Genomic DNA, 71,265 nt, shown 5'->3' with positions numbered 1-71,265 from the left:
TGTTCCTCTTCTGTCCTTCCAATCTTAGTAAATGGCACAATCTACACAGGTACTTAATCCAGAAACCTGGGAGCCTTCTTCAATTCCATCCTCTCTCTCACCCCTATACTTACTGTAATCCAGAAGCAAGCACTGCTACAGCTTGGGTGTGTCTGCTTCTCTCCATCCTGGCACCCCACTTCACCCCCATCTTTTCATTTGAACTATTAAAATATTTTTCTTTCCTATCTTCTTACTTGCTTTCTTATAATATCTTCTCCAAAGAAGCCAGAGTAAACATTTAAAAATATAAAGCTATCCCAGCCAGTGTGGCTTAGCAATTGAGATCGACCCAGGAACCAAGGGTCACGGATTTGAGCCCGATCAGGACATGTGCAGGAGGTAGCCAATGGATGATGTTTCTCTCCCATGGATGTTTCTATCTCTCTATCCTTCTCCCTTCCTCTCTCTCAAAAAATCAATAAAAACGTATTTTTTAAAAATACAAACAGAATCACTATTTTGTAATTAAAACCTGGCTTCTCAATGAACATAAAATAAAATCTGAACCTTTCTAAGTCCTTCAAGAATCTGGTCTGTGGTCACCTCTTAAACTACACTTCCTGTTCCTCTTTCCTTTCCTTGTTCACATGGGCCTCTTGTAGTTCCTTGAGCTTGCCAAGCTCTTTTCTGCCTCAGAACCTTGCTCCACCACTTCAATTGCTACCCCTTCTCCCAGTTCATTCCCGTCAGAGTATTCACTACAATTTGTGTTTCCAAGATCCAAGCTTCAAGAGGGGATTCTATTATTTTATTCAACCACATATGCCCAGTGGCACAGGCAGCAGTTCAGTGAATATTCAATGGAGACCAAAATAGAGCCAATCAACATTTTAAAAGAATACAAAAAAAAAAAAAGAAACCCAAGAAAATGTAGTAGAATAACATCAAGTGCAAAGAGCTGTAGGAGGTCAGGAAAGATCAGGAGAGGAATATACATGGGCAATTAGTAGGTATGATTAGAACTTTAGGGATTAAAACTCAAAAATCTTACCTTTAATGTTTTTAATTTCTTTCTTAATGAGTTCCCTAAACTTGGACAGCATCTTAGAAGCTGATAATCTTTCCCCTTCTAAAAACTGATTCAGAGGACTTCCTTGGGGGTTTCTTTTGAACTTCACAAAGTAATGAGCACCACTGTCGCAATATTCTTCTAGCTGAATTCTGGGGACGTCCAGTTTAAACATAACATCAAATTCATTAGGAGCAGAAACCTAAGAAAAAGTAAAAACAACAGTGAAATGTTTGCTTAGGAGTATTTTCCTAGCAACTGCAATTTTTTTCTTAAAATTTCCACTTAAAACCCTATCTTTAAAAACAAGACTCCTAGTATTTATACCCTCTGGGATTAGGACCAGTGGAGTTGGGAAAGTATTATTGGTTTTAGTTTGTGGTTTCTATACTCATTTTTTTAACCATAATATATATATATGGGATTTCTATACTTTATAACACTTTTATTAATTTAAAAATATATTTTTATTGATTTTTTTTTTTTTTTAGGGGGAGAGAGAGAAATGTTCATGTGAGAATGAAACATGACTGGATGCATCCGACACACCCCGTACCTGAGTTCAAGCCCACAATTTGAGCATACTAGCATGTCAGGACGGATATGGAACTGGCAACCTTTTGGTGCACAGGATCCACACCCAACTGAGCCACACTGGCCAGGATTATTAAGTCAATTTTATTTTATTTTTAAATATATTTTTATTGATTTCAGAGAGGGAAGGGGAGAGAGAGAGAGAGAGAGAGAGAGAGAGAGAGAGAGAGAGAAACATCAGTGATGAGAGAGAATCATTGATCAACTGCTTCCTTCGCACCCCACACTGGGGATAGAGCCCGCAACTTGGGCATTTGCCCTGACTGGGAATCCAACTGAGACCTCCTGGTTTATAGGTCATTGCTCAACCACTGAGCCATGCTGATCAGGCTTAAAATAATTTTAAATCATATCATGTGCCCTGGCCAGTTTGACTCAGTGGATAGAACATCAGCCTGCGGACCAAAGAGTCCTGGGTTCGATTTCTGTCAAGGGTACATACCTCACTCGGTTGCAGGCTCCTACCCTGCCGGGCCCTGGTCAGGGTTCATACAGGAGGCAACCTATTGATGTGTTTCTCTCACATCGATATGTCTCTCTGTCTTTCCCTCTCTCTTCTACTCTCCCTAAAATTCAATGGAAAACTATCCATGGGTGAGTGAGCATTAACAACAACAACAAAAATATATCATGTAAGCTTTTAAAATCTGTACCAGGTTTACTCTAAGTTTAAAGCTTAATGAAATTAAAGACCTGGAAGGAGCTACCTTTCACATCACAAGATACACATTGCAGCCACCCTCCTGTTACAATTTTGAGATCATTGTATGCTCTCAAAAATGTGTGTATTCACCTACTGGCTAGTTGCACAAGGGTTATCTCATATCTACTGGTCACCCAAGTGAGTGTAAGCTCCAAGTTATGTACAATAATAGTGTCTTAGAAGCATTTGTAGAAGCTTCAAAGAACCTTTTCCATTCTCACAATAACTAAAGTAATTATAATAAATGCTTGTTTTTACTATATTAAAAATGCCTTTACCTAGTTAGGATAAGCTTCAGGTACAGCTATTGGACTGCACTGTTCAACACGGTACTTCGCAGCCATATGTCTACTGACCACATGAAATGTGTCTAGTCCAAACTTAGATGTATTGTGCTGTGTACTTAACTGTCCTCCCCAAATTCAGATATTGAAGCCCTAATCCCCAATGTGTCTGTACTTGGAAACAGGACTTTTAGGAGGTAATTAAGGTTAAATGGGATCATGAGGGTGTGGTTCTAATCTGACAGGATTGGTGACTTTGTAAAAAGAGGAAGAGAGAAAGATTGCATTCTCTCTGTGTACATATACCAAAGAACACAGTGAGGACACTGGGGACTATAACTATAAATCTTCCAGACAGAAAATCAACAAGTAAACAGCAGCCTTACATGACACATTAGACCAGATGGATTTAATTGATATCTTCAGAGCATTTCACCCCAGAGCAGCAGAATATACATTTTTTCAAGTGCATTTGGAACATTTTCTAGTATATACCACATATTAGGCCATACAACAGTAAGAATAAATTTTAAAAGATTGAAAAAGATGCTATTAAGCATCTTCTTCAACCACAATGGTATGAAACTAGACAACAATTGTAAGAAAAAATTGAAAAACACACAAACACATGGAGGTTAAATAACATGCTACTAAACAACGAAAGGTTAACAATGAGATCAAGGAAGAAACCAAAAGATACCTTGAGACAAATGAAAACACAATGACCCAAATGACCCCAAATCTATGGGACACAGCAAATTCAGTCCTAAGAGGGAAATTCATAGCAATATAGGCCTACCTCAAGAAAAAAAAACACAATAAAAAATCTCAAATAAACAATCTAACCTTACACACCTAACCAATAAAATCAAATCAGTACTCAAAAAGCTGCCAACAAACAAAAGTCCTGTACCTATGGCTTCACAGGTGAATGTTACCAAACATTCAAAGAAGAATTAACATCTATCCTTTTTTAAAAATATATATATTTTATTGATTTTTTTTTTTACAGAGAGTAAGGGAGAGGGATAGAGAGTTAGAAACATCAATGAGAGAGAAACATCGATCAGCTGCCTCCTGCACACTCCCTACTGGGGATGTGCCTGCAACCAAGGTACATGCCCTTGACCGGAATCGAACCTGGGACCCTTGAGTCCACAGGCCAACGCTCTATCCACTGAGCCGAACCGGTTAGGGCTAACACCTATCCTTATCAAACTATTCCAAAAAATTCAAGAGGAAGGAAGGCTTCCAAGCTCATTTTATGAGGTAACCATTACCCTCATTTCCAAAACAGACAAGGACATTGCACACACACAAATATAGGCCAATATCCCTGATGAGCATAGATATAAAACTCAACAAAATATTAGCAAACCAGCCCTAGTCGGTTTGGCTCAGTGGATAGAGCGTTGGCCTGTGGACTGAAGGGTCCAAGGTTCGATTCCGGTCAAGGGCACATGCCAGTAAGGGGCAGGCAGGAGACAGCCAATCAATGATTCTCTCATCATTGATGTTTCTATCTCTCTCCCTCTCCCTTCCTCTCTGAAATCAATGTTTCTATCTCTCTCCCTCTCCCTTCCTCTCTGAAATCAATGTTTCTATCTCTCTCCCTCTCCCTTCCTCTCTGAAATCAATATATATATATGTGTGTGTGTGTGTATATATATATATACTAGAGGCCTGGTGCACAAAAATTTGTGCACTCGGTGGGGAAGGGGGGGTCCCGCAGCCCGGCCTCTGCCCTCTCGCAGTCTGGGACCCCTCGGGAGATAACGACCTGCTGGCTTAGGCCTGCTCCTGGGTGGCAGAGGGCAGGCCCAATCCCTAGGTGCAGCCCCTGGTCGGGCTCAGAGCAGGGCCGATTAGGGAGTTGGGGTGCTGCCCCCTGTCATGCACAGAGCAGGGTGGATTGGGAGGTTGCGGCGCAACCCCGTCATGCACAGAGCAGGGCCAATCAGGGGGTTGGGGCACTGTTCCCTGTCACTCACAGAGCAGGGCCCATCAGGGGGGTTGTGGCCCCGCCCCCTGTCACACACAGAGCCACAGGACGATCAGGGGGTTTGGGCGCTGGCCCCTGTCACGCTGATCCCAGTGCTGGGAGGCCTCTCAACTCCGCTGATCCCGGTGCTGGGAGGCATATTACCCTTTTACTCTATAGTATAGACACCTGGTGCATGGGTGGGTGCCGGCTGGTTTGCCTGAAGGGTGTCCTGGATCAGGGTGGGGGTCCCCACTGGGGTGCCTGGCCAGTCTGGGTGAGGGGCTGAGGGCTGTTTTCAGGCTGGTGGGTGACTGAAGCTCCCAACCGCTCCTCTTTTTCTTTTTTCTTTTTTTATTCTGGGCCAGCTTTAGCTTTGAGGCTTGGCTCCAGCTCTTAGGCCTCCGCTACTGAAAGCAGGTTTCTGGCCTTTGCTTACCTTCTGTATTTGAAACAATGTTGCGATCCTGCTGGCTGAAGCCCAGCGGACTAAAGCAGGTTTCTGGGGTTTTGTTTAGCTTCTATATTTGTAACATAGTTGCTTAGAGTTGCAGCTCAGAGGCCAGCAGCGGCAGGCGGGGAACGTTGGAGTCCTCCATCACTGAAGCAAGCAAGCCTCATGTTAGTTTCAAGCTGCCTGGCTGCCAGCCGCCATCTTGGCTGGCAGTTAATTTGCATATTGCCCTGATTAGCCAATGGGAAGGGTAGCGGTTGTACGCTAATTACCATGTTTCTCTTTTATTAGATAGGATATATACTAGAAGGTCCATGCACAAAAATTTGTGCATTGGCAGGGAAGGGGGGGTCCCTCAGCCCAACCTGTGCCCTCTCATGGATCACGCTGCCGCTTGCCCTGCCTGCCCCACCCAAGACACGGCAGGCCTGGATCCCGCGCTGGGGCAGACAGCAGCTTGGATCACGCTGCTGCTCCCCCACCCCCCCCACCCCCGCCCACCCCGCCCAAGACATGGCAGGCCAGGATCTCGCCTTGGGCAGTGCAGCGGGATCTGCCTGCAGTATGCAAATTAGCCACCATCTTTGTTGGTGGTTAATTTGCATATCTCACTGATTAGCTAATGGGAGGCATAGCGGAGGTACGGTTAATTTCAATCTTTGTCTATTATTAGATAGGATACACACACACACACACACACACACACACACACACACACACACACTAGGGGCCCGGTGCATGAAATTCATGCACTGGGGGCGGGGGTCCCTCAGCCCAGCCTGCCCCCTCTCACATACTGGGAGCCCTCAGGGATGTCCTACTGATGGGTTAGGCCTGCTCCCTGCTCCCCTTGGGGAGTGGGCCTAAGCCACAGTCTGGCCTCCCTTTGTGGGAGGCGACCAGGCTGATCAGGGGAAGGCACCAGCCCCAGCACCCCGCTGCTGCAGCCACTGCCAGTCACCACAGCCACCAAGGTGTTTTCATCAACACTGATTCCAGTCCCTTCACCATGAAAAAATGACAACTTTCTTTAGGCATTTTCAAGATGTGTCTTTCATAGGATATGACATTTTTTTATTATTTTTTTTTTTATCCTCACCTGAGGATATGTTTCCATTGATTTTTAGAGAATGTGGAAGAGAAAGGGAAAGACAGAGAGAAACATCAAAGTGAGAGGAACACTTTGATTGGTTGCCTCCTGCATGAGCACTGACCTGGGCCCCAGCCAGGGAAGAGCCTGCAACCTAGGTACATGCCCTTGGTCAGAATTGAACCCAGACCCTCTGGTAGGCAGGCCGAGGCATTATCTACTGAGCCAAACTGGCTAGGGCAGGATATGATATTTCTTAGCCCCTCCTGCAGCAGGCCTTCGTTTTTTTCTCTAGGAGTAAGGTGGAAAAACCCTACATCACTTTCTTGGATTCTTATTATCCAAGTTACTAAGAATATTACCAGTGGCATACAGGGAGCTTAGCCAATGAGCGGTCAGAAAAGGTGTTTCCTCTGTAGTTCACACCGATCCCCGGCTTGGCCCCTGCCCAGGCCTAAGGCCTTAGGCTGGGCGTTAGGCCTGGGCAGGGGACCCCAAGCCCCATGCAATTGCTGGCTCTGCCCCAGCCCAGGCCTCAGGCCTCTGGTAGGGAAATTAGGCCTGGGCAGGGGACCCCCAGACCCATGTGATAGCTGGCTCCGCCCCTACACAGGCCTCAGGCTCTGGCTGGGCATTAGGCCTGGGCAGGGGACCCCCAGCCTGCTCCGATCGCCTACCCAGGCCTCAGGCCTCTGGCCCGGGCCATAGGCCTGGGCAGGGGACCCCCAGCCCGCTCCAATGGCCCGCTCTTCCCATGCCCAGGCCTCAGGCCTCTGGTCAGAGCATTAGGCCTGGGCAGGGGATTCCCAGCCTGCTCTGATTGCAGGCTCTGCCCCTTCCCAGGCCTCAGGCCTCTGGCTGGGGCATTAGGCCTGGGCAGAGGATCCCCAGCACCGGGCGATCGCCGGCTCTGCCCCTACCCAGGCCTCAGGCCTCTGGCCAGGGTGTTAGGCCTGGGCATGGGACCCCCAGCCCCAGGTGATTGCCAGCTCCGCCCCTTCCCAGGCCTCAGGCTTCTGACCAGGGTGATTGCTGGCTCCACCTCCCCGGGTGGCATCCGGCACTGCCCGCCCCACCTGCAGTATGCAAATTTAACGGCCATCTTTGTTGGGTTAATCTGCATACTCTTCTGATTGGCTGGTGGGCATAGTGAAGGTACGGTCAATTAGCATCTTTGTCTTTTATTAGTGTGTGTGTGTGTGTGTGTGTGTGTGTGTATGTATACATATATGTTAGCAAACCAAATTCAGCAATATATTAAAAAGATCATACAACATGATCAAGTGGTATTTATTCCTGGGATGCAAGGTTGGTTTAATATCTGCAAATCAATTATTATGATATACCATGTGATAAGCAAAATGAAGGATAAAAACCATATGACCATATCAAAAGATGCAGAAATGCATTTGACAAAATACAGCATCCATTTATGATAAAACTCAACAAAGTAGCAATAAAGGGAACATACCTCAACTTAATAAAAGCCCGTATATGACAAACACACAGCTGACATCATATTCAACAGGGGAAAGCCAAAAGCATTTTCTTTAAGATCAAGAACACGACAAGGTGGTCCACTTTCATCACTGCCACTGATCAGGAAACAAACTCCAGTCAGAAACCTGCTCCTAAACCTTCCATTTATACTGGAATGATGGCTTTAATGACAACCACCCACAGACAAATGGAGCTGTGGAATACACACTTAAAAATAGTTCCATCTGATGTGTATTTAGGAAGAATGCTTTTTACTACCTGTAGGAGATTTTCTCTTAATTTACTTTTAACATCATTCACTGGGAGCTTCCCATAACATCTAAATAAGAAATTGAGAGAAAGAGTGGGTTCGCAGGGGCTGGAGGGAGAGACTGAAAATATTTTTCTTTTGCAGTACAAAAATCCTCATAGAAAAAAGGTTTCTTAGATATATTAATTTTGTGGGTATTTCGCAGATCACACTCCTAATTTTTATCCAAGTCATAATCTGACCAGAAATTACCAAGTATAACACTGTTGGAGAAACACAATGCAGGTCTGCTTACATGAATGAATCTATACATTTGAATTCCCCCCAAAACAGTGGCTAGCAATCAATATAGGTTGGCTCTATGTTCCTTGGATGTAGTGATGAATAAACGAAAGAACAAAGGTATGTCGTTTTAATTAGAACGTAAGAACTAGTCTGAGTTTCTTACAACGTAAAGTGAGGAACCATAGGAGATGGGGAATATCGGGGAGGTTAGAAGAGGGGTGAGGAAGCCGGGCGCGCGCCTAGGGCACGGGAGGGCAGGCGATTGGCACTCACCTTCACTTGCTCGTAGTAGCTCCCAGTGCCAAGCAACTCCACACCTTTAAACTCGGACCAGCCGCTCTTCAGTCCTCGTAGCAGGTGGTCCACGACCCTGTTTACAACCTCCGCGGCTTCTGAGATTTCTGCGCTACGTAGCTTCAGCTTCTTCAGCACCGCCCCGAGCTTCCAGGCGCCCGGCACCGCACCCCTCCGGCCCAGACCAGAGGCTGGAACCAGCGGATCCTGGCCGGCGTCCTCCGTTGGCCTGGACGGAGGTCTCCGCTCCCCAGCAGGGCGCGCGGATCCAGCCCTAGGAAGGGCCGACTCCGGCTCCTGGGCCAGACCCGGCTGCCCGTCCAAGGAGTCCTGGGCACTCAGAGGCGCCGTCTTGGCACATGCACTCCCTTGTCGGCGAGATCCAGCTCTGGGAAGGGGTGGCTCCGGAGCCGCGGGAGGCTCCGGAGCCTTAGCCAAATCCGTGTGCCCGTCCACCGCGTCACCGCTCAGAGGCGCCTTCTGGGTGCATGCACCTCCTTTTCGGCGAGATCCAGCCCTGGGAAGGGGCGACTCCGGCTCCTGGGCCAGACCGGCCTGCCCGTTCAAGGCGTCCTGGGCGCTCAGAGGCGCCGTCTTGGCACATGCACTCCCTTTTCGGCGAGATCCAGCTCTGGGAAAGGGCGGCTCCGGCCCCTCGGCCAGATCCGTGTGCCCGTCCACCGCGTCACCGCTCAAAGGCGCCGTCTTGGCACATGCACTCCCTTTTCGGCGAGATCCAGCTCTGGGAAGGGGAGGCTCCGGCGCCTCGGCCAGATCCGTGTGCCCGTCCACCGCGTCACCGCTCAGAGGCGCCGTCTTGGCACATGCACTCCCTTTTCGGCGGGATCTAGCTCTGGGAAAGGGCGGCTCCGGCCCCTCGGCCAGATCCGTGTGCCCGTCCACCGCGTCACCGCTCAGAGGCGCCGTCTTGGCACATGCACTCCCTTTTCGGCGGGATCTAGCTCTGGGAAAGGGCGGCTCCGGCGCCTCGGCCAGATCCGTGTGCCCGTTCACCGCGTCGCCGCTCAGAGGGGCCTTCTCGGTGCGCGCACCCCGCGCGCGGACCTGCGGTCTCTCCCGGGAGCCCGGGGGGCTCTTCTTCCGCTGGTTCCCCGACGCTCTCGAGGAGCTGCAATTCTGCTCGTTGGGCTGGACAGCTTCGGGGACAACCGGACACTCGACGGGCTTCGTCTGGGTGGGCTTCGTCGACGAGGGTTTCGTCGGGGCGCCCTTCGCACTCTGCGCCAAAATCTTGGGGGTGGCGGCTCCCGCCTTCGAAGCTGTCCGCGTCGCCTTTCCGCTCCGAGGATCCATGGCTGGCGCTCTCTGCTCCTGGAAAATAGACTCGGCTTCGCGAAAGGGCCGCGGTTAGAGGAACCTGCAGTCTCGGCCAGTGACTGGAAATGAAACTTAAAACTTGAAGTCTGGCGGGAAGGCAGCGGCGCGGTCAGGGAGCACGCGCAGGAAATGTGACCCCACGCGGGAGCGCGGCCTGGGAGCCACGCCCCGGTCCTGGAGAGAGGCTAATGTTCTGCTCCAAGGCAAAAAGCTAACCTGAGAGAAGCTGCAAACACCCTCGGCAGTACTGACAGCCCGACGCATTTGCTGGCATGCCACCTAAAAGAATTGTGGAAAACTACAAGCTTTCTCGCCCATTGAAGTTCACAAACTTTTTCTATATAAGTTGAATAAGGGTTCCTTTTTTAAATTAATGTGAAGTAAATGTTCATCTTTTACAAGACTAAACAAGATTAAGATTACTGTAATTGTAATAAATATTTATTTTTAATTGTTTCTTTTTTGGCTGGGTGCAGTGAACTTTTTTGATGGTGTGTGACAAAGTAGGGCTCCCTAAGCCCTCCCCTTCTTCTGCAGGGGGCCTGAGATGAAAACTGTGGAAGTCAGGAGATTCTCAGTGTGTTGGGGAATTGAGTCGGGGCAAGGACTCCCCAGCAGCTGAGGGTCTCTCTTCCTCTGGTTGGGGCTGGTGGTCCAGGGGGCTCTAACTCCTTGGAGGCCATGTGGACCATAAGGTCCACCCTGTTGCTGTAGCCAAATTCAGTGTCAAACCAGGAAATGAGCTTGACAAAGTGGTCATTGAGAGCAATGCTAGCCCCAGCATCAAAGGTGGAGGAGTAGGTGTCAATGTTAAAGTCCCAGGAGACAACCTGGTCCTCAGTATAACCAGGATGCCCTTGAGGGGCCCCTCTGTTTCACTATATTCTTGATGTCATCATATTTGGCAGCTTTCTCCAGGTGGCAGATCAGATCCACAACTGACACATTGGGGGTGGGGACAGAGAAGGCCATGACAGTGAGCATCCCATTCAGCTCAGGGATGACCTTACCCACAGCTTTGGCAGCACCAGTAGAAGCAGGGGTGATGTTCTGGGCAGGCCATCAGCCATCATACCACAGCTTCCCAGAGGGGCCATCCATGGTGGTTGGGGGCCATATGTAAGCTGGCAAGGTCCTTGCACCTGAAGGGGCTAGCAAGGCTGGGACCCTTACCCACATAGTTTTCCCAGACTTGTTTGGATGGTGATTATCAGTAGAATGAAAGCAACATTTGTAGAATGAGAACAGCGTTTCATAGCTTACCAAGAAGTCTGTAACTATTTACTGAGATATGCTGTGCTGAGAACTTGTCCTTGTGCTGTGTCTCTCCCTTAGAGATTAAGAGGAACAAAGAATACATTCCTCTTGACAGACCTCCTATTCAGTGTGTTGTGTATAAATAGGATTGTATAGCTAATAAACTCGCTTCAGTTCTTTGAGAACTGGGGTCCTCCCGACCTCGCTTTCCTGTCTTTCTTTCTTTTCTCAATTCCCACCTCCCTGCCTCAGCCCGGCTCAACCCTGTCAGGCTGGCCCTGACACATGGTCTTCTGGGTGGCAGTGATGGCATGGACTGTGGTCATGAGTCCCTCTACGATGCCGAAGTTGTCATGGATGGCCTTGGCCAGGGGGACCAAGCAGCTGGTAGTGCAGGAAGCACTGCTGACCATCTTGAGGGAGTTGTCACACTTGTTATGATTCTATCCCCTTCACAAACATGGCAGCACCCATAGAAGGGACAAAGATTATGACCCTCTTGACTCCACTGTTAAAGTGAGCCCCAGCCTTCTCCAAGGTAGTGAAGATACCAGCAGACACCACAACATATTCAACACCAGCATCAACCCTTTTGATGGTGGTGGGATCTGGCTCCTAGAAGATGGACATGGATGGCAAGCTTACAGTTCTCAGCCTTGACTGTGCCTTTGAACTTCTGATGAGTAGAATCATACTGGAACATGTAGGCCATGTAGTTGAGGTCAATGAAGGGGTCATTGATGACAACAGTATCCACTTTGCCAGATCATAGAGGGAATGACTTTTTAGTTGTCTTGATGTGAATCTTGGACTTTATCTAGAAGAAAAATAACAGCAGAGATTCATTTTCCCATTGATTTTTAGAGAGAGTGGAAGAGAGGGAAAGACAGAAATATCAATGCGAGGGAAACACATCAATTGGTTGCCTCCCCCCCACCCTGACCAGGGTCTGGGATGGGGAGGAGCCTGCAACCGAGATGGTGCCCTTGACTGGAATCAAACCTGGGACCCTTCGGTCCACAGGCCGAAGCTCTGTCCACTGAGCCAAACCGGCTAGGGCCCTACTTGATTTTACATCTAATCCTTTATGTTTCATGTTTGTCTCAGTAATTTACTTAGTCACTCAAGAAGTGTTTGAGCATCTACTATTCTAGGTTCTTGGTAAACAAAGATCATCCTTGCCCTCCTGAAGCTTACATTTTGGCTTGGCCAAACAGCCAATAAACAGATAATAGAAGATGCTAAGTTGAATTGAAAAGGGGAGAAAAATAAGGCCCTGGCTGGGTAACTCAGTTGCTTGGAGCACCCTCTCCATATGCCATGGTGGAGGTTCCATCTTCAGTCAGGGCACATATAGGGTGTCCCAAAACTCACGCAAGAAGTAATTTTGATAGAAAACACAGGTTTATAATTAAAAAATTGTAAATTTTTTATTGATTCATAAAGTATACAGTATAGGGTTATGTATGGAATAGCACATTGGGTAAATGGCCTCCACGGCTTTGCTGGCACATACGCAAAGCTGTGGTCTTCATTGGTCTTCATTGTCCCTGCTCCTGGGCCATAATTGGTACTTGGTAACTCTTATCAAATTGAAGGGATTGAAATCAAAGGGAACAGATATTAGAATCTGATTTAATAAACCAAGTAAAATTAGGCTTTTATTTTTTTGTTGTTGTTGTTAATGCTCACGCAAAATTCAAATCTTGCGTGAATTTTGGGGCACCCTATATAAGAAAGTCCCAATGCGTGCAGAAAGAAGCGGAACAATAAATCAATGCCTCTCACTCCGGAGCCTCAGAGGGTCACACAACCCAGGTGCACGTCCCAGGAGCCACCAGCGCGGGACCGGGTCTGGATTTACTAGGCAAGTCGCGCCAAACCGCCAATCAGCGGCGACGCTGGACGGAGACGTGCTACGCCGTGACGTCAGAGTAGGTGGTGGCGCCCTGGAGATTCACGCCGGTGCCCTTTACGATTGCGCGTCGCTCGTGTCAGGTTTGGAGTCAGGCAGACTCTGCCGCCTCCAGCCATGTTCTCTCTCCGAGGCTGCGGTCGCTGGGTCGCGGCCTCCCTCGCCAAACAGCACCTTCCGCCCGCCCGGCTCCGCGGCGACAGCGCTGCGCCCTGGGCCCCGCACTACGACGTGGTGGTGGTCGGCGGAGGGCACGCGGGCACGGAGGCAGCCGCCGCGGCCGCGCGGTGCGGCTCCCGAACGCTGCTCCTCACGCACCGCGTGGACACGATCGGTGAGGGGCCCGGCCGCCGTGGCGCTTTGCGTAGGACGCACGTCGAGAATAACCCGTCCCCTTCTCCCCCCTCCAGTGCCGGGTGTGGGCAGCCTGTTCCCTCCCGCAAGCCTGGCGAGGATCCTGGGGTCGGCGGTTTAAGCCCGATTTGTGCCTCGCGGAACAGGCGGGCCGGGTCCGCACTCCGGGTCAGCTGTGCCGGGGACCACGGACTGTGCTGCTGCCCACCAAAGCGGTTGCCTGGAGGATGTGGGGGCGGTGCCTCGGGAAAGGGGGAGACTAAGAATACGGTGCTTGCTGGTAGCTTCTGATTGCATTGCTGCCGGTTACCCTTGACTAGCTGGTTGCTTTGGATAAGGAGTGAGCTAGCATTATTAGTGATCGTTTACCTCTTGTTGCATTCTATATTTCTGCTGGATGTTTGTTCCCCGGTTTTGTGATTGGTTCCCTCCCACGCCTGCCCCGACCAGGGCCGGGGATAGATAGAGCTCAGCGCCTTCAACTGAGGTACATGCCCTTGACCCGAATGGAACCAGGACCCTTCAGGCCACAGGCCAATGCTCTATCCACGGAGCCAAATCTGCTAGGCCTAGATCTATCTCTCTCTCTCTCTCTCTCTCTCTCTCTCTCTCTCTCTCTCTCTCTCTCTCAAGTATATTGATTTCAGAGAGGAAGGGAGAGGGAAAGAGAGATTAGAAAGTGATGAGGGAGAATCATTGACTGGCTGCCTCCCGCACGCCCCCTACTGGGGATCAAGCCCCCAACCCGGGCATGTGCCCTTGACCGGAATCGAACCTGGGACTCTTCAGTCCCCAGGCCGATGCTCTATCCACGGAGCCAAACCAGGTAGGGCGCTAGATCGCTCTCTTGCATCATGATAGATGCTAGCCAAAACAGTATCTGGTAAGTTATGCATGCCTATGTCTTTCCTCCTGAATTTTACTTAGGAGTGAAGATCAATTACAATATTAACTGCGCTTTGTAAAAGTTGTGAATAAATCACATATTTGTATACTGAAATACGTTTTTAAAATTGCCATCCAGGTCATAACTGTGGAGAAATATACACTGTTTAACTGTGATTCGTTTGGAGAGGAACGATATGATTTCCAAAAAAAATTACTCTTAGCTTATTGTACAATATTGCTTATAGTACTACCTTTCAATAATAATAACAAAAATCTAATGAACGAAAAAGTATTATTGAACTAAAGTGATCATTATATAGTATATTATGTAGTTCTGTCAGGGATAAAGGGATTCCTATCAAAACTCATTCTCAACAAAATATAAGTTTTAAAAGTAAATACATTTCAGAGATACTTTAATAACTCTTACAGGTGACCTTAGTGAATAACAATTCTATCTTAAAATCAAGGTTTTATTTCCTAAGGTAATTCGCTCTAGTGGAGTATTAGATATTTCTGTGTGACCTCATAAAGATAGCTTTGGCTTAGTAGGTTGAACTGCAAGATTTGTCCTGCTATGATTCAGTCATACCATTTGCCAATGGTGAAGTCAGAGGTGGAAAGAAAGTCTTCTATTTTCACACTCACCTGGAAAATAATGTTTTTTGGCAAAGTTATATTTTGCCTTTCACCATAAAAGACTAGCCTTCTGAGCCTGTCTATTCTATGCTGTATCATCTATGGATTTCATGGAGAATGTTGTCCATTAAGAGACGGTTAGACTTTCTGAATTTTTTTTTTAAATATATTTTATTGATTTTTTACAGAGAGGAAGGGAGAGAGATAGAGAGTTAGAAACATTGATGAGAGAGAAACATCGATCAGCTGCCTCTCGCACATCCCCTACTGGGGATGTGCCCGCAACCCAGGTACATGCCCTTGACCGGAATCGAACCTGGGACCCCTCAGTCCGCAGGCCGACGCTCTATCCACTGAGCCAAACCGGTTTCGGCGACTTTCTGAATTTTATTCTAGGCTCTGCTATGTGTTATCTGGGTGACCTTGGCAAGGGACAGTTTATCTAAGCCTCACTTTCTTTCTCCATGAAATAGAAGTAATAGTATCAACTTCATCAGGTTTAAGTCAGAAAGTTTAAGTTAGAAAAATACATACAACTCACCTAGGATAATGGCTGGCCCATATTAAGTGGTCAGTTGTTAACTGTTGTTTTACCATGAGCTTTTCTACATAGCTGACTTAAATTTTTTAGTAGAGTGAAAAATTTACCTCTTTATACATTTCTACTACCACTGCCCACCCCAGGTACTGGTGCCACACTTGGGATGTTAGTAGCCTCTATTTAAGAGCACAGATGATTTAGTAGATCTTATTCCAACTCCAAATGATTGGGAATGAATGCTGGCTTCCTAGAGTTCTCTGTTGAGAAAAATTTGGAGGACTAAGCAAAAGAGAGTGACATGTTCAACAGTGCCTATAAGGAGAAGCTCCTTATAGGCACACATTTCTTTGAGAAAAAGTTTTCAGCAATTTAAAAACATGAGGATTTCTTTGCATTTGACTTTCACAAACGTAAATTTTATAAATAGGTTTATAATATAGTTACACTAATTTAATAAAGTGCCTAGAAGTTCTCTAGTTTAGGGATATAAGAAAGTAGTGGAGCCAAGCCAGCATGGCTCAGTGGTTGCACGTCAACCTATGAAACTGGAAGTCACTGTTCGATTCCCAATCAGGACATATGCTCGGGTTGCAGGTTGATCCCTAGTGCGGAACATGCAGGAGGCAGCCGATCAATGATTCTCTCTCATCATTGATGTTTCTGTCTCTCTGTACCTCTTCCTTACTCTCTGAAATCTATAAAAATATATTTTAATAAAAAAAGTAGTGGAATTTCAATAATTTCTGGTATTTTAGGTGTTCTGTTTTTTCCCCCTTCTGTGTATGAGGAGACTCATTTCTGGGGATCAAAGTTTGAGAACATGTCAGAAATTAGTAGGATTCAGAAATTTCTGTAAAATTAACTGATATATAATGGATATTAAAAGCTACATCATTATCCCTGGCCCAATTGCTCAGTTGGTTAGAGCATCTTCCCCGATACACCAAGGTTGTGTTTGATCCCCAGTCAGAGCACATACAAGAATCAACCAATGAGTGCATAAATAAGTGAAACAATAAATTGATGTTTCTCTCTCTCTCTCTCTCTCTCTCTCTCTCTCTCTCAAATCAATTAAAAAATAAAGGTAAGTCATTTTGATGAGTAGCAGTATCCAGACTTCCAAATAAGACTAGGGAATTTTAAAGAAAAGCTATAAAATATGGTTTTTACTTTGAAGAAACTTATAACTTACTTATTTCTGCAAAATAAGCAAAAAAGAAAACAGATGGCATTTATAGAAGATATAATTGATTATAACAGTGAACCAGTGCCAAGGTACTTCTAAAGTATTCTTGATTTGGAAAGGTTTCATGAGGTAAAGATTTCAAAAACCACATTTTAAAGGAAAAGGCAACCTAAAGAAATAAAATATGCATCAAGGAAAAGATTGAAAGGAAACTACAGGCAAAGGTTTGTCTTCCAGAATGCCCTGAATTATACCCTATTGGGACTTTGGAATTTTCTTTTTAGTGTTTGTTTCAAGTCTCTTATTTTTTTTATCACATGAGCTGATTCTAGCCACTTGTACAAACAATTTTCTATTGCACTCACTGTTGCAAGGTGCTCATATATTTATTTTGTCTATTTTCTTTAGGTCAGATGTCCTGTAATCCTTCCTTTGGTGGTATCGGAAAGGGGCATTTAATGAGGGAAGTGGATGCTTTAGATGGCCTGTGTTCCCGAATCTGTGACCAGTCTGGTGTACATTACAAAGTATTAAACCGGCGTAAGGGACCAGCTGTTTGGGGTCTGAGAGCTCAAATTGATAGGAAACTCTACAAACAGAACATGCAGGTGAGAATAAGGCACAAAAACAGGAGAGATTGTAGTGATCATTTAACTGTTGTTTCAACTTGCACTCTCTTTTGACAGAAAGAAATCCTAAATACACCACTGCTTACGGTTCAGGAGGGAGCTGTAGAAGATCTTATACTTACAGAACCAGAACCTGAGCACACTGGGAAATGCCGTGTCAGTGGTGTTGTTTTGGGTATGTACTAGTTATAGATAATAATAACAGTATCAGGCTCCGTGTAAGCAGTTTATTTCAGAGCAGAGTATGGGGATGTTTTACTTATTCTAGGAAATTGTTGTGTTTTCATGAATGAGGAAAATGTATAAAAAGATCATAATTCTTTCATTTTGGCATTTGTGAAGCTTAGTCAAATTTTGGGCTCATCTATACCACGTGTAGGACTTTAGCCTGAATAATTGTGTCTTTTTTCTCTTGGTTTTTCTGTTGTACTTTTTATTTTTCCTAGTTCTGACCTTAAATCTTTAAAGCTTATATTTATAAGATTATTACATGTTTTATATTTAAAAGGGTTATGTATTAATTTTTTAATCAAAATAGCACATGCACCTACCTTTTATAAAAATCAAGTAGAATTTAAAAATGTGGATAGCCCTAACCGGTTTGGCTCAGTGGATAGAGCGTTGGCCTGTGGACTGAAAGGTCCCGGATTTGATTCCGGTCAAGGGCATGTGCCTTGGTTGCAGGCACATCCCCAGTAGGATGTGTGCAGGAGGCAGCTCATTGATGTTTCTCTCTCATCAATGTTTTTAACTTTCTATCCATCTCCCTTCTTCTCTGTAAAAAATTAATAAAATATATATTTTTTAAAAAGAATGTACTTAGAAAAATGTGTATAGATACATGTTTATTTTCTGTATCCCCTCTATAAACCTAATAGTTCAGTTTTTTTAACTGTCACTTCTGATCTATACTTAACATATTTCTCAACAATAAGCTTATATTTTTATCCCCTAAATTATCAGTCTTAAACATTATCTATTAACTTTTTTATGGTAACTCTATTTTTTTATTCTTAAATATATTTTTATTCATTTCAAAGAGGGAGAGAGAGATAGAAACATCAATGATGAGAGAGAATCATTGATTGGCTGCCTCCTGCATACCCCCTACTGGGGATCAAACCCACAACCCTGGTATGTGTCCTTGACCAGATTCGAACCTGGGACCCTTCAGTCCTCAGGCCGACACTCTATCCACTGAGCCAAATTGGCTAGGGATATGGTAGCTCTCTTTAATCTCCTGCTTTCCTTCCTTCTATCCTTCCAGTATAATTATACCATAAATTTTGGTTGATAATATTTATATTATTATGATTATTTGAATATTGTTCACTACAGGTTCAAGTAGTGTATTATGTTATATACCTCTTTTTTTTTTTGCCTTGGGTTAATAATTGCTTTATTTTTTATTTACTTATTTTACCTGTGTACCTGACCTGTTCAACTTTTTCATCAGAAAAAAACTCATGCCCTGACCAGTTTGGCTCAGTGGATAGAGCGTCAGCCTGCGGACTGAGGGGTCCCAGGTTCGATTCCAGTCATGGGCATATACCTTGGTTGTGGGCACATCCCCAGTAGGGGGTGTGCAGGAGGCAGCTGATCGATGTTTCTCTCTCATCGATGTTTCTAACTCTATCCCTTTCCCTTTCTCTCTGTAAAAAGTTAATAAAATATATTTTTTTAAAAAAACACTCAGTGCTCAAATAATTTATCAATTCTGTTGTTTTCTGTAATGCTTCCCTTCCAAAAATATCAACTTCCGAATCCCCCACAATTTACTGCTATAATCAGGACAATTGCTCTCTAGGCCTTCTGCACAGATGTCATTTTTGTTGTTGTTAATCCTCACCCAAGGATGTTTTTTCCATTGATTTTTAGAGTGGAGGGGGCAGGGACCCAGGCACATGCCCCTGACTGGGAATCAAACTCGAGACCCTTCCGTGCAGGGCCAATGCCCTAGCTGCTGAGCCACGTCAGCCAGGGCCACAGATGTGCTTTTTTTCTTTTTAATGTATTTTATTGATTTCAGAGAAGAAGAGAGAGGGAGAGAGATAGAAACATCAATGATGAGAGAGAATCATTGATCAGCTGCTGTCTGCACACCCACTACTGGGGATCGAGCCCACAACTCCAGCATGTGCCCTTGACCAGAATCGAATCCGGGACCCTTCAGTCCGCAGGGCAATGCTCTATCCTAACTGGCTAGGGCCACAGATGTCCTTTTCAACTTCCTTTTACTACTCTGCTGTGTTACATCATCCCTTCCTTATTTACTGGAACTTCAGTCTGTCTCCTTTTTACTTCCCCATTTTGCTGGACTATATCTCCCAATAGCTTCCTAAGAAAAGATGCATGGGAAATAGGTTGTGTGAGTCCTGGTATATCTATAAATGTATTATTCTCCCCTTAGACTTGACTCTTAATTTGGCCGAGAATAGAATTCTAGTTTAAATCTTTTTTTTCCCTGAGAATTTTGACAGTCTTGCTCCATTTTCTAGCTTCCAGTTTTGCTGTGAAGATCAGTGCATAGTTACTTAAATTTTTTTGTATATAGACTCCCCCCACCCCCTTCTAAAAGCTTCTAGGATTTTGTATGTGTCTCTGGTGTTCTGAAATTTTAAAATGATGTCCTCAGTGTGGTCTTGGTTCATTCATTATGTACTAAGTGTTCTCCTGAAACTAGAAATCTGTGTCCTTGATATCTGAGGTATTTTCTTCTATTATTTCTCCATGCTCTCTTGTAACTCCTATCCTTTCCTGGATTAGTCTTCTAGGTTTTTTTCTATTTGTACATTTTGTCATTTTGTCGTACTTTCTTAGGAGATTTCCTTAACTTTATTTTCCAAATCTTTGTAATTAATTTTTTAAATTTTTGTTTTCATTTATGTACACCAAAAGGTTGCTAGTTCGATTCCCAGTCAGGGCACATGCCTTGGTTGCGGGTCCCAGGGAGCATACAGGAGGCAACCAATTGATGTTTTGCTCTCACATTGATATCTCTCTCTCTCTCTCTATCTCTCTCTCCCCCTTCCTCCCTCTTTCTCCCTCTTTCTCCCTCTCTCTCCCTCTCCCTTCCCCTCTCTCTAAAAATCAGTTTTAAAAAATGATGAGCTCTGGCCAGTTTTGTTCAGTGGATAGAGCGTCAGCCTGCCGACTAAAGGGTCTCGGTTTCGATTCCGGTCAAGGGCACATGCCTGGGTTGCGGGCTCGATCCCTAGTTGAGGGTGTGCAGGAGGCAGCTGATCATTGATTCTCTCTCATCATTGATGTTTCTATCTCTCCCTCTCCCTTCTTCTCTGAAATCAATAAAGATATATTTTTTAAAATGATGAGAGAGCTGTGCTGGAGAATCTCAACATTTACAATACAGATCTTGAGACTGGCTGGTGTGGCTCAGTTGTTGAGTATTAGACTATGAACCAGGAGGTCACAGTGCCAATACCTGGTCAGGGCACATGCCCAGTTTCGGGCTCAGTCCCTAGTAGGGGGCATGCAGGAGGCATTGATCAATGATTCTCTCTCATCATTGATGTTTCTCTCTCTCTCTCCCTCTCCCTTCCTCTCTGAAATCCATAAAAATATATTTAAAATACAAATCTTGACTTACTTTCTCTAGTATAAAATTATAGATTTATTAATTTTTTAAAATGGGGAATACATATATATAGTAAACAGTTTAAAGGGGACATAAGAACATAGTGTGAAAAGGTGGTCTCTCTCTCATCTGTCCCCTAGCCAATCAGTTTTCTTTTTTAGGAGCATTCCTAGTGTCTTGGGTTGTCTTTCTACCTGTGAATATACATGTATCTTCGTGTGTGTGTGTGTGTTTCACATAACAGCATATACACTTTTCTGTACTTTCTTTTAAACACTTAGTCTGTGTTTGCTTTGTATCTAGGAACTATGTTTCTTTTTTAGAAGCTTGTATTTTTGTTCTGGTGATTATTTTAATTATGATTTTTATACACGAAATCTTTTTCTTCTGTCAGTGTTTGTTGACTTTCCACTATGAATAGTTAATTTTATTTTATTTTCCTTTTCTCTCTTCTGCCTCCTATCCTCTTCAAATTTAATGATTATATTGTTTTTATTAGTATAGACCTTATACCTTTATTTATGTTTTTATTACTTAATTTCATATCTTTAAATGCTGTGTTTTACCCTGTCTACTTTATAGGCTTAATAATGTAACTTTTTTTGTAATCTGTAACACAGATTTCTAGTTTTAGGAGAACACTTAGTACATAATGAATGAACCAAGACCACACTGAGGACATCATTTTAAAATTTCAGAACACCAGAGACACATATAAGGTCCTAGAAGCTTTCAGAAATGGGGGAGAAAGTCATATCCAAAAAAATTTAAGTAAATATGCACTGATCTTCACAGCAAAACTGGAAGCTAGAAAATGGAGCAAGACTGTCAAAATTCTCAGGGAAAAAAAGATTTAAACTAGAATTCTATTCTCGGCCAAATTAAGAGTCAAGTCTAAGGGGAGAATAATACATTTATAGATATACCAGGACTCACACAACCTATTTCCCATGCATCTTTTCTTAGGAAGCTATTGGGAGATATAGTCCAGCAAAATGGGGAAGTAAACATAACATAAAATTTGCCTTTTAAAAAAATATGTTTTTATTGATTTTTAGAGAGAGAGGAAGGGAATGGGATAGAGAGATAGAAACATCGATGAGAGAGGAACATCATTGATTGTCTGCCTCTTGCACATCCCGCTCCTGGGGATCAAGCCTGCAACCTATTGTTGGTTCCTGGGTTGACAATCAACCACTGAGCTACACTGGCCGGGCCTGCCTTTTTACAAAAAATCCTCACCTAAGGACATGCTTAAAGAGAGGAAAGTGGGGGTGGGGAGGTGGAGAAAGACATCAATATGAGAGAGAAATATTAATCGGTTGCCTCCCATATGTGCCCCAACCAGGGATTGAACCCACAACCTAGGTGTATGTGCCCTGTCCGGTAATTGAACCAGGAACTTTTTTTTTTTTATATATATATATATTTTATTGATTTTTTACAGAGAGGAAGGGAGAGAGATAGAGAGCTAGAAACATCGATGAGAGAGAAACATCGATCAGCTGCCTCCTGCACATCTCCGACTGGGAATATGCCCGCAGCCCAGGTACATGCCCTTGACCGGAATCGAACCTGGGACCCCTCAGTCCGCAGGCCGACGCTCCATCCACTGAGCCAAACCGGTTTCGGCGAACCAGGAACTTTTTGATGCACAGGACAATGCTCAACCAATTGATTCACTCCAGCTGGGCATTTTATTTTGTTTTATTTTTTAATATATTTTATTGATTTTTTACAGAGAAGAAGGGAGAGGGATAGAAAGTTAGAAACATCAATGAGAGAGAAACATCGATCAGCTGCCTCCTGCACACTCCCTACTGGGGATGTGCCCGCAACCAAGGTACATGCCCTTGACCGGAATCGAACCTGAGACCCTTGAGTCCACAGGCTGACGCTCTATCCACTGAGCCAAACTGGCAAGGGCCATTTTAGCCATTTTTAAGTGTACAATTCAGTGCTGTTAAGTCCATCCACGATATTGTACAACTGTCACCACTATCCATTTCCCGAACTTTCTGAACTTTCTCATCATCCTAAATTGAAACTGTTTGCATTAAACAGTAACTCCCCATTACCCAAAAAATAAACCTAGTTTTCCTGTAAGGAATTGTCTGCAGATATAACCTTTATGTGTAGATTTCAACTATTTCTCTTAATTTCAGCCCCAAGCTTCATTCCTACATTCCTCAGTTTCCCATTTCTGGGCTTTGTAGAGCTAATTAGTTCATCCCCACTGGTGTATTCTCTTCAGATTCTTGATTTATAGTGTTCTCCCATTTGCTAGATCATTAATCACTTTTCCAACCACTTTGTCTTCTAAAAATATTTTTAAATGTCTCATCTTTTGGCAAGCTCTCTCCCATTCATTGTCCTTGTGGTTTTATACCCCTTTTGCCCCTTTATTTCATTTTCTTGAAGTTTCAGGAGGAAGAAGGAATTATATGAGGTAGTCTATCAGATTTACTGGTAACCAGAAGTCTTACATTAATTAATTTTTTAAATCAATTGATTTAATCTTTTTCTGTGCTGGTATAATTTTAGGAACATATGAATAGATGATAGTACATTATGTTCTCCCTCCCAACTTTCTTGGATTCTAGAGATTGATAACATGTAGCCTTCTTACTCATTTGAAATTATTTCTCAGGTTTCTAAAGAGAAAGTTTTTCTGTACTAATGTAAAGTAGTCAGATTTCAGTTTGATCCATAGTACAATTAGAACATGATTTTTACTGTCTTTCCTGTCCTTTAGTGGATGGAAGCAAAGTATATGCAGACAGCGTGATTCTGACTGCTGGGACATTTCTGAGAGGCATGATTGTAATTGGATTGGAAATGCATCCGGCAGGACGTTTAGGAGACCAGCCTTCCATTGGGTTGGCTCAGACTCTAGAGAAGTTGGGGTTTGTTGTGGGAAGATTGAAGACTGGGACTCCACCCCGAATTGCCAAAGAGTCCATTAATTTCAGTATTCTAAACAAGCAGACACCAGATAATCCATCCATACCATTCAGCTTTATTAATGAAACAGTGTGGATTAAGGTAAGATAATTATGAAAATCTGGCTTTACAGCTAAATAGTGGCCATTCACAGAAGGATACAGTAGGTCCTCGGGTTATGTCGGAGATCCATTCCTATGGTTTCTGTGGTTCCTATGGTGCAACGTAAAGCGATTTTCGCTGTAAGTCGGAACCCACCTACATAAGCACCTACGGCACTCACATGGAGCACATACACAGCAGTAATGAAGTGAAACAGTAAAAAAAAAAAATTAAAAGAAAGATGACAATTCCTGACCTTTACTCGTGGTAAATAAATAATAAAAAACATAAAGCACATATGTACATACATCGAAATGATGGAATTTTTTTTTTTTTAATAAATGGGAGATGGTGATATAACCACAAAATGACGTACGTGCCGACGTAGCCCGAGGACTGTGTATAGCCTAACACACCTTCCTGCCTCCCTCCCTCCCTCTCTCTCTTTCTTTTGTGATCTCTCTCTCTTTCTTTGAGCAGCAATGCACTTTACATCACTATTACTTAGTGTATAAAAAAAAAGGATCTTTAAAAGGATTAATTTGGCTGATTGGGTCATTTCTCCGTATGTTCTTAAGTTTCATTACTTCAATAACATTGCCTATTTAAACTTTTTGAAACAATCTCAGACCTACAGAAAAGTTGCAAGGCATCTAAAACAATCTCCTATAAACAATTGAAATTCACCCATTGTTAATAGTTAATAATTTACCATATTTCTCTCTCTAGATACATATCTATATGTGTGTATGTATGTATCTATATGTATACATACATACATACACACACTGCGTGTCCAGATTATTATGACCACCTGACGTTTGTAGGCAAATTACCTGTAATTTTGCGCTGAAGTTGCTAGAGGGCCAGACCATTATAAATAGGGAAGCCAGTTGTTTACCACGACATTAGAAGTGATTTCTTTTCTGAAGATATGGGTAAACAAAATGATTTAACAGCCTTTGAATGTGGGATATATATTATGATGAGTGGCCAGATTATTATGACCACCCCATTAGTACTTTGTTAGGCCACCTTTTGCCTTCAATACTGCGGCGATTCTTCTTGGCATTGACTCCACGAGATGTTGAAAGGTGATGCGAGGAATCTGACACCATGCCTGATCAATAGCACTGTCCAATTCTGTGAGATTTGATGGTTGTGGAACCAGGTGCCTGATGGCTCTTTTAACTTCATCCCACAAATGCTCAATTGGATTGAGATCTGGTGATTGTGGGGGCCACCTAAGCAAGGTAAAGTCTCCTTCATGTTCTTGAAACCACTCCCGCACAATATGAGCACCGTGGCATGGCACATTGTCTTGTTGGAAGAAGCCATCTCCATTGGGATACGCCATCAACATGATAGGATGAAGTTGATCAGCAACTATACTTAGGTATGTTGTGTTGTTCAGACGTTGTTCCACACGAATTAAAGGGCCCAAATCATGCCAGGAAAACATGCCCCAAACCATAACACTGCCCCCACCAGCTTGAAGGGTTGTACTCATGCATATGGGGTGCATGCTTTCATGCTGTTTCTGCCAAATTCTCACTCTGCCATCTGCATGATGCAACTGGAAACGTGATTTATCGGACTACATGACTTTTTCCCAATGCTCAACTGTCCGATCCTTGTGTTCCTGTGCGAATTGGAGATGTTTTATCTTGGTAACTGCAGACAGCAAAGGTGTTTGAACAGGCCTTCGGCTTCCATATCCCATAAGATGCAGTGTACGGCTAATTTGCCTACAAACATCAGGTGGTCATAATAATCTGGCCACTCTGTGTGTGTGTGTGTCATTCTGACTCTTCTTTTTTGTTTGTTACATTTGAGAGCAAATTGCAAAGATCATGATCCTTCACCCCTAAATACTTCCATCTGTATCTGAACTAAACACAAAAACATTCTCTTATAGAACTTCAATTCAGTGATGAAATTTGGGGAATTTAACATTGATTCAATAGTGTTATCCTATATAATAAAAGGATAATATGCAAATTGTCCCCTCAGCCTGGAGTTTGGCCAGAAGTTCAACTGGGAGTTCGACCAGAGGGCAGGGCCACCCGGCCAACTGCCTGTGGCCCCTCTCCCTGGCTGGCCAGCCTGATCGTCCTGGTCAGACCCCACCTGTGCATGAATTATAATATAATGTCCATAGTCAGATTTTACTGATTATCCCAATATTGTCCTATAATATAGCAACCATTTTTTTTCCAATCTAGGATCATATATTTAATCATCATTTCTCTCTTTTTTTAAAATATATTTCTTTTATGATTTCAGAGAGGAAGGGAGAGGAAAAGAGAGAGAGCAACATCAATGATGAGAGAAAATCATTGATTGGCGGCTTCTTATATGCCCCCCACTGGGGATCAAGCCCACAACCTGGGCATGTGCTCTTGGCCAGAATTGAACCTGGGACCCTTCAGTCCGCAGGCTGACACTCTATCCACTGAGCCAAACTGGCTAGGGCCATCATTTCTCTTTCATCTGAAATAATTCTTCAGTTTTTCACAATAGTGACAGGTTACTTTTGCCTTGTCTTTTGAATATTAAAAAAAAATAGTATGTTGTGTTTTTAGAATTGAGGACTAATAATTGATGGCCCTAGTTTCTTGTGTTATCCTAATGAGTGGCTTCAAATATTGTTGTGTGTTTTTTTTTTGAAAACTCATTTTTATATTTTTGCTTTGGGAAAATATAAATTGTGGTACTTTCTTGGTATGTGTATTTTAAAACTTGTATTATAAAATTTAAGTTTATAGAGAATAGAAGAAATAGTATAATGAATCTGTGTGTCCATCACCCAGCTTCCACAAATAACTTTTTTTGGCATTCTTGTTTTATCTTCCCTTAACACTTTCTTCTTGCTGATTTTAAGCAACAGTCTCAAATATCTCATCATTTCACTTATAAATACTTAGTTAGCCGAGGCCGGTTTGGCTCAGTGGATGGAGCGTCGGCCTGCGGACTAGGGGGTCCCGGGTTCGGTTTCGGTTAGGGGCATGTGCCTGGGTTGCGTGCACGTCCCCGGTGGGGGATGTGCGGGAGGCGGCTGATCGGTGTTTCTCATCGATGTTTCTGGCTCTCTATTTCTCTCCCTTCCTCTCTGTGAAAAATCAATAAAATATATATATAAAAAAAATACTTAGTTATATGTCTTTAACAGATAAAAATGTTATAAAAATTAACCATAATATCATTATCACATCCAGCAAAACATCATTTCTTAACATCATCCAATATTATGTGTGCAGTCTATTTGAATAAGAAGCAAACTAGTAGAGAGGCAAAAGTGCTATAACTAATTCATGTGTTTTAGCCAGAAGATCAGCTGCTGTGTTACTTGACTCACACCAACCCGAGAGTGGATGAGATTATCCTTGAGAACCTGCACCTTAATAGTCACATTAAGGAAACTACAAAAGGACCCCGGTAAGGAAAAAGTGCCACTGCTCAGTTACTTTAAGAAATGATGCCAGCCTCTTTCGTTTGTTTCATTAAATTTTTTTATTTCAATGCCCTGTTCTAGATACTGTCCTTCCATTGAATCAAAGGTTTTGCGTTTTCCAAACCGTATACATCAGGTTTGGTTGGAACCTGAAGGAATAGATTCTGACTTCATCTACCCCCAAGGGTTATCTGTGACGCTACCAGCTGAATTACAGGAGAAAATGATCACATGCATCAGAGGCTTGGAGAAAGCTAAAATGATCCAGCCAGGTAAAGAGAATCACAGCGCCCTTCAGTAGGAGCTCAGCATCGCCTTAGCAGATAGTGAGGAGATGGTACTGCAGTCAGGGCTGCTTAGAGCCTCAGAAGACAAAGCCCAACAACTTGACATTTAAAATAGTCTTCATTTTTTTCTTTTATTGTTTAAAGTATTACAAATAGTAATACTTTATGTCTCCTTTTCCCCCCATTGACCCCCCTGGCCTCTCCTACCCTCCGGCACGTGCCCTCCTTCACCTCCCCCCCTCCCCCCAGTGTCTGTGTCCTTTTTGAAAGAGCATTTAATGATAATCCTTGCATCTCTACCTTGAGACAAATCCAGCTCTGTTTTTACTTACTCTGTACCATTTATTCTTTGGTCAGGCTATGGTGTTCAGTATGATTACTTAGACCCCCGTCAGATCACTCCTTCTCTCGAGACTCATTTGGTGCAACGGCTTTTCTTCGCTGGACAGATAAATGGCACTACTGGTTATGAGGAAGCTGCAGCTCAAGTAAGATTTTTTTCAAATGTTAATGTCAACAGAAAGGGACTATTTAACCAGTGTTCCTCCTTTTAATGTCTGTTACGATAATCATATAGATCTTAGATACAACACATAACTAATAGAAGACATTTCTGTTTCAGGTTATGTGGAGATGGTTACTGTATACAATAGAATTTTTAAAAAAACACTTGCAGCTTTATTACTCTTTTAAAATAACTTTACTGAAAATGATCATATATTATTCTTATTAAGTGGGAATTTATATTCCTTTTACTTAAAAGCGGGAAACGGCTAGAAAAGTTTTTAGGCATGCACTGAATGAATCATAGCGTTGTAAAGTGGTATGTTACCCATATTCTGTTTCTGAATAAGGTTCAAATTTTCTGCCTGAGTCTATCCATTCTGGGCAGTGCTTGCTTTCTTACTGCCCCAGGCTATTTTTTTCTAGGTAGTGTTCTGAACAGGATAGCTCTTTATTCAATTCATAATGGCCTTTTAAACATTTCAGTCCTCTTATAGGGTGTGATAGCTGGAATCAATGCAAGTCTTCGGGTCAGACGCAAGCCTCCTTTTGTCGTTAGCCGAACGGAAGGCTACATAGGAGTCCTGATTGATGACCTCACCACACAGGGCACTAACGAACCATACCGAATGTTTACCAGTCGAGCAGAGTTCCGTTTGTCACTGCGCCCTGATAATGCTGACAGCCGCCTCACATTCCGAGGTAACTCTTCACTGAGTCTGCCAACCAGGTTCACTCTTCTCTCAGACCTCTCTCATTATGTTCTCTCCTCTCTTCTTCTAGGGTATAAGGAAGCTGGCTGTGTGTCCCAACAAAGATATGCAAGAGCTTCTTGGATGAAGTCTTCTTTAGAAGAAGGCATTTCTGTGTTGAAATCCATTGAGTTTTCAAGTTCTAAATGGAAAAAGCTAATCCCAGAGGCTTCTATAAGTATGGGTAAAGTTGTATCTCTCAGGTATGCATTTTTAATATCAATTACAGAACTTAAAAATTACAGGATTTACAGAAAAATGAGATCATTTCAGAGAGATATTAAAGACTCCCTACTCATTTTTTTTAAATTTATCTTTATTGTTGAAAGTATTACAGATATCCCCTTCTTGTCTCCTCCCTCCTCTTGCCCCCTCCCAAGGCCTTCACCATGGGTTATGTATATATGCATATATGTTCTTTGGTTCATTTCTTCCTCCCTGCTCCCATTTCCCTCTGAGAATTATCAGTCTGTTGCCTGCTTCCATGTCACTGGATCTATTTTGTTTGTCAGTTTATTTTGTTCATTAGATTCCACTTACAAGTGAGATTATGTAATATTTGTCTTTCTCTGACTGACATATTTCACTTAGCATAATAGTCTCTGGGACCCTCCATGTTGTCTCAAAGGGTAAGAGATCCTTCTTTACAGCTGTGTAGTATTCCATTGTGTAAATGTACCACAGCTTTTTTTATCCATTCACCTACTGAGGGGCTCTTGGGCTGTTTTCCAGATCTTAGCTATTGTAAATAATGCTTCCATGAACCTTGGGATGTATATATTCTTTCAGAATGGTGTTTTGGGATTCTTAGGATATAGTCCCAGAAGTGGGATCACTGGATTAAATGGCAGATCCATTTTTAGTTTTTTGAGGAACCTCTATACTGATTTCCACAGTGGCTATACCAGTTTGCATTTCCACCAGCAGCGTATTAGGGTTCCCATTTCTCCACATCCTCACCAGCACTTGTTGTTTGTTGATTTATTGATAGTAGCCATTCTGGCAGGTATGAGGTGATAGCTCATTGTCACTTTAATTTTTCTCTCCCTGATGATTAGTGACTTTGAGCATTTTTTCATGGGTCTATTGGCCATCTGTATGTCCTCTTTGGAGAAGTGTCTATTCAGATCCTTTGTCCATTTTTTAATTGGATTGTTTGTCTTCCTGGTGTTGAGATGTATGGGTTCTTTGTATATTTTGGAAATTAAACTCTTATCAGACGTATCATTGGCAAGTATGTTTTCCCATACAGTGGGCTCCCTTTTCATTTTGTTGATGGCTTCTTTTGCTGTACAGAAACTTTTTAGCTGGATGTAGTCCCATTTGTTAATTTTTTTCCTTTGTTTCCCTTACCCTAGGCAATGTATCAGTGAAAATGAGATTTTACTGCCTATGTTTTCTTCTAGGATTTTTATGGTTTCATGTCTTACATTTATGTCTTTTATCCATTTTGAGTTTATTTTTATGTATGGTGTAAGTTGGTTGTCTAGTTTTGTTTTTTTTTTATGTACCTGTCCAATTTACCCAGCACCATTTATTAAAGAGACTATATTTAATCCATTGTATGCTTTTACCTTCTTTGTCAAATATTAATTGGCCATATTGTCGTGGGTCAATTTCTAGGATCTCTAGTCTGTTCCATTTGTCTATATACCTGTTCTTGTGCCAGCACCAGGTTCTTTTGATTATAGTGGCTTTGTAGTATAGTTTGATATCTGGTATTGTGATCCCTCCAACTTTGTTCTTTCTCAAGATTGCTGTGGCTATTCAGGGTCTTTTTTGGTTCCATGTAAGTTTTTGGAATATTTGTTCTAGAGCTGTGAAATATGCTATTGATATTTTAATAGGGATTGCATTGAATCTCTAGATTGCTCTAGGTCAGTGGTTTTCAACCTTCCTAATGCCGCAGCCCTTTAATACAGTTCCTCATGTTGTGGTGACCCCCAATTTCATTGTTACAAATTGAACATAATTAAAGCATAGTGATGAATCACAAAAACAATATGTAATTATATATGTGTTTTCCGATGGTCTTAGGCGGCCCCTGTGAAAGGGTTGTTCAATCCCCCAAAGGGGTCACGACCCACAGGTTGGGAACCGCTGCTGTAGGTAGTGTGGACATTTTAATGATGTTAATTCTTCCAATCTATGAACACGGTATATGCTTCCACTTTTTTGGGACTTCCTCTATTTCCTTTTTCATTGTTCTAAATTTTTCTGAGGTCTTTTACCTCCTTGGTCAAGTTTATTCCCAAGTATACTATCTTTTTGTTGTTGTGATGGTAAATGGGATAGTTTCTTTTTCTGAGGGTTCATTATTGGTGTATAAAAATGCTATCAGCCGAGACCGGTTTGGCTCGGTGGATAGAGCTTCGGCCTGCGGACTGAAAGGTCCCAGGTTCGATTCCGGTCAAGGGCATGTACCTTGGTTGTGGGCATATCCCCAATAGGAGATGTGCAGGAGGCAGCTGATCGATGTTTCTCTCTCATTGATGTTTCTAACTCTCTGTCCCTCTCCCTCCTCTCTGTAAAAAATCAATAAAATACAAATAAAAATAAAAAATTATATTTTGATTACGTTGACATTTAATATCCTAAATGAACTCACTTTATCAATGCCTTGGTATATAAAACTAAAAAGATAGAAAGTTGGTCAAAATACATTGATGGCTTTTACTGCATACATGCCAGGCTCTGTGCCGAGCACTGACAAGTTGAGCAGGCATTTTTTTTTAATTGATTTCAGAGAGAAAGGAAAAGAGAGAGCGAGAGAGAGACATCAAAGATGAGAGAGAACCATTGATTGGCTGCTTCCTACACACTCCCCACTGGGGATCGAGCCCGCAACCCAGGCATGTGCTCTGGCCAGGAATCAAACCTTCTGGTTCATAGGTCAATGCTCAACCATTGAGCCACACCAGCTGGGCTGAGCAGGCATTTTAACTAGAGAGATACACAAATGCATGTGCACATTCATTTCCTGTCAGGATTACACAGAAACCCATTGATGAGTTAGGCAGCTCAGAAGTTCTCTTATCTTCTGTTGAAGTGTGCCAGACCTCTGCCTTTTCTGTGCCAGACCTCTGTACTCTGAGACTTAGGCTTGACTCAAAGCATGTCTTTAAGTCTGTACCTGTGAACCAAGCCTTATAAACAAAGGGTTGTTTTTTTTGTTGTTGTTTTTTTTTTAAATATATTTTTTATTGATTAAGATATTACATATGTGTCCTTATCCCCACGTTACCCCTTACCCCCCCCTCCCGCTCATGTCCTTACCTCCCCCCCCCCCCCCCCCGTTGTTCGTGTCCATTGGTTAGGCCTATAAGCTTGCATATAAGTCCTTTGGTTGATCTTTCCCCCATACCCCCACCCTCCCCTACCTTCCCTCCAAGGCCCGACAGTCCAATCAATGCCTCTCCGTCTCTGGATCAGTCCTTGTTCATCAGTTTATGTTGTTCGTTATATTCCACAAATGAGTGAGATCCTGTGGTATTTATCTGCTCTCCAGTTCCATCCATGCTGTGGCAAATGGTAAGAGTTCTTTTTTTTTCTTCCTCTTCTTAAAGAATACCTTTCAGCATTTCATATAATGCTGGTTTGGTGGTGATGAACTCCTTTAGCTTTTTCTTATCTGTGAAGCTCTTTATCTGACCTTCAATTCTGAATGATAGCTTTGCTGGATAAAGCAATCTTGGTTGTAGGTTCTTGCTATTCATCACTTTGAATATTTGTTGCCACTCTCTTCTGGCCTGCATGGTTTCTGTTGAGAAATCAGCTGACAGTCGTATGGGTACTCCCTTGTAGGTAACTGACTGTCTTTCTCTTGCTGCTTTTAAGATTCTCTCTTTGTCTTTTGCTCTTGGCATTTTAATGATGATGTGTCTTGGTGTGGTCCTCTTTGGATTCCTTTTGCTTGGGGTTCTCTGCGCTTCCTGGACTTGTAAGTCTATTTCTTTCACCAGGTAGGGGAAGTTTTCTGTCATTATTTCTTCAAATAGGTTTTCTTTTTTTTTTTTTTTTTTTTAAATATATATTTTATTGATTTATTACAGAGAGGAAGGGAGAGAGATAGAGAGCTAGAAACATCGATGAGAGAGAAACATCGATCAGCTGCCTCCTGCACATCTCCCACTGGGGATGTGCCCACAACCCAGGTACATGCCCTTGACCGGAATCGAACCCAGGACCCTTCAGTCCGCAGGCCGACGCTCTATCCACTGAGCCAAACCGGTTTCGGCCAAATAGGTTTTCAATATCTTGCCCTCTCTCTTCTTCTGGTATCCCTATAATTCTGATGTTGGTACGCTTGAAGTTGTCCCAGAGGCTCCTTACACTATCTTCATATTTTTGGAATCTTTTTTCTTTTTTCTTTTTCGGTTGGGTATTTTTTGTTTCTTTGTATTTCAAATCTTTGACTTGATTCTTGGGATCCTCTTGTCTGCTGTTGGATCTCTGTATATTATTCTTTATTTCAGTCAGTGTATGCTTAATTTCTAGTTGGTCCTTTTTCATATCCTCGAGGGTCTCACTAAATTTATCGGCGGTTTCCATAAAATTCTTGAAAAACCTTATAAACGTGGTTTTGAACTCTATATCCAGTCATTTGCTTTCCTCCATTTCTGTCATTTGTGACCTGTTTCTTTGTCTCCGCATTTTTTATGCTTCCCTGTGTTGGTAGAGTGGTTTTGTGTGCTAGGTGTCCTGTAGGGCCCAGTGACTCAGCCTCCCCCGTTACCTGAGGTGGACACTCTTGGTGCACCCCCTTGTGGGCTTTGTGCACAGTCTTGTTGTAGTTATGCCTTGATTGTTGTAGGATCACTGGGAGGAATTGACCTCCATGCCAATTGGCAGTGAGAATCGGCTGTGTCTGCAGTGGGAGAACTTCTGTGCTGAAGACACCCTTCTGGGGCAAGACTTGCTTCAGTGGGGCTTTGGTGCTCACTGAGTCTGCCCCCTGGGTGTGTCCCTTATGAATCTGAGGAGTTGTAATCCGGATGGTCCCCCTCTGACCACTGGGTACACTGGCTCTTGGAGGTTACCCAGCAGGAGCTATGGAGAGAACTGCAGATTCCCTGTCCTTTTTTGGAGTTTGGAGGTGCTCTGATGAGGCCCAGCTGTGAAGCAATGCAAGCTGCTGTGGGGCCTTGGGCCTTCTCTTGGAAGTTCTGGGTCTGTGGCCCCGCTGCAGTTTGTTAGGTAATTTTCAGGTTGCAAAGGGCCAGGGCATTCATATGCAAAAGCCTCTGCCGCAGCCTGGGTGGGGCGGGGTCTCAGGGAATCAAAGGGCAGAGCAAGGAACTATGGCAGATTCTCAGCCCTGCCCTAAGAGGCCGCGCGCGTCTCAGTGTCCTGATAATTTAATTGCTGCAAGCACCTCTGAGGGAAAGCCGCCCTCGAGTTCCGAGTTCTGCCTGCTGCCAGACAGTCCAGTTTCTCCCCGTATGAGTCCTGGGTCCCCAGAGACTTCCTGGAACCGGAGTTCAGAGCAGTCGGGAGCCTGTGACTCCCTCCCGATTCAAAAAGACAGCCGCGTCCTCAGGTACCAGCCCCCTTCCGCGCACTCTCTAGCCTCCGTACCTTTGCACTTTACTTCCGCAGCTCCTGACCCTCAATGTGCCTTTCTCTTTCCTTCTAGTTGTAGAATTTCCACTCCGCCAGCCTTCCTGCAAGTTTTGGATGATGTCCGTTTTGTCTTTTTATTGCGTTTTTAAGTTGTTGTAGGAGGCAGCAATTTCGGTGTTTCCCTATGCCGCCATCTTAGTTTCTCCAGGGTTGTTGTTTTTTTAATAAGTTAGATGGTCAGGGGTTTTTCTTTGAGGTCACAACCCTATTTGATTCCAAAGTAACTCTTTTTTGGGGTTAGTCATTAGGAAGTGCATTCCGTTATCTATATATATAAAAGCCTAAGTGACCATTACAACCGGCCCGTAGCTATGACATGCACTGACTGACCACCAGGAGGCAGACGCTCAATGCAGTGCACTCCCACAGTCCCTCCCCCTGGCTGGCCAGCCCCAATGGGCCCTGATCAGGACTGGGCAAGATGGCCCCAATCAGCCCTGATCACCAGCCAGGCCAAGGGACCCCACCTGTGCACAAATTCATGCACTGGGCCTCTAGTGTTCTATAATTTCTGAAATTGATAACCATTACCCTTTTGGAGCATCTGGTTCTATGGGTTCAGTGTAGCTTATCTGCTGAGGCCTCTGTAATTAGTTGTCCAGTCTCCTGTGGAGAGAGAATTTTTGGACTTTCCTAGAGCAGGCTTCCTCAGGAATAGATGAGTCAGACATCTGCAAAAGGTGGTAATGCGTGACTGTGATAATAGAATGTGCTATAAATAAGATTGGTGGGAAGCCTGGGAGTACTTGGGACCCCTGGATGGGCAGATCTGACTTCCTGTTAATTTGATAATGACTTGTTTTAATTGGTTTTGGGTGGGCAGCATGCATTAAAAAGGCAATCTACAAAAAGAGGGAAAGATCAAAGTTAGTAAATAAAAATAAAATGAATTACAGTAGTAAATATAGGCAAACTGTGCAGATCAGTGGGGCCTTGTGAAAACCACACAAAATGAGAGGGAAAGTGCAGAATATTTTGCAGTCTTGGAGCAAGCAGGAGACTTCTTTCAGTTGGGTCCGAGAATGCAAAAGGATGACTCTCTTACAGAACATGGGCTTACATGGCTATGGCTTAGATGTAAATTCTTAGGGAATTCAATCAAACCCTTGTTATCAGAGGATATTCTATCCTTACAAGAAAGGACAAATGGATTATAGCAATGCAAACTTTACCAACAACTCATTTCTCATGATAAGGGAAGGGAGTTGGGGAGAATCACACACATCTTATTGAGGTTCTGTGTTGCAGATGCTGCTGCATTTGTTCACTGTCCTTGGAAAAAATTAGGTGTCTTTTGATATTATTTATTCTGAGATTATTATTTCCAAGGAATCCTGTTCTTAATCTGTCTTATATTGTATGGACCCCTCTTAATGAAATTTTTGTGTATTTGCAGAGCTCTAGATGTTCTGAAGTATGAAGAAGTTGACCTGGAGTTATTGGCAAAGGCTGTTCCAGAGCCCTTGAAGAAGTATACTGAATGTAGAGAGCTAGCTGAAAGACTGAAAATAGAAGGTAGGAAATACTTCTTTTACTTAAGATGCCTATATATATTATCTCTTTTCCATTTGTACAAATTATGAATGGACAGCAGAGCTCTATTTTAAGAGGAGCCATTATTACCATAGGACCAGCATAGTCTTAGGCTCCGTGCTACTCAAAGTGGAGTTCCCAGGCTAGGAGCATTGCAACACGTGGGAGCTCGTTAGGAATGCAGAATATCAGGCTCCACTGCAGACCCACTGAGTAAACATCTGCATTTTAACAAGATTCCCATGTGATTACTGTGCACATTTCAAGTTTAGGAAATACTACTGTAAATCTCTCCCTTAAAGAAAAAAGCAACAACTTTTTTTTTTTAACTTCCTTTTTACAGTTTCCTCATATAATATTCTAATAATGAGAGAAATATTACTATGTTTGGCTTTCACAGTATACTGGAACATTTTACCATTAACAGGTACTTATTTTGTATCAGGCAAAGAAATCCATACTCTTGAGTCCTACCCTGGGTCAGTGCATTGATTCCCAAAGCTACAGATGACTTTTAAAAGGTTTTCATTGTGAAAAATTTCAAACATAAAAATACTGAGAATAAGATCAGCTTCTGTATTTTGATAGAGGAAGTGTTTTCCTGGGGTGGTAAAAAGGCAAGGAACAGAATGAGATGGGGAGAACAGTAGTAAAAGTTGGATGATGATGCGCTGTTCAAACAGGAAAGGACTTTAAAGCTCCTTGGGCCCAGCGAAGGTGGTAAGAATGCTACATTCTTTCTAGCCGTGGCATCTTCTATCAGTTCCAGAGGCCTATCACCTTGCTATGCTTTGGCTGCTTTTATAGGATGACCCAAGTGCTGCCTACCATCCACCATGCAAGTTAACAAAAGCCTAGCAACGAAAGGAAACCCATTTAAACTCTAGAATCATTCTTTCAAATAACCGGACACTAGTAGTGTACTAATGTATAAGAAGTAATGTTGACCTTTTATTTCAATATTATGATTTCTGTATTAAGTAAAAGTTACTTTATTGAATGTTTAGGCTCTTAGCACTGGAAAAAAGTGATTAAATTCTACATTTTAAACTTGATTTGCAACTTAATTTGTCCAATAAATCACCAGGTTCAGGTTAGAATAATCCAGAATAATGATTTTTAACTTGTTTGTAAATAAAGACTCTAATTCGTATTCATGCCTTAAAAGAAACCACACTAAGTTAAAATATAACACTTATCAGTGGTTTTCCAATTACTTCACAGATCCTCCACTAGAGGATCTTTAAGTTTCTTAAAGGCAGAAATCAACTTCAGATTCTTTGTATTATCTCTGAGGTTTTTGCTATATACATATTTGAAAGATTAAATAAATATACTTTAATATATGTTTTCTCATTTATATTCCATGATCCCTTGCCAAGTCTATTCATGAGTCATAAAGTTGTATTACAATTTGTTGTACTAAATTGTTATTTTGTCATGTTGTACTAAGCCCTTTATGTGCATTATTTCTTTTGATACTTATAGATGTCCTGTGAAGAATAGGTATTAGCATTATTACCTTAATTTTACAGATAAATGGTAACTTGCCCAAGAACACACAACTGGTTAGTGGCAGAGCTGGGATTGAATCTAGCTTGTCTGACTAGGCCTGTATACTTCACAACCACCCTTTTTATCATTAAAGACCATCAGAAGTCATCCAAGTTAGCACTTATATTTTCTAGATAAAGAAACTGAGGGCCAGAATGATTATGACATGCCCATATTTTTTTTTTAAATATATTTTATTGATTTTTTACACAGAGGAAGGGAGAGAGATAGAGAGTTAGAAACATCGATGAGAGAGAAACATCGATCAGCTGCCTCCTGCACATCTCCTACTGGGGATATGCCCGCAACCCAGGTACATGCCCTTGACCGGAATCGAACCTGGGACCCTTCAGTCCGCAGGCCGACGCTCTATCCACTGAGCCAAACTGGTTTCGGCGACATGCCCATATTTAGAGGGTAATTCATTGGCAGAGCCAGGCTCAGAGCTGCCAGACAAGTGATGGAAGCAGGTGCTACCAAAACCTTCAGGGAAGACGTACTTTCTTGAACAGGACAGAGTGACTACCTCAGGTTAGGTTTTAAAATAAATTTTGAATTTATGTTTCTAAGAACAGAATGCTTTAATTATAAAATAATGGCTGAATTATCTTTTTAACTTTACGTCTGAGTAAAAAAAACCTCAGTTAAATTATGTTATCATCTGAGAAGCTTTAAATTAAAAAAATACAGCTTTATATGTTCATAATTCAGAACCATTTTCTTGAAGAAACATCTGTTCTTTAGGACTTAAAATTCAAACCCACAGCCTGTTGAGGAGTGTCCCACCAAAATTTGCACTGAGAAGAAACACAATTTCTCTTAATTTTCCAAATTTTTGAAATGAAAAGGGCATGCAGTATACTACCAGACAGAATGTTGTTGTAGAGATATTCCCTCTATTTTAGCTTTTATTTCTCATCTGCGAAAGGGAATATGTACCCCACCTATCTCATGGTGTTAAGATTAAGTGTTGAATGAGATAATGCAGCAAAAGCTCTTTATAAATTATAAAAAGTTATAAAAATGTAACTTGTTAATGTAATCTATCATGACATGATTTATTTTGTTCACCAGCCACTTATGAAACAGTATTGTCCTATCAGCAACAAGAAATAAAGGACATTCAGCGAGATGAAGCTCTCCAACTGCCAGAAGACCTAGATTACTTGACTCTCAGGGATGTGTCTTTGTCCCATGAAGTTCGAGAGAAGCTACATTTCAGTCGCCCACAGACGGTAAGAACACGAGCAATGGATAGGAATAGGTTGTAAATTAAGAGCCAGTGCTTTCTTTTTTAAACCTGGAATTACCATGGTCACATAACTCATGGTTTATTTCATCATAAAAAATGTAACTTCTTATTTTCAATATCTCTTCCTGTGACAGATGTCAATATATTTTAATGAAGAAAAAGCTTAGTCTGAATAACCACCAGTCAAGAATTCGGTTGAGCCCTGACCGGTTTGGCTCAGTGGATAGAGCGTCGGCCTGCGGACTGAAGGGTCCCAGGTTCGATTCTGGTCAGGGGCATGTGCCTTGGTTGCGGGCACATCCCCAGTGGGGAGTGTGCAGGAGGCAGCTGATTGATGTTTCTCTCTCATCGATGTTTCTGACTCTCTATCCCTCTCCCTTCCTCTCTGTAAAAAATCAATAAGATATATTAAAAAAAAAGTATTTGGTTGATTATAATTTGGTGATTTTCAAATCACTTCTCGGATCCCTCTCTAGGGGCTCCATAGTGTGGCCGTGGGAGCAACTAGGAGAAAGGGGAGCCAAAGAGGTTTCCTACCCCATGCTTTAGCCCACGTGTGTGTGTATTTGCACATGCATGTACACACATCTGTGAATGTCTATGAAAACCTTTGTAGTTTATAGTATTGAACTTCTAATAAATAGCTGAAGACTGATAGGCTGTATTTATTGATTCTAAGACATACATTTTAACATCTCTGAAAAGCTAAGTTGTACCTTAAAAATTGATAGTGTACCATAGTTTAATGACAGTGGGTTTTTTTGTCGTTGTTTTTAATAGTGGTTCATAACAAAAAAGGAACAATTAACAAAAATATGGTCTGTAAATATTTTTTTAATGATTTTTAAAGGAAGGAGTGATTTCATCAATATGGCATGGTATTCCTAGCAGTAGTCATGGAAACCAGGGAAACAAGCCTTAAATTTTATACCTCTATATATACTATTCGTTTTGGGGTTATATTTTTATGGATAGTCATAGGCTGCACTGCCCAGAATCATGGCTACTAGCCAAATAGACCATTTACATTAATTAAAATTTTTAAAAATTAAAATTCAACTCTTCACTCATATTAGCCACAATTCAGGTGCTCAGTGGTTACATTTGCCTAGTGGCTACCATGTTGGACAGAATATTGTTACAGTGGAAATGTTATAGAAAATATCCATTATCACAAAAAACTGACCTGAACTGGCCTGAGGCTAGTCTTTACATCACTTAGAGTTAATATTCATATATTTCATTGTAAAAATACAACACAGAAATACTGAGATTAATTATAGAGTGCTGCCCAACACACTGCTAGGGATGTTACATTAGTTTAATGAAAAGAAAAAGTAGGTATTCCAACATCTGTTAGTTATGTGATCTTGGACAAGTCATTTTAATTTCACTAAGCGTCATTTTCCCATTAAAAAAAAGAAGATAATAAACACATTTCCTTTACCTATTTTATAGAGTTATTTTGAAAACATTAAGATAATAGTTTTGAAAATATTTTATAAATTGTAATATATAAATTGTTACTGTCACTGGAAGAAAATTTTATTTGACATAGCTCACTTTATGTTTTTCTTGTGGTTTCAATTCATAGATTGGGGCTGCAAGTCGGATACCTGGAGTGACACCTGCTGCCATCGTCAATCTGCTCAGATTTGTGAAGACCATTCAGCAAAGACAGGCAGCTATGAATGAGTTGCCCAAAAGTGATCAATGCTTATGTGATACAGACAGACTTGAAGAGAGACAGTTATAGCTTCCTGTTCATCGAAGACTTATAATCAATGTAAGAGTATAGATAGGAGATAAGAAGTATTTCTACTTAACACCTGTTAAAAAACCTTAATTATTATGGTTTTGTCATTAATGTATGAAGAAGACAGATATTATTGTGCTTTTTTGTACATCTGAAAAAATAGTTATAGACTCTTAATTTATACTCTTTCTCTCAGGTGCTCTAATGCAGCGAGCCTATTAATAAAACTTTGTGCAAAGCCCATTAAAGAGAGATATAGTGGCCTGGCTAGTGTGGCTCAGTTGGTTGGGTGATGTCCTGTGTACTGAAAGGTTGATGATTCAATTCCCAGTCAGAACACACACCCAGGTTGCACAGCTGCTTGGTATTTTGCTCTCATATCGATGTTTTGTGCTCTCTCTCCCTCTCCCTTCTTCTCTAAATATCAATTTTAAAAATCTTTTTTAAAAAGAGAGAGAGCTGAAACCGGTTTGGGTCAGTGGATAGAGCATTGGCCTGCGTCTGAAAGGTCCTAGGTTTGATTCCGGTCAAGGGCATGTACCTGGGTTGCGGGCACATCCCCCATAGGAGATGTGCAGGAGGCAGCTGATCAATGTTTCTCTCTCATCAATGTTTCTATCTCTCTCCCTTCCTCTCTGTAAAAAAAATCAATAAAATATATTTAAAAAAAAAAAAAGAGAGAGAGAGATAGTGCACCTAAAACTAAAGCTGAAAAAAAAATCTTAGCTTGCAGATTTGCCTACTCAACTCATAAGGATTTTGTCCATTAAATGTACCAAATTAAAACACTTATTTTTCAACTTGTTCTGAAAGTTAGCAGTCTTCTATTTGGTTATGCTAGGTTAGGAGGCAATTTCAGAACCCTTAAATTCTTAGAGCTAAAAATTTTAAACTGCACAAAATTATCGAAATCATTCAACTAATTTCCAATATCAGAATCTAGTATGGAGGGTGAAAGTTGACTTCTAAGATTTCTGTACTTCTACAGGAAAGCCTCATCAGTAATTGTCTTTGAACATTAATGAATGTTGATTAATTCCTATAAAATAGAAAAATTGGAAATTATCATAGTTTCCTGTCATCTACAATGTGGAAAATTTCTTGGTAAACTGGTTAAGGCAGAGTAAAGTAAAGGTAGTTATTTTATATTATACAATATTATTTTATGGAACTCATGGATACAATTTTTTAACATTGAAGGCAAATCCATAATCACTGGTGACTAGTGTTTCCCTATTTTTAAATCAGAATTGACAGAAAATCAGAATGATGCTATCACTCGTCCTTTCCAGTACTTCCATGATACATAGTCACAAGGTCAGAGTGGGCTGGCCAGCTGGGCCCTTTGGGTGACACCTGGACCTTTCTGGAGAGATTGGAGGAAGAATATAGCCAAGTGGGCCAGAGGGCCCTAATTGTCCCTGGAAATGCAAACTCAGATCTGTCATCAGCCTAGAGATGCTTCCCAAGTCAGCTTCAGGCCAAACCAGGTACTAAGATAGCTCTAAGAACCCTGAAGTCACTTTGACTACAGATCTAGGTGTTAAGCCTGATTATGGGTTGAAGCAGGCAAATATCTTGCTATAATTATATATGGCCACTTGGATATAGCGCAATTTTCATAGATTTGTTTCATCTAACTTTAGTTTTTCCATAAAGCAGTCAAGAGCAGTAGCAAGCCTTGGCCAGTATGCTAAGTGGTTAGATGATTGGCCCTCAAACCCAAGGGTCTCGGGTTTGATTCCCAGTCAAGGACATGTATCTGGATTTTGGGTTTGCTTCCTGCCCCGGGTCAGGACAGGTGTGGAAGGCAACCAGTCGATGTGTCTCTCTCACATCAATATTTCTCTCTCCCTCCCTTCTACTCTCTCTGAAAAAAATGAAAAAAAAAGTCCTCAGGTGAGGATTAAAAAAAAAAAAGATCAGTAGCAAGTAAAAAGTACTTCTAATGTTGATCATATAGCAGTGACTGATTCTTTTTTTTTTTTATAATATATTTTTATTGATTTCAGAGAGTAAGGGAGAGGGAGAGAGAGATGGAAACATTTATGATGAGAGAGAATCATTGATTGGCTGCCTCCTGCACACCCCCTACTGGGGATCGAGCCCGCAACCCGACATGTGCCCTTGACCGGAATTGAACTGGGACCCTTCAATCCACAGGCCGACGCTCTATCCCCTGAGCCAAACCAGCTAGAGCTGTTCTTTTATTTATTTATTTATTCATTTTTGTATTTTATTGATTTTTTTACAGAGAGGAAGGGAGAAGGATAGAGAGTTAGAAACGTCGATGAGAGAGAAACATCGATCAGCTGCCTTCTGCACACTCCCTACTGGGTATGTGCCCGCAACCAAGGTACATGCCATTGACCTGGAATCGAACCCGGGACCCTTCAGTCTGCAGGCCGACGCTCTATCCACTGAACCAAACTGGTTCGAGCTCTTTTATTTTTTTAATATATTTTTTATTGATTTCAGAGAGAGAGATAGAAACATCAATGATGAGAGAGAATCATTGATTGGCTGCCTCTTGCATGCTCCCTACTGGGAATTGAGCTCACAACCCAGGCATGTGCCCTTGACGAGAATCAAACCTGGGACCCTTCAATCTGCAGGTCAACGCTCTATCCACTGAGCAACCCAGCTAGGACAAGGGTTGCCAACCCTTTGGACCTCCCGGACCATCAGTGGTCTGTGGACCACCGGTTGGCAACCGCTGGGCTAGGGCATGACTGATTATTCTTGATATTTGATTTAGCAATTTCATAAAAAGGATAACTTTAGTTATCATGGCTATTCTGGGCAGAATTCTTACTGCAGAGGCAATGTTTACTACAATACTACATATTTTTTCAGATAAGCTATCTGTGGTAATTGTTTATCACTAGAAAGGAAACCACTGTTTTTAAACTTTGTTCTGATTAAATAGAAGAGTAAAAGTAGTGAATGGAGTGCTCATTGAATGGACTACAACAAAAGTTTATTTTGAGGAAATAGAAAGTTCTTAACCCTTTTCGGTCCAACGTCGAGGCTGACTCGACAGACCAGTTTCAAAAGATACCACACTATGAAATGTTTTAAAGAATAAACTCTTTGATTGAACATACTTAGTAATATAACCAGTGAATTTTTGGTTTAAACTTTAAAATAAGAACATTAAAAAGTTCAACATTCAATCCCATCAATTAATTTGGACCAGACTGTTTGAGTTCCAAAAATAAAATTGGACCGCAAAGGGTTAAATGCTTTGAGAGTTTCTTTGAGAGCTTTAATTTGGGGCTAGTGACATTATTCATATAAAGAAATTTAAGTTTGGTAATGCAATTTTGTTACAATAGTAACTCACTGAAAAATGTTCTATGAAAAACATTTGTTATACCTTCTTCCATTTAGTTTAGAATGTAAAACTTCTTTAAATCTACAATTTAAAATATATGTTAACTTGTATAAAATTACTTGACCTAAAATAATATTTTAAAACAGCCTTCCTTCTGGTACTGCTAGCCAGAAGTGCTATAGACTAGGATGCCCTAGGAAAAGATCAGCTAAGAATGTAACCTTACTCAGTCCAGTTATTTAATAGAAATCTCCCAGTAATGACAATAGTCAGCCTCCAGCAGAAGTTGGTCACAGTTGTGATTTCCTCTACCCACCGCAGACCACATTGCCTAATAGTTATAGGTACTAAAGTTCAACAGAAACCAACATCAAAAGAGGAAACAGCTAGGAGACATTAAACATTTATAAAATTTGGAGGCGGGAGGGAGGATGAAGATAGAGACCTATGCTAAATTAAACCATCATAGATTTGAATTATAAAGTTACCTTATAGCCAAGAGTTTGGATTTTATTACTGTTTTAATATTTTTTTCATTTTTGAGTTTCAACCTAGATTGGAATAGCCATGGCTTTTCCACTTCAAAAAAATATCAACTACGAGAAAATGCCCTGTCCAAGGGAAGTGGTCAGAAATACCCGGAAAGCCCCCTAAGTGACTAGAGACTCATTCAGAGTGGGCAGATCCGCTAATGCTGGAAGGCACACAGAGAAGATAAATTGTTCCTTTTAGGCACCCTTTTCACAGCATTTCTAGTATTGTACTTACTTCATTCCACCTTAGTTTTTAATATCTGTCTTACCTTAATCTCTTAACAAGTTAAAAGCCTCTTGAGTGCAGGCAATGCCATAGTTGTAGACACTGGGGACATGCTTAAAAATAAATAAATAAATAAATAAATAAATAAATAAAAATATATAAAATTGATTTCAGAGAAGGGAGAAGGAGAGAGAGAAACATCAATGATGAGAGAACTGCACGTCCCCTACTGGGGATCAAGCTTGCAACCCAGGTGTACCCTTGACTGGAATCGAACCCAGCACCTTTCAGTCCACAGGCTGACGCTCTATTCACTGAGCCAAATCAGCTAGGACAGGAACATACTTTTTGGATGAATGGATGATGAATGACTATTGCTAAAGATAAAAGATGGCAAAATTAAAACTTAACTGAATTAACGGGATAAAAATATTTATGACACAAATATTAAGAACTACATACCTTTCTCCATAATTCTTCTGTCTTTACATTCTCTACAGCTTCATTTCCTCCCTATATGCATTGTCCCGGCTTTTCACTGTCCCTAATATGATACTGAAGCTAATTTTTATGATATTTTATTTTTTATTTAAGCAGGTTATTAGTATTTCCTAATTTAAAAGCCAGATGAAATACACAACAGAGTAAAAAGGCAATTTATGGGATGGATGAAAATATTTGCAAATCATCTGTCTAACAAGTGGTTAATATTTAGAATATATGAAAGACTCCTACAACTAAAACATTAAAAAACAAGCAAAGGACTGGAATGGCCATTTCTCCAAAGATATACAATTGGCAAAAAAAGCACAGGAAAAGATGCTCAACTGCTACTGGTCATTAGGAAAATGCAAATCAAAACCACAAGGAGATGCCATCTCATAACTATGAGGATGGCTATTATCAAACAGTAAATAGCAAGTGTTGGCAAGGTTGTGGAAAAAGTGGAACCCTTGTGTACTATTGTTGGAAATGTAAAACAGTACAGCAGCTATGGAAAGCAGTATGACAGTTCCCACAAAAACTATAAGTAGAATTATTTTGTGATCCAATAAGCCCACTCCTGGGCATATACCCAAAAGGATTGAAATCAGGGTCTTGAAGACCCTTGAACAGAGTCATGGTCATAGTAGCATTTTTCACAATAGCCAAAAGGTAAAAGCAACCTAAGTGCCCATTAACAGACACATTGATTAACAAAATGTTATCTAATAGCAGGAATATGCAAATTGACTATCACATTGTAACAGTCAAGATGGCTGCACCCATAGTGGAGGAGTTCCCAGAACGAGCCTTAATGAGTTATCAGCAGGGACCTGAGGCTGCGTGCCTACCCCCTGCCTGGCGGGGCTTGATGGGGGGCCTCAGGCTATGCCCTCTGGCCCGGGCCAGGGGACCTCAAGGCACACACCCAGGCCTGGGACAGGAGACCTCAGGCCACGCCCCCTGCCCATGTGCCAGGCCAAGCGATCTGAGGCCACACACCCCCACCCGGCGGGGCTTGATGGGGGTGGTGCTGGTCGGGTCTGGATCTAGCCCAATGGGGGTGGGCCTGGCCGGGTCTGGGTCTCACGTGATTTTGAGGCACACACGTGGGTGGGCAGAGACTTAACTCTGGTTCCAGTGGCGCACCCCAGACTCTGACAGGAGGAAGATTTTCATATACATTTTACTAATTTTCTTTCATCTCTGACACTTCTATTATAGAGAAAGGGCAAATAGCAATATTAAAATATTTCCTCTAGCCCTAGCCAGTTTGGCTCAGTGGATAGAGCGTCGGCCTGCAGACTGAAGGGTCCCAGGTTTGATTCCAGTCAAGGGCATGTACCTTGGTTGCGGGCACACCCCCAGTAAGGGGGTATGCGGGAGACAGCTGATCAATGTTTTTCTTTCATCGATCTTTCTGACCCTCTATCCCTCTCACTTCCTCTCTTTAAAAAGTCAATAAAATATATTTAAAAATATATATATTTCCTCTAATTCCCTTTTGTGCACGAATTTTGTGCACTGGGTCACTAGTATATAAATAACATTGAATATTTTCAGACTTTAAAAGGAAGGAAATTCTGACACACTAGGACAGTGATGGCAAACCTATGACACGCGTGTCAGAGGTGACACGCAAACTCATTTTTTTGGTTGATTTTTCCTTGTTAAATAGCATTTAAATATATAAAATAAATATCAAAAATATGTCTTTGTTTTACTATGGTTGCAAATATCAAAAAATTTCTATATGTGACACGGCGCCAGAGTTAAGTTAGGTTTTTTCAGAATGCTGACACACCGAGCTCAAAAGGTTCGCCATCACTGCACTAGGACATGGGTGAACTTGGGGACATTTCACTAAGTGAAATAAGCCAGTCACAAAAGGACAAACATATGATTTCATTTATGTGAGGTACCTAGTGTAGAAGAGTGGTTGCCAGGAGTTGCAGGTATGGGGAGTTTACTGTTTAATGATGCAGAGTTTCAGTTTTGCAAGGTGAAAAGTGTTTTTGGAGGAAGATGGTGGTGATAGCTACACAATGTGAGTATGCTTCATACCATTCTATACTTAAAAATGGTGCCATGGCCAGCATAGCTTACTGGTTAGAACATTAGCCCATATACTGAAGGGTTGAGGGTTCAATTCCCAGTCAAGGGGGTCAAGGGCACATAGTTGGGTTGCAGGTTAAATCCTTGGCCCTGGTCGGGGTAGGTGCAGGAAGCAACCAATCAGTGTGTCCCTCTTATATCCATGTTTCTCTCTCTCCTCTGTCTCTTTCCCCCTCCCTCCCTCCCCTCCACTCTCTCTGAAAAGCAATGGGAAAAATACCCTTGAGTGAGGATTAACGAAAAGAAAAGAGAACGACAACATAATTTTTAAAAAATGGTTCAAGAAAAAAAAATGGTTCAGATGATAAATTTTATGTTGTATTTTATAATTTTTTGTAAAAATGAATTAATTTATACATATCTCAAGATTCCAAAACCTATTTGGCTTATTGATTGATAATTTATCCCCTGCTTATTCTAAAAATGGTGAGACATTTTAAAGAAAGCAAAACAGTTCAGAATTAAAGATCAGCTGAGGAAAAGGCAGATTACACTTAAACATTAAATTCTAGCTCAAAGCTTCCTGGCACTGATAAAGGGGACCAGGAAATATTTTTTCCTATTACTAAAATCTAAGTCTGGCCAGTGTGGCTCAGTGGTTGGGCATCAACCCATGAACCAGGAGGTAAAAGTTCAATTCGCGGTCAGGACACATACCCAGGTTTGGGCTCGATCCCCAGCAGGGGGTGTGCAGGAGGCAGCCAATCAATGATTCTCTCTCATCATTGATATTTCTCTCTCTCTCTCTCTCTCTCTCTCTCTCTCTCTCTCTCTCTCTCTCAAAAAATCAATAAGCCCTAGCCTGTTTGGCTCAGTGAATAGACCATCGCCCTGCAGACTGAAGGGTCCCAGGTTGTATTCTGGTCAAGGGCACATGCAGGGGTTGTGGGCTCAATCTCCAGTAGGGGACATGCAGGAGGCAGCCAATCAGTGATTCTCATCATTGATGTTTTCATCTCTCCCTTCTCTGAAATCAATATATTTTTAAAAATCAATAAAAACACATTTAAAAGGGATTTATCACACAATCTCTTATGGAAAACAATGCTTTCATTAGTGATTTTATATAAAAGTAGCTACTACCTAATGTTTGCTGTGTGCCAGATATGAAGTTAAATGCTTTACTTGCATTATTGCATTTAATCCCATAACAAAGCTGTTCCTTGTTCCAGAGAAAAGGGAAACAAGATTTGGAGACATTAAGTAACTTGCCTATGATAAACACGGCCAGTTGAGTTCCCAATAACCATGTCTGTCCACTGCCCTCTGCCTTGCCAAAAGAACCATGGTTTTGTTTACTCCCTTCTGAAGTGCAGGAGGTAAATCTTCAAAGTTTAAACCAATTTTGGTCATTGCAATCCCCCTCGCATTTAGCATTTAGTCTAGGCCTGAGGCTGGTGTGAAACTGACTGGATGAATTATAAAAGGAGTCTTCTGGGTGGCTTCTTAGCCATTAAAAAGGACACCTCTTTTTAAGGTGATGAAATGTTCTAAAATTAGATTGTAGTGATGGTTGTACAATTCTGTGAAGATACTAAATACCATTGAATTGTACACTTTCCAAGGGTGAATTTTCTAATATGACATATAATCAATAAGCTGTTATGTAAAAACAAAAACTAAAGTAATGTATGACTGGCAAGCCCTTGAGCAATGATTCTTAAATCTGATTGGACATCAGAATTCCCATAAAGCTTATTAAAATAGATGGCCAAGCCTTATGACAAGCAATTCTAATTCATTTGGCCTGGAAAGGTCTTGGCATCTGTGTTTAACAAGCTCCATAGGTTATTCTGATGCCCAGCCAACTGAGAGAACCACTAGCTTGCCTCAATAAATATCCATTGTCTCAGCTGCTTTTGGCAGAAACTAAATTGCAATTAATTTTACAGTTTGTGCTGGCTCAGGAACCTAGAATACAAATAATCTGTATGTGCAGAAAACTGAACCTGCATTCTATTATAGAAATTTAAGTTGAATGAAATGTTACTCTACATTCCAATGAGAGGTGGGCTGCGATGATTTGTGGACAAGACCCAATTATTTTCAAATGCAAGTTTTTAAGCCACTTGAATGTCTGCCTGGACAAGTATAGGCTAAAGTATAAGTACTATTCTCTGAAATTTGTTTCAGTGATTTATATACAAATTACACTTCACCAATTTTAAAATGCATACTTTTTTCTGTATTTTATCATCTCTAAATTGGTGTATGCTCTATAATCATGCTCTAGTACAGTGGTTCTCAACCTTGGCTGCACATTAGAATCACCTGGGAATCTTTTTAAAATCCTGATTTCTGGGCCTCATCCTCCGGAAATTCTGTTTCTTTGTTACTAATGTTGTGGCCCCACCCCATAACAAAGAAACAGAATTTCCAGAGGATGAGGCCCAGAAATCAGGATTTTAAAAAGATTCCCAGGTGCCGAAACCGGTTTGGCTCAGTGGATAGAGCGTCGGCCTGCGGACTGAAAGGTCCCAGGTTCGATTCCGGTCAAGGGCATGTACCTGGGTTGCGGGCACATCCCCAGTGGGGAGTGTGCAGGAGGCAGCTGGTCGATGTTTCTCTCTCATCGATGTTTCTGACTCTCTATCTCTCTCCTTTCCTCTCTGTAAAAACTCAATAAAATATATTTAAAAAAAAAGATTCCCAGGTGATTCTAATGTGCAGCAGTTGAGAACCACTGCTCTAGTATCTCACAATTATGATTGGCAGCATTTGTGACTTCCAGTTGAAAATGTCTTAGAGGCAATGAAATAGGGTGTGCTTATACTGTATTATAATAGAAAATATATATTCCTTACTGTGGATCCTAGTAAAAAATGTTCAAAAAAGACTAATCTATTTGAATAGCACTACTCCCTGATGGGAAAATTTCAATACAGTAGGATTCTTTTACATCAATGTATTCCTCAAAGTAAGAATGTTTTAAAGCTTTAAAAACCAAGTCTTGTTTATATTTTCCTATGCTGTAGCTTGTTAAGTAATATGATTAAAGTATAATTGCAAGTAGCTATTGAGCATCGGTCTTCAGGATATCTGTCTGCAATATTTAGTGGGTTTTTTTTCTCCTAAGAACCAGAGGTCCTCCACTAGATAAAAGTTTCTCCATCCCTGCCCTAACCGGTTTGGCTCAGTGGATAGAGAGTCGGCCTGCGGACTCAAGGGTCCCAGGTTCGATTCCGGTCAAGGGCATGTACCTTGGTTGTGGGCACATCCCCAGTAGGGAGTGTGCAGGAGGCAGCTGATCGATATTTCTCTCGCATCGATGTTTCTAACTCTCTATCCCTCTTCCTTCCTCTCTGTAAGAAGTCAATAAAATATATTTAAAATAAAAAAAAAAAATTTAAAAAAAAGTTTCTCCATCCCTTCTAAACGATCTAAAAGTCTGTTTCTCTTTATTTAACCTTCAGTTCATGCTAAGTATTTATGGAATTGCCATGCTTACTGAGCCATTATAGCACTCACAGTACAATGAAGTGAATTAGTTAAGCAAATAATAATAAAACCTTGAGAGTCTTTGCTTAGGAAGTTTTCAATATTCAGTATTTTTGTAAGTGTCAATGAAGTACTGATGGGGTGGTCATAATAATCTGGCCGGTCATAATAATCTGGCCACTCAGTGTATGTTGGTTGTTCTTTGAATTCTCTTTTAGCGTTGGTCTACTCTACACCCTTTTAAAATACGGACAATCCAAATTTAAAATAGCACGTTAAGATACAGAAAAAAACACACTGCCTAAATTTCAAAGGAAACATTTTTAGACTACACCGTATTTATTACAAAACCAGACTTCGTGTGTGTGTGTGTGTACACACATTTCAAACAGTGAAAGAAAACTTACTGAATTTTCTGTATTTCCAGTTTCACAAAGAACAACCTCAAGGGTGAGGCAGTTTAATAAACACCAGTCAGGTATCAGAGCGTTGAAGAAAAACACTCATGAGCAGTTCTATATAATATGAGAAACTGAGTTCCAAGAGATGTATTCCCTGTTTCATATAAAGATTTGGCTATGAGAAAATGTTTACTATATCTAACCATAACATAATAAAACCACCTTATTTCTCATAAGACATTTAACTGAGTTGTCAGCTCTATGCAGAATCCTGTAGGAGGTTCAACAGAAGTCCAAAGGGCCAGTCAAGAAGGTATGACAATAGCTAAAGTGAGGGACTGCAGGTCAAGGCTGTGTCAGGCCCTTCCTTTTTTTCAATGACACAGCTGCAGTCCTTACACTTAATGGCTACAACCCAGGCCTCAGAAAATGTTGCAGATGCTGTCACCAGGGGCTGAGAACTATTTCATCATGCTCCATCTTGCTTTTGCCAAACATTTGATAAAATTGCTTATGTGGCAACCCTAGTTTATTGCAACACCAACTAAGATATCCTCTCAATCACATGATTTTACTCAAATTTTAACCAAGTGGAATATCTTACGATTTTTCTTATAATGGCCATTTGTCCTTTGACCTCTGGAAACCACACTTGCAGGATCACATCACCCTGTTTTCTGTCAGTTTTTGCTGCCAGTTACTCTCACTAGAATAAACAAAACTACCTACCTTTTGACTATGTCTATTTTAAAATCTATTCTGCTTTATATAAGCAATAGCCCACATTTTAGATAATGTCTCAAAAGAGATTGTGTCAAAAACAATATCCAGACTGCATGTGCTGTTGCTTTGATCTAGTCTAAGTGTAAAGTCTGACAGAAAGCCCAAACCACCTGAACTCTTTTAGGGAAACAATGATTGCTTAACATAGAAAATTTAAATTTCTAGTACAGAGATTTTACTCCCACCTTGACCTTAGATTTCAATGAATATATTCAAAGTTGACTGAGGGGGTTAGGTTAAAAGACTTTTAGACTTTCTTACATTTTTAAAATTCTATATAGTTATGAGAGAAAGTAAATTTAAAGCTATCACCTGCTTCATCTTGCTTTTACCAAACATTTGATAAAATTTTTTTCATGAATACTTTGATTAAAATGGTGGAAAGTGACCTAGATTATAGTCTTGGTAATAATAATAATAATAATCTAGATATGACCTAGATAATAATTTTGGTAATGCAAGATTATTAGGTGACTTTGCAATTGGCTGGACCATAATCAAAGAACATTCTCCAGTGCAATACCTAGGTCTCTGTTTTTGGACCTAGTTTGTTTAGTAGTAATCAATAATTTAAATAAAACTAAAGAAACATAATTATAAGTATCAGATGTGTAAATGACAAAGTCCACATTTTAACATTCTAGATGGCAGGCTTGAGATTCAAAAGTATCTCAACAAGATGATGAAATATAGCAGAGATATATGTAAACTTCCAACATTGGAGTTCTTCATTTTAACCATACATTGGTGTCTTAGATTGAATCAATATTGGGAGTAGTGGCAAAATCTGAATCGTCTGGAGATTAACAGTAACGTACCGATGTTGATTAGCAGTACATGAACAGTACATACAAATGTACTTTGGAAATGCAAGATGGTGACATTAGGGGAAACAAACTAGGTGAGGGGGTATATGGAAACTCTTATCCTATCTTTGCAACTTTTCTATAAATTTAAAGTTACTCCAAAATAAAAGGTTTGTAAAAAAAAAAAAAAAAAGACAAAAATTAACCACGCAAATATAGTTTATAACATTGTCAGCTCTTCACTGTCCTACAGAATCTCAGTGTCACACTCCTTTCGTCAAATTATTTTTCTTCCCTAAAAATTTAATCATAGCAAAATTTAAAATGTCACTTAAAAATTAATCTATTATTATTGGCTCAGCCACTTGAGAAAAGTTTCACAGTTTCTTACCCCTGCCATTCAACCTAGCAATCCCAGTGGTATTTAACACAAGTAAAATGAAAACCTGTAGTTAAACACAAACCTATACGTGAGCATTTACAGTGGACTTATTTTATTTATTTATTTTTTTCAATATATTTTATTGATTTTTTACAGAGAGGAAGAGAGAGAGATAGAGAGTTAGAAACATCGATGAGAGAGAAACATCGATCAGCTGCCTCCTGCACACCTCCCACTGGGGACGCGCCGGCAACCCAGGTACATGCCCTTGACCAGAATCGAACCCGGGACCCTTCAGTCCGCAGGCCGACGCTCCATCCACTGAGCCAAACCGGTTCCGGCTACAGTGGACTTATTTTAATTGTCCACAACTAGAAACAACCAAATGTCCCTTAGTTGCTGGGAATGAGTAAACTGTTTTACATCTATTAAAAAAAAAACAACAACACTGATTAATGACATATGCAAAATGGATATCTCAACTGCATCATGGTAAATCAAAGAAACCAGACTCAAAAGGCTATATACTGTATGAATACAGGTATATGATATTGGTGCAAAACCAAAATTATAAGAACAGAAAATAGATCAGTGGTTACCAAAGATTGGGAGAGAGGCTAGCTGTTGACTACAAAGAGACACAGGGAAAGTTTCAGCGGAAGGGTGGATGGAAACTTTATTGTGATGAGCTGTATACATGTCAAAACTTGCAGAACTGCCGAAACCGGTTTGGCTCAGTGGATAGAGCATCGGCTTGCGGACTGAAAGGTCCCAGGTTCGATTCCGGTCAAGGGCATGTACCTGGGTTGTGGGCACTTCCCCAGTGGGGGATGTGCAGGAGGCAGCTGATCGATGTTTCTATCTCTCTCTCCCTCTCTGTAAAAAAATCAATAAAATATATTAAAAAAAAAAAACTTGCAGAACTATATACTTTAAAAGGGTAAATAATTAATCAAAAAGTGGGGAAGGCCCAGCCAGCATGGCTCAGTGGTTGAGCATTGTGACCTATGGTCCAGGAGGTCATGGTTAAGATTCCCAGTCAGGCCATATGCCCAGGTTGTAGGCTGGATCCCCAGTGTAGGGTGAGCAGGAGGCAGCCAATCAATGGTTATCATCATTGACATTTCTCTCTCGCTAGAATCACCACAGGAAGATATGAATGCTGTCACTAAAACCCCAAGGTAACGTTGAGAACCATATGCATTCTTTGAGACAAAATCAGAGACTAAGAGCAGAGACTGGGTTAAATGTTAGATCAGAATAAACTGTCATCACCAGACTGGGACCTTGATCCAGATAGCCAGAGTTCTTGATGCACCTGAGACTTGGGAGGTAAATTAGGGAAGGTGAGGGAATTGTGTTCTGAAATGATCGAAATCTGGTTATACTGCATTGACTATTTTGGGCTTAAGATGTTAAAAAGATATGCCTTAAAGGCAATCTATCTTTAACACCTGAATGCCCTTTTCCATATCCTAAAAACACAATTCCCGGGAACAAATTTCAACAGGACTTTGAGATCTTTACATTGATGGCAACACAAGGAAATGCCATTAGTGTAGAACCTCAGAGCAAAAATGTAACTTTGTTCATGAATGTAAAACTAGTTTGTAGTGACCAGTAGGTGGTGCAAAAATCTTTGCTCATGAATGTAAAACTAGTTTGTAGTGACCAGTAGGTGGTGCTCAAAACCAGGCAATTGTCTTGGCAAGCCTACAGATACCCGGTTCTGTGGAGGAAGCTAGCAACTAAACTTTTCCTCGACTCTGGTCACCCTCCTTCCTACCCTTTCTAATAGTGTTCTCTGCAGTTAACCACCACTATTGTGGGGGCGGGGCGGCTGGAACAATCTTATTCTAGTAAATCGTACAGCTGTGACAAATTTGTGTATCAGCTACCGCTTGAGTTGGTCAATTTTTCCTCACCTGTACAAATAAGCAAATTACAAAAAACTTAAGGGGGCTATTTCCCTCATGGAACTAGAGAAATTTTAGCCTTTTCACACCCCTCAAATGTTTCAGCTCGTACTGTCAAGGCCTACCTAAGAAATGTATTTTGATTTCAGAGAGAAACATCAATGAGTCATTCAATTGCCTCCTGCCCACCCCCTACTGGGGATTAAGCCAGTAACCTGGCATGTGCCCTTGACCAGAATCAAACCCGCAACCTGTCTGTAGGCCAACACCCTGTTCACCAAGACAAACCAGCTGGGGCAAGGCTTCAATCTTGGGTGGAGATCAATGGGAGGAAAGGGGGACATGTAATTTCAACAAAGGCAAAAAAAACTTCACAAATTGCTATCCATTTGAAAGTCATTACCTAACAGGATACAATTAACATACAAGCTGATTTTGCCACTTTGAGCTGGATACTATTACACAAATTAAAATGTTCAGACTCTTGGAATTCCTTTTCTGTGTTTTGATTTACCAACTATCAAAAACTAGATGGCTACCACTCAAGCAAACCAACTTAACCATAAACCATCACTGCATGCAACTACCCCAGCTAGTTTAAAAGTGCTTTCTTACATCCTACCCAACTGTCACATTTTAGAACCTAATTTTCAGTGAGGTTACTTTTAAAGTGGCACTGAGCAAAATTTCAAATCAGAGCAATCTGCAACTGTACCTCCTTAAACTGCCTAATCTCCAATGTGGCAGTATTTCTCCAACTTTAGATGAAAATTCCTATTGGAAGTGGACTTTGAAGCATTTAAGTGACAAAACACACTTAACTTCCAGCATCAATTTATTTTTTCCTAGAATTTGGATACAATAACTGCAGCAAGACAGTGCTCAATACTATTCAAACCTTACTTAAGGTTCTTAAGCTACCTCAGCATTTGTAAATGTGAACTCACATTCCAGTAAAACTGGAAAACTAAAATTTGACAGACCAACAAATTTACTCAATATTGATGTAACTACAAAATTTTATGTTAACACGTGGCTTTAACAGAATTTGGCCTTTCGAAACTAGCTTACAAACACAAAGTTACTCTTTGCTTACCTGTTCTAACCTATTTAGTGTTACACCAACAGCCCCCCTTTCCCATAGCTTTTACCATGAGACAGGCAATTCAGTGGGGGAAAAAAAAAATCCCACAAAAAACCCCCAAAGTTCCCACCCAGAAAAAAAATGTTAACAGAACCATCCAATTGTAAATATCAGCAGATATATTGGAAAGAGGTCTTGGGCAACTTTGAAGTCCTTTACCTAAGTAGTATAACAGAAAGGTACAGTGTTGACCAAAAGAACACACAGGTTTCTCATTAAACTTTGTTATTTTAATGGGTCTCAAAATTCTGTGACAGATTTTTGGTCATGTTGTTTCCATTAAAAAGTACTGATTTTAAAAACTAATAACTTAAAAACTGCCACACACACAAAAGAACCAAATGGTCCACAAAACATTCTCCTTTCCTTCTGAAGGTTTTACGATGCATTGTAATCATTAACCAGTCTTTTACTATTAAACTTAAATGGCCAATTGAGACAAACAGTTCTGAGACCGTTCTTCCACCACTGATTAAGACTGGGGTGGCAGGTGTTGGAAATAATATTCATTTAGCCTTCTGAGCTTTCTGGGCAGACTTGGTGACTTTGCCAGCTCCAGCTGCCTTCTTGTCCACTGCTTTGATGACACCCACAGCAACGGTCTGTCTCATGTCACGAACAGCGAAACGGCCTATTAAAACAAATTTCATATTATCATTAGACACAGTACACAAAACAAAGTTTTCATCAAGTAAAACGTTATCATTACTGTAAATGCTCAATCTTACCCAGAGGAGGGTAGTCAGAGAAGCTCTCAACACACATGGGCTTGCCAGGAATCATATCAACGATGGCAGCATCACCAGATTTCAAAAACTTGGGGCCATCTTCCAGCTTTTTCCCAGAACGACGATCAATCTTCTCCTTCAGCTCAGCAAATTTGCAAGCAATGTGAGCTGTGTGACAATCCAGCACAGGTGCATATCCAGCACTGATCTGGCCTGGGTGATTCAGGATAATCACCTGGGAAAAAGGATTTGAATTTATTTCCCGAGTCTCAAAAGACATTTAAGGGTCTGGGAGGAAGAACATGACATTTAGTGTTACCTGAGCTGTGAAGCCAGCTGCTTCCATTGGTGGATCATTTTTGCTGTCACCAGCCACATTGCCACGGCGAACATCTTTGACAGACACGTTCTTGACGTTGAAGCCCACATTGTCCCCAGGAAGAGCTTCACTCAAAGCTCCATGGTGCATTTCAACAGACTTTACTTCAGTTGTAACATTGACTGGACCAAAGGTGACCACCATGCCGGGCTTGAGAACACCAGTCTCCACTCGGCCCACAGGAACAGTCCCAATACCTAAAATGTTTAGGGCATAGTCATAAACGCTTGTGAAGAAATTGTAGCCTCCCATACATGTCACATTCTGATATTAATGTTCAACTTACCACCAATTTTGTAGACATCCTGGAGGGGCAGACGCAGGGGCTTGTCAGTTGGACGAGTTGGTGGCAGGATGCAATCCAGAGCTTCAAGGAGTGTGGTTCCACTGGCATTGCCATCTTTACGGGTGACCTTCCATCCCTTGAACCAAGGCATCTGAAGAACACAAGATCATCAATTACTGTTACCTGCCCCCATACCTGGCCCGCTTCTTTCCAGTGCTTTTATCAATGGTCTTAAAACTCACATTAGCACTTGGCTCCAGCATGTTGTCACCATTCCAACCAGAAATTGGCACAAACGCTACTGTGTCAGGGTTGTAGCCGATTTTCTTAATGTAGGTGCTGACTTCTTTAACAATTTCCTCGTATCTTTTCTGGCTGTAGGGTGGCTCAGTGGAATCCATTTTGTTAACACCAACAATCAGCTGTTTCACACCCAGTGTGTAGGCCAGAAGGGCGTGCTCACGGGTCTGCCCGTTCTTGGAGATGCCTGCTTCAAATTCACCAACACCAGCAGCAACAATCAGGACAGCACAGTCAGCCTTTAAAAGAAAACAAGGCCATATCCTTTTAGTAAATGGAAGCTCTTCAAAAAGGATGAACCCAAAGTAACAGACCCAGAGAGCTAACTTTCTAAAAAATGGTTAACTACAAACCTGAGATGTGCCTGTAATCATGTTTTTGATGAAGTCTCTGTGCCCTGGGGCATCAATGATGGTCACGTAATACTTGCTGGTCTCGAATTTCCACAGGGAGATGTCAATGGTGATACCGCGCTCCCGTTCGGCCTTCAGTTTATCCAAGACCCAGGCATACTTGAAGGAGCCCTTCCCCATCTGTGAGGATTAAGAATGGTTACTCGGGAACTAAGACGCTCAAACCCCAACCTGAAGTTCCTAGTTGGCATAAACGCTCGGTTCCAGCTTACAACTGCTAACCCCAGGTCGCTTTACCGTAGTCTGGGAACATGGACAGAGCAAAGCGATTCCACGCATGTTGGCCCATCCCTAAACTCGTGTGCCATGCGGGTGTGGACGGGAGACTGTTTTTTGGAAAAGTACCACTTACTGTACTCGCGGGCACTTGTTGTAATCGCCCAAGTTAATGTACCCACCTCGGCAGCCTCCTTCTCGAATTTCTCGATGGTTCTCTTGTCGATGCCCCCACATTTGTAGATCAGGTGGCCGGTAGTGGTGGACTTGCCGGAATCTACGTGTCCGATGACGACGATGTTGATGTGAGTCTTTTCCTTTCCCATCTTGGGTTTGAGTTAGCGGTGGTTTTCACAACACCTACATTCAAGGAAAAAAAAACAAAAAACTTTTAAACCCCTGCCCCACAGGCTTCCGATTTCCGAATAAGCCAGGATCCAAACTCAAAGGGCAAATTCCAAGGAGAATCGGAACCAACGCCAAGCTGGCCCCGCTCCGGCCTCCACCCACCGAGCGGGGCACCTCCGCGGCGCCTGGCCCCTCCCCCGCCGGCCGGCCCCGCTCCGCGGGCCACGAGTAGAAATGGAGGCGGCGCCAGGCCGGGCCGGCTCACGGTGCGGCCCCGAGAAGCGGCAGCCGCGGGGGAAAGGCCCTTTCCTTTGTGCGGGGACCCACCCGCCCGCCCGGGCCGCGTCCTCCATTTTGAGTCCCTGCCCGGCGCCGGGAGCGGCCATCTTTCCGCGCACGCAACTGGTGCGGGCGGGCGGGGTGGGTCCCAGGCGCTCGCCACGGGCGCCTCGTTCCCCCCGAGGCGGCCGCTGCCTGCCGGCCATGTGCGCCGGGCGGGCCCCGCCGCCGTCCCCCGCGAACACGACGGGCGCCCCCACACTCAAAAATAACCCTGCCGAGATCCCGACCAACCGCGGCTAAACCACCCCGACGGGAAGCACGGGAGGTGCCCGCCCTGGAAACCGAAAAGGGCCGGAGGCTTTAGGGTGCCGGGCCAGGCCGGGAGGCCGAGCGGAGCTCGCACGCGGCGGGTACGGCGCGCCAACCAGGCCGCAAGCCCAGCACGAGGCCGCGGGGCGCTCCCGGAAAAAGCGCAGGCCTCGAACCCCCCACCCGCTCCCGGCCCGAAATTCGGGGCCCGGAACCGCGCACAGGGACGCCGGGGCGCGGCGGGGGGACAGGCCCGCGAGGCCGCGGCCCGCTCCCGGAGGCCCGGCCCGCGGAGGCCACGCCCGGTACTCACCTGTGTTCTGGCGGCAAACCCGTTGCGAAAAAGAACGTCCGGCAGGACTACGGCACTTATATACGGCGCTGCCCCCACCCTCGGGGAACGGGGCGGAGCCAGCGCACGACAGCCTTTCCCAGCGCGCCCCGCGCCCGCGCCGGCCCTCCCCCCGCCGTCCGGGGGCCGTGGGCGAGGTGCGCTCGCCCCGCCGAAGAGCACACGTCGCCTCGCGCATGCTCCTGCCGACGCCGGTGACGACGCGCGCGAGGGGCGCGGGGCGGGGACGCGCGCCGCCCGGATTCTAGGTTCGTGGGAGTTTGCCGACGGTCCCTGGGACCTCCCGCGGCCCCGGCGCGGCCCCCTTTTGTAGGAATGGCTCCCGGCCGCGGCTTGGGGATGTGGCGGCTCGGAGGCGGTGGGCGGGGATGCTCGGGACCTTCCCTCCGCCATTCCCGGCGGAGCTGCAACGATGTGACCTCGAGATTGGGGTCTCCCTGCACCCCGCAAGGCACCTTCCGTGCTCACCTTTGTCCTCTCGTAGGTCTGGGCTGGGACCGGCCCTGGAACCGCTTCCTCTGCGGGTCGCACAGCCCCTCCGGCTGGCTCCTCCCCCGCCTTTGCCCTCGACGTCCCTCCCAGCTGAAGAGCCCCGCGCATCGCGTTAGGGGATGGTGAGCAGGCGCCTCCGTGGCCGCCAGCCCCTCCGACATGCTACCGGGGTGGCCACCAGCGCCGCGGACATGCTACCGGGGTGGCCACCAGCCCCACGGACATGCTACCGGGGTGGCCACCAGCCCCACGGACATGCTACCGGGGTGGCCACCAGCCCCACGGACATGCTACCGGGGTGGCCACCAGCCCCACCGACATGCTACCGGGGTGGCCACCAGCCCCGCCGACATGCTACCGGGGTGGCCACTTGCCCCACCGACATGCTACCGGGGTGGCCACCAGCCCCACGGACATGCCACCGGGGTGGCCACCAGCCCCGCCGACATGCTACCGGGGTGGCCACCAGCCCCACGGACATGCCACCGGGGTGGCCACCAGCCTCACCGACATGCTACCGGGGTGGCCACTTGCCTTGTTCCAGTCAAAGCCCGGCTCACCCGTTCGCCCCACAGTCCAGTGTTTCAGTGTAGAATAGACTCTAGTCTTACAGTTTGCCTTCCTTCTTCCGCTGGTTTTATTACACTAACTAAAGGGACCCTGATGGCGTGTCACCCTCGTGGTGCATTTCCCCCCAGTTAGTCGTACACTCGGGTTGCACGCATGAGCAATCTAAAAGGAATTTTCAAATTCAGCCTTTCCACATGACCTCATGTGGAGACGCATCGGCAAGGTCACCCACCCCCACCGTGTGAAATCACTGCCTCTCGACAGTCGCCTGGGAAACGATGAGGCCCTTTTGGCGGCCAATCGGGGCAGACTCAGAAATACTCCCCTGGAGAAAGCACCTTTTTAAAATTAGCTGATCACGACATCATTCTGATGCCACATCTCCAGCCAACCCATTAGCAAATAGTTGAGAACCTGCCGTGTCCAGTGCTGGGCAAAGCTCTGTGGCACGTGCAATAGAAACACTTTTTCTGGAGAGGAACCTCAATCAAACGGGAGGAGCAAAGCTGATGCATAAAACCATTGGGGAGCAGTGAAGAGCAGACGTGTGCTGGCTTTCTATTCTGTTGTAGGATATAGTTCTAGTCGGCTTTCAGTTACTTCTCACACTCAGATGCCTCCCCCGTCCCCCTTTTAATGAAAGAAGCCTTTCGGAGTAGCCTTCCTATGTTTTCTTGTTTTACCAGTCCTTGTAGATATGAACTACTAAAACCAGGTTTTTCTCTTTCTTAAGAGGTTTTTCTAGCCTCAGTTTAACTTCGAGATCGTTTTCATGAAAGAAGCCAGGCCATGTAAGAGTTTCCCTAGAATACATCTTTTTCTAGCAACAAAAATCTTTTCTATATATTTTTTTCCTAGCTTATCTCGCAAATTCTTTTTTTCTCCCTGCATTTTCCTAGTCACCTACTGGGCACCTCTGAGTGGGCGCCCTTATTCGTGTCGCGATACCGGCCAGACTCGGGCCAGGGGGCGGGAGCGGGGATCTCGAGCCATATGGTGCGTTAAGGTTAGCCACCGGCCAAGCCGCGGGTCGGGGCGGTGCCCACCCTCCCGACCCATCGGGGCCGCCGCGGGACGGGAACGGGGGTCCCGAGGAAGGCGAGGCGGGCGGGGGCGGCCCTTCCCTCGCTCCCGCTCCCCCGACCGCGCGGTCCACGCTTCCCGGGCGCTCGGACACGCGTGGGCGGGCCAGGACCTGCGACATGGACCGGGCAGCTCGGGCGCTGGCTCGGATCGGCCAGGAACCCGCCCGGTCACCCCGATCCGCCCCCGGACACGCCCCCCTTGAGGTCACTGCTTCGGCGCTCCGAGTGCGGAAGGAAGCGCCGGGGCGGAGGCGGAGAACCCACGTGGCTCCGGGTGGGGGTCGGTTTTCGTCAGGGTGGCTTGGCCTCTAAAAGACTGAAGCAAATATACTTTAAAAAAAAAAAAAAAAAAAGCTCTTTTCCCCTGACCCTATGTTTTGAACATAATCCTAATCCATAATCATTTCCCCCCACGACTTTAGAGCAGACACAGTATGCCTTTTAAATGTTAAAACGGTAACAGTAACATTGTTGAGACTTGTCAATGTGCTTTTGGGTCAAAAACCTAAGGTCGAACTTTCCTGAAGATTTTTCTTAAAGCTGCTCATACTATTTAGAGTAGCAGACTGTTAAAATACACTGTAGAGACCATATGCAAGACCCTAATTTTTTTTTAAAAAAAGGATTTTAGTTATTAATTTGCTTAGTAAACGGGTAAACACTACTAGTTCTTTGATATCTGTAATTTTGATTCACCAAACATTTTCAGTATTGGCTAATTACTCTATTGGACCTAATTTAAAGCAGCTTTAAGTAATTACATTTTGCTGTGGTTTGCCACGTTTTCATCTTGCCTGTGCCAATTAAAAATTATGTTTTAAGCCCAGCCCGCATAACTCAGTGGTCGACCTATGAACCAGGGTGTCAGGGTTTGATTCCTGGTCAGGGCACATGCCTGGGTTTCGGGATCCTTCCCCTAGTGTGGGCCGTGTGGGAGACAACCGATCAATGATTCTCTTTAATTGATGTTTCTATCTCTCCTTCTCCCTTCCTCTCTAAAATCAATAAAAAAATATTTTTAAAGGATATTTTAGAATATGATTAAGCCAAGGAATATTTGGCTTGAGAATCCAAGTAAAATGGTACTTCACTGAGTGTGCCGAGCACTATTCTAACATTTGCAGTATTTAATGTAACCCCACTACCCTCATTTTGCAGATGGAGGGACATGTAAGGCAAATGATAGCTTATGCATCATAAGCAAATGCAGACATATTATTTTTCAAAGTTTTCCCTTTTTTTGCACAAAATGGTAAAATACAATATATGACCTTGCTTTTTTGACTTAATACTTCTTGGAGATCTTTATTGTGAGTACATTAGGACCCAGTATAGCAGCTTTGGAACCCAGGAATCTGACCAGAGAGCTAGTCCTAACTTTTTCTAGCAGGTCTAAGTAATAGCATTGAAATCAGGAAATCAGGCATTCGGTTCTAATGCTTACAGAGCTGTGATAGCCAGTAGTTCTTGGTTTCTCAGTGCATCTGTAACAGGGCTGCTTGTGATTCAACCTCAGTACCTACCTCACAATTCTAATGTCATGCATGACATGAAATCATATGGGGGCACTCAGTTATCTAGTTAAAATTGTGTTTCTAAAGCTTTTTCGACAACATCTGCTCTCAATTGGTTTGCCTTGTGACATTGAGAGTGGAGAAAATAAACTCATTCGTATCTTTCTATTTCTAAAAATTTTGAAATAAGTTATATATGTACATAGTAAAAAATTGTAGAGGGGGTTATATAGTGAAGTGTTAATTTCCTTTTAGGGGTTTAGAGAAGTCTAAAGAATATGCCAGGAAACTAAAGTTATTTCTATTACTCTTCTCATGATTCCAAAGCCAGTGCCTATCAGGATAGATGCCCTTTCATTTGGTATGAAGGAAAGGATTTAAAAAAAAAAAAAAAAAAAAGGAGAAGAAAGGATAGCCTTCCCTCACTATTTTTGACGAATACACATTTTATAGACAGCATTCAGTTCAGTATTTCTGTCTTCATAAGTGACATAGTTGAAAGAACACTGGACTAAAGAGCTAGAGTCTGTTCCCAGCAATCTTATTTATTAGCTATGTGATCTGGAATAAATCACCCTTGAACTTGGTATTCTACTGTAAAAAAAAAACTAATAGTACCTATTTCACAGAACTGACCATTAGGATGAAATGAGAAAATGTACCTGAACATGCAGACCAGTTTTACAAATGTTAGTGCTTATTATAATTAGAAAACAATCATTAGCTCTTTTTTAAAAAGCTGAAAAAAGAAAACTCTGCTCAAACTATAGAGAAATTTATTCTATCAATTATCATTATTCATTCTAGTAATGAGTACTCTTTGGTCCATTTCACTTAAGTATAAAACTATAGATTCACAAATACATGTGACAGTGTGTGTGTGTACTGTAAGTGGCAGGGACTTTCATATTATGGTATTCAGTTGGTAATTGTACAGGACTTCAGAAGTCAGTCTTTATTCATCCATCAACATTCACTGAGCAGCTACTGTGTGCCGGGTACTTAGCTAGACATCGAGGAGACAAAAAACAATCACTGTTGGATGGTGTGTGCGGCAGAGCCCTGGAGAGGTGGGAGGGGGAACACTAGCAGCAAACAGATGATTCCAGGGGTGTGTGAGTGCTGGAACCAGGTAAGCCCAGGGTGCTTCTGAGCACTCAGGAGGGACCCAGGCTGGGGCGGGGGGTGGAACTAAGACATTAGAAGAAAAACCTGCTCAGAATAGAGAGGGTTTCACCTTGTTTGGGTGGAAACTGGGAGTAGAAACCTTGGAGAATGAGTGTTTTGGGTGATTGCCCTTGAAAAAAAGGTGGGAGAGGGATCTTGCTCCTTCTTGGACAGGTACAGAGAGCAAGACATATCTGTCTAGGGTGTTCACTGTGATTCCCACTCCCTCCACCCTCCCAGGGGCCTGTGAAAACTATTGGGGCTTCAGAGATAGGCAGACCTGGATCCACGTCTTGAATCCATCACTTACTGGCTGAATGGCTCTGGGCAAGTTATTTGGCCTCTTTAAGCTTCAGCCTCCTCATCCATAAAAAGAAGATGACAATTCCTATCCCATAAGACTACTATGAAAATTAGATAAGAAAAGTGCTGAGCATATGTTTTTGCACCAAGTTAGAACAATAATTGGCAGGGAGTTTTTCTTTTTTTCTTTTTTGTTTGTTTTTATCTGTTATGTATATAGTATATTAGTAGTGCTTTCAGAGTGAGGCAGTCAGAAAGCCTTCACTCAAATCCCCGTTGGCTCTACCACAGCTAGCGATGGGATTTTTGGCAAGTGATTTAACCTCTCTAAGCCTCGGTTCTCATATCTATAAAGTGCAATAATAATAAATAATACCTACTCCCTAGGGTTGTGGTGAGGATAAAACAATCAATGTAAAGTACTTAACACAGTGCCCAGCATCTGAATATCCTTCAATAAATCTTAATTGTTTGCTATTTTGTTTTTTGTTATTTGAGAGTCCTCATGAACTAGAATCTTGTCATAGAATGAAGTTTCTTTACTAAGAAAATACCATAATGACCTTGCTTTATTTTATTTTTTATTTATTGACTTTAGAGACAGAGAGGAGGGAGAGAGAGAAACATTGATTTGTTGTTCTACTTATTTATGCATTCATCGATTGATTCTTCTTTGTGCCCTGACTGGGATCGACCTGCAATCTTAGTTTATCAACCAACTGATCTACCCAGCCGGGCCGACAACGACCTTGCTTTGATCTCTGGGTTAACATCCCTGCATTTTAGGTTTACTTATTAATTTCCTTATCAGCTCCATTTTTAAATCTTAAAGATACTGTGTTTTAAATATTTTGAAGTTAGATATGTTTTAAAAAGTTATTTTTAAACTAGGATTTTTAAAAATCAAAGGCAGCATTAACAGTCCCTCCTAATTCTAAAGTCCTGTCACATCCTTGTACTTTTTAAGATTGAATGTCCATCCTTAAAAAATGTTTTAGTTTGGTATCTTTTGAATTGTTGCTATGTCATCTCTTCTGTTTTTCTAGTACCATCTGCTTCCGGTATGTCTACTGGCAAGCTGCTTTTGCTACAAAAAGAACTTTGCAGACTTATTTTTTTTAAACACACAACTCTTTTATATGATTGTTATGGAAACAGCATGTCATATACTCATCAATGAAAAGGGAAAACCAGGTTTCAGTAAGTGGGGAAGCACTATGGGAAGCTATTAGGTCACTTTCTTTTTCTTTTTTTTAACACACTCATTCAAAATGAAAAAAAAAAAAATCTGAAAGCCATCATATGCATAAAAACTATTGATGATCTCTCCATGAATTTGTATATATATGTGGATCCACTCTGGAATAGCAACTACTGTCCTTTTTTATATAATACTACTAGAGGCCCAATGCACGAAATTCGTGCAAGAGTAGGCCTTCCTTCCCCCGGTGCCGGCACCGGCTACCCTCTGGCACTGGGACCAGGCTTCCTTCACAGCCCTGGCTTCGTCTGGAAGGTCTTCCGGAATAATATTATGCTTTTATTATTAGAGATATTGTATCCATATTTGATTTCATTAATTTTAGTTAACCTGTACCTGCCTTTGCTCTCAAGGTCTACAATAATAAACTCTCCAGGCTGGAAGAGAGTTTAGTTTTCATCTAGTGCAGCGGTTCTCAACCTGTGGGTCGTGACCATTGGAAAACACATATAGCATATCATATATTTACATTACAATTCATAACAGTAGCAAAATTACAGTTATGAGGTAGCAACGAAAATAATTTTATGGTTGGGGGTCACCACAACATGAGGAACTGTATTAAAGGGTCGCGGCATTAGGAAGGTTGAGAACCACTGATAGTGAATCCCACTAATTTTACAGACAAGGAAAAGTGTCAGAATGAGTGATTTACCTAGTACTCACATGGTTAAAGATAAAGGCTGCCCATCCTCTGGCCTCCATTTCTTGCCTTTGGCAAGTAAAGTAGTACAGATTGAAAGTGCACATGCCAGAGCTCGACTAGCTAAGTTCAAAATCTATCTCTGGTATTTACTAGCTATGTAACCTTAAACATATTAGTTAACCTCTTTAAGTCTCAGCTTCCTCATCTGTAAAATGGGGATATGACTTATTTATAGAGTTATAATGAGAATTAAATAAGATAATATATATATTTTTAAGTGTTCCTTACATTCTCTAAGAATTAACTATTATTGTTTTGTTCATTATTCTGTCCTCAGCACCTAAAACAGTACCTGTGAATGGATGAAGGATGAGTTAGTGTGTCTCTGTGCTATCGTTGACTAATCGACTCAAAAAGAGTTTTTCTGTATTTTTGTGGAAAGATGGCCCTCACTGTCAGACATCAGCAGATTAGTTTCTGTTGCAAAGGGTATGTGAAAGCTGTAGGTAGAACTTCTTTTTTTCCCTACATTGGTTAATATATTATGGAGAAATAGTGGCCGAACATTTCCAAAATTGGTGAAGGACAGGGACAATTTACTCAGTGAAGCCCAAGAAAGATAATAAGACCTTTCTTAGATACATCATAGTCACACTGCCAAAACACAAAGGTTGAGAAGAAAACGGAAAGTGCTCAAAGGAAAAGAGGGGAGCACATATAAAGAAGCAACGATTGAAATGACTGTGGACAGCTCATCAGAAAGATGGAAGCAAAGAGATAGATGAACAACATCTTGAAGTGCTGAAAGAAAAAAAAATAAACCTGGACAACCCAGAATTCTTTATCCAGTGAAAATATCCTTCATGAATTGAGGTGATAAAAATCACACTGAAATATCACTACGCACACACTAAAAAGGCTAAAATTAAAAAGATAGTACCAACTTTGGGCAAACAGTTGGAAATAACATGGCTAGTGAGAATATAAAATGCTATAATATCTTAAGAAAACAGTTTAGCAATTTCTAAGGAGGTTAAACATACATTTACCATATTACTACTTCTACGCATTGATTAAGAGAAATTAAAGCACATGTCCACAAGACTTGGGGCCAAATGTTCATAGCAGCTTTATTTATTTTTATTTTTTTTAAAGTACTTAATAACAGAGCTTTATTTTTTTTAATTAAATCTTTATTGTTCAGATTATTACATTTGTTCCTCTTTTTTCCCCCCCATAACTCCCCTCCTCCCAGTTCCCGCCCTACCCTCCGCCCTCACTCCCCACCCACTGTCCTCATCCATAGGTGCACGATTTTTGTCCAGTCTCTTCCCACATCTCCCACACCCCTTTCCCCCCCGAGGAATAGTCAGTCCATTCCCTTTCTATGTCCCTGATTCTATTATAATCACCAGTTCATTCTGTTCATCAGATTATTTATTCACTTGATTCTTAGATTCACTTGTTGATAGATGCATATTTGTTGTTCATAATTTGTATCTTTACCTTTTTCTTCCTCTTCTTCTTAAAGGATACCTTTCAGCATTTCATATAATCCTGGTTTGGTGGTGATGAACTCCTTTAGCTTTTCCTTATCTGTGAAGCTCTTTATCTGACCTTCAGTTCTGAATGATAGCTTTGCTGGATAAAGTAATCTTGGTTGTAGGTTCTTGGTATTCATCACTTTGAATATTTCTTGCCACTCCCTTCTGGCCTGCAAAGTTTCTGTTGAGAAATCAGCTGACAGTCGTATGGGTATTCCCTTGTAGGTAACTGAGTTTCTTTCTCTTGCTGTTTTTAAGATTCTCTCTTTATCTTTTGCTCTTGGCATTTTAATGATGATGTGTCTTGGTGTGGTCCTCTTTGGATTCCTTTTGTTTGGGGTTCTTCGTGCTTCTTGGACCTGTAAGTCCATTTCTTTCACCAGGTGGGGGAAGTTTTCTGTCATTATTTCTTCAAATAGGTTTTCAATATCTTGCTCTCTCTCATCTTCTGGCACCCCTATAATTCTGATGTTGGTACGCTTGAAGCTGTCCCAGAGGCTCCTTACACTATTCTCGCATTTTTGGATTCTTTTTTCATTCCGCCCCTCCGGTTGGGTGTTTTTTGCTTCCTCGCATTTCATATCATTGACTTGATTCTTGCACTCCTCTGGTCTGCTGTCGGGAGTCTGTATAATATTTGTTATTTCAGTCCGTGTATGCTTAATTTCTAGTTGGTTCCCCAACATAACATCGAGGGTCTCATTAGTTTTCTTATAGATCTCATTAAGTTTATCGGCAGCTTCTAAACAGTTCTTGAGAGACCTTAAAAGTGTGGTTCTGAACTCTATATCTTCCATTGACAATTTTGTCCTGTTTCTTTGTCTCCGCATTTTGTTATGCTTCCTTGGTGCACCCCCTAGTGGTCTTTGTGCGCAGTCTTGTAGTTAAGCCTTGATTGTTGTAGCTAATACCAGGGAGGGTTTGACCTCCAGGCCAAGTGGCTATGAGAATCAGCTGTGTCTGCAGTGAGAGAACTTCCGTCCTCTAGGGAGGTGCTAATCTAGCCTTTGCCTGAGGCTATCCGGCAAATGCCTGTGTGCAGGGCTTGGGGGGGGCGGGTCACACAGGATCAACAGGGTGGGCCAGAGAGAGCAGTTATGGCAGCTCTCAGTCCTGTCCCCAGGGGCTCTGCCTCTCTGAGTCCCAGCACCCGCTGCAAACCTCGGAGAGAAAGCTGCACTCGCTCTGACTGAGGCCAGACAGTCCCGCTTCTCCCGTTTGAGTCTGGGTCCCTAAAGACTCGCCCGTATCTGGAGCTCAGAGTCTGCGACTTCCTCCCGCCGCCAGCCCGCTCCGCGCACTCCGCACCTCAGAATTTGACTTCAGCACTGCGCCTCCTCTGAGTGTCCGTATGCGTTTCTCTTTCCTCCTAGTTGTAGGACTTCCACTCAGCCAGCGTTCCTGTGGTTCTGGGTGATGTCCGTTCCGTCTTTTAGTTTCACTTTTGAAGTAGTTGTTCAAGGCAGCAAACTCCGGCGTTAACCTATGCCGCCATCTTGGTTCTCTGCATAGCAGCTTTATTTGTAATCACCAAAACCTGAGAACAACCCAAATGTCCATCAACAGGTGACTGGATAAACAGATGATGGTATATCCATACAATAGAAAACTGCTCAGCAGTAAAGAGGAATGAACTGTAGCCCAGTGGTGTGGCTCAGTGAGCAACAACCCATGAACCAAAAGGTCACTGGTTCAATTCCTGGTCAGAGTACATGCCTGGGTTGCAGGCCCGATTCCCAGTGGGGGGGTGTGGAGGAAGCAGCTCATCATTGATGTTTCTATCTTTCTCTCCCTCTCCCTGTCTGAAATCAATAAAAAGATATTTTAAAAAATTAAGAAAATTGGGGAAAATGCGATTTATTTTGGTTATCATGAAATGAAGCAATCAGTGCAGGAATATTTTGTTCACATAACTTGTTTTACATCATAAATGACCCAGGACTTGGTAAGCTGAGCGAAGGACAGGACTCAAGCCTGGCTGGCTCCACCTCCTCCCTCAGGTGTCATTCTAGCTGCTGTATTCTCAGAGGAGTCTGTCTGAGAAGCTTCCCTGTTATTTTCCATTACAGTCCCTTCTTTGTTTCCTTTTTACCACTTTTCACAACATGTAATTATTTTATTCACTTGGCGACTGTTTCAGCTTTGTCTCCTCTACTCCATGACAGCAGAGACCTTGTAGACTTTCTTTCTTTCTTTCTTTTTCTTTTACCATGAAATCTGGTGCCTGGCACATAGTCCATGGTCAATAAACATTGTTGAATAAATGGAGAGGGAATATGGGAATGCAGTCTGTTTCACCTTTAATATATTTTTCTACTGACACATGAATGCTGTCTTCACTTTAAGAATCAACTGTAAAAATCTTCCTTCGATATTAAAAATCATTCTAAAATTCATGTGTTTTCTAGTAGCCCTCCTAATGGGCCCTGGTCTCTCTCTCTCTTTCTACTTTGGACTATGTTTTCTTATTTGATTTTTTTTTTTTTTTTAAGTTTGATGAGGAATGAGGGTTATACCTCAGCCTTAGTGGGGGCAGGGAACATTCTGGACATTGTTGCCCTAATGTCTGCTTAGCAAATAGAAAATGACATTTAATGTGGCCTGAAAGGGGAGTCGACCACACTTATAACTGGGATTGACTTAGAACCAAGTAGGGGGTGGTGAGGGCTGTGGAAGCTCATTGAGAACAAGCACATGCCCTATTTCTCCATCCATTCACCCACCTACGCATCAGTCATCCTCTCATTCAGTAATTATAGCTGAGCTCAGACCTATACCAGCACTGTTCTGGATGGCCTATGCATATTAATTAATTTAGTCCTTACAGTTACTCTAACAGTTTATAAATGAGAAAACTGATAACCACTTCTTAAGCATTTATTGCTCAGTCGTCTTTGACAAGGAGCTGACAGTCTTTCT

General features: G+C 42.4%; 3 protein-coding genes and 1 long non-coding RNA gene across 6 annotated transcripts in view; 2 read left to right on the top strand and 2 right to left on the bottom strand.

Moving 5' to 3' along the window:
* CGAS (cyclic GMP-AMP synthase) overlaps nucleotides 1-10,232 on the bottom strand; it is a 21,988-nt gene extending 11,756 nt beyond the window's left edge. Inside the window, exons 1-2 of the mRNA XM_036317537.1 lie at nucleotides 8,466-10,232; nucleotides 1,034-1,253 (exon numbers count right to left, since the gene is read on the bottom strand). Of these exons, the coding sequence (XP_036173430.1) occupies nucleotides 1,034-1,253; nucleotides 8,466-9,800 (1,555 nt within the window). The 5' untranslated portion in view covers nucleotides 9,801-10,232. The remainder of the gene's footprint in view (nucleotides 1-1,033; nucleotides 1,254-8,465) is intronic.
* A 2,818-nt stretch (nucleotides 10,233-13,050) lies between these two features.
* On the top strand, nucleotides 13,051-40,835 carry MTO1 (mitochondrial tRNA translation optimization 1). 3 transcript variants are annotated; one of them, XM_036316671.1, is made up of 12 exons: nucleotides 13,051-13,330; nucleotides 17,013-17,212; nucleotides 17,291-17,408; nucleotides 23,584-23,873; nucleotides 27,199-27,311; nucleotides 27,409-27,599; nucleotides 27,972-28,102; nucleotides 28,616-28,820; nucleotides 28,902-29,073; nucleotides 35,889-36,007; nucleotides 38,654-38,814; nucleotides 40,426-40,835. In XM_036316671.1, the coding sequence occupies exons 1-12, from the start codon at nucleotides 13,114-13,116 to the stop codon at nucleotides 40,585-40,587; spliced, it is 2,079 nt and encodes a 692-aa protein (XP_036172564.1). In that variant the 5' UTR covers nucleotides 13,051-13,113; the 3' UTR covers nucleotides 40,588-40,835. The 3 variants fall into 3 exon arrangements, with proteins under 3 accessions (XP_036172564.1, XP_036172563.1, XP_036172565.1); XM_036316670.1 differs by having other exon boundaries at nucleotides 28,616-29,073; XM_036316672.1 differs by lacking the exon at nucleotides 13,051-13,330 and adding an exon at nucleotides 15,165-16,828 and having other exon boundaries at nucleotides 28,616-29,073.
* Nucleotides 40,836-56,008: 15,173 nt separating this feature from the next.
* EEF1A1 (eukaryotic translation elongation factor 1 alpha 1) lies at nucleotides 56,009-59,876 on the bottom strand. The gene is made up of 8 exons (XM_036316394.1): nucleotides 59,726-59,876; nucleotides 58,656-58,833; nucleotides 58,198-58,377; nucleotides 57,787-58,083; nucleotides 57,545-57,695; nucleotides 57,199-57,455; nucleotides 56,880-57,114; nucleotides 56,009-56,782 (listed from the first exon to the last, which is right to left on the bottom strand). Exons 2-8 carry the CDS (start codon nucleotides 58,797-58,799, stop codon nucleotides 56,658-56,660), a joined length of 1,389 nt encoding a protein of 462 aa, XP_036172287.1. The 5' UTR covers nucleotides 58,800-58,833; nucleotides 59,726-59,876; the 3' UTR covers nucleotides 56,009-56,657.
* A 2-nt stretch (nucleotides 59,877-59,878) lies between these two features.
* LOC118659849 lies at nucleotides 59,879-65,372 on the top strand. Its single transcript, XR_004968723.1, has 2 exons — nucleotides 59,879-60,012; nucleotides 60,249-65,372. It is a non-coding gene; the product is annotated as an uncharacterized LOC118659849 (long non-coding RNA).
* Nucleotides 65,373-71,265: the final 5,893 nt, after the last annotated feature.

Source organism: Myotis myotis, unplaced genomic scaffold (assembly GCF_014108235.1).
Source record: "Myotis myotis isolate mMyoMyo1 unplaced genomic scaffold, mMyoMyo1.p scaffold_m19_p_7, whole genome shotgun sequence".
Taxonomy (NCBI): Eukaryota; Metazoa; Chordata; class Mammalia; order Chiroptera; family Vespertilionidae; genus Myotis; species Myotis myotis.
This window is presented reverse-complemented; position numbering and strand designations above follow the sequence as displayed.

Bases quoted from the DNA above. Each gene is read 5' to 3' on its own strand.
- MTO1 (XM_036316670.1), top strand. From the start codon at position 13,114: ATGTTCTCTCTCCGAGGCTGCGGTCGCTGGGTCGCGGCCTCCCTCGCC. The intron at 13,331-17,012 runs GTGAGGGGCCCG...TATTTTCTTTAG, and splicing joins GCACCGCGTGGACACGATCG to GTCAGATGTCCTGTAATCCT. The intron at 17,213-17,290 runs GTGAGAATAAGG...CTCTTTTGACAG, and splicing joins TCTACAAACAGAACATGCAG to AAAGAAATCCTAAATACACC.
- EEF1A1 (XM_036316394.1), bottom strand. From the start codon at position 58,799: ATGGGAAAGGAAAAGACTCACATCAACATCGTCGTCATCGGACACGTA. The intron at 57,115-57,198 runs GTAACACTAAAT...CCTTTTTCCCAG, and splicing joins CAGCTGGCTTCACAGCTCAG to GTGATTATCCTGAATCACCC. The intron at 56,783-56,879 runs GTAAGATTGAGC...TTGTTTTAATAG, and splicing joins CTCTGACTACCCTCCTCTGG to GCCGTTTCGCTGTTCGTGAC.